Source organism: Vicia villosa, linkage group LG4 (assembly GCF_029867415.1).
Source record: "Vicia villosa cultivar HV-30 ecotype Madison, WI linkage group LG4, Vvil1.0, whole genome shotgun sequence".
Classification (NCBI taxonomy): domain Eukaryota; kingdom Viridiplantae; phylum Streptophyta; class Magnoliopsida; order Fabales; family Fabaceae; genus Vicia; species Vicia villosa.
The window spans coordinates 113,941,202-114,013,290 of NC_081183.1; the positions used below are offsets into that span (position 1 = coordinate 113,941,202).

General features: G+C 34.6%; 5 protein-coding genes across 10 annotated transcripts; 2 read left to right on the plus strand and 3 right to left on the minus strand.

The window, feature by feature from the left end:
- Window positions 1-4,329: 4,329 nt before the first annotated feature.
- Window positions 4,330-9,057, minus strand: LOC131599498 (putative disease resistance protein At3g14460). Its single transcript, XM_058871828.1, has 5 exons — window positions 8,929-9,057; window positions 8,676-8,756; window positions 4,837-8,495; window positions 4,603-4,677; window positions 4,330-4,466 (listed from the first exon to the last, which is right to left on the minus strand). The coding sequence occupies exon 3, from the start codon at window positions 8,493-8,495 to the stop codon at window positions 4,842-4,844; it is 3,654 nt and encodes a 1,217-aa protein (XP_058727811.1). The 5' UTR covers window positions 8,676-8,756; window positions 8,929-9,057; the 3' UTR covers window positions 4,330-4,466; window positions 4,603-4,677; window positions 4,837-4,841.
- A 9,568-nt stretch (window positions 9,058-18,625) lies between these two features.
- LOC131599499 (WAT1-related protein At1g68170-like) lies at window positions 18,626-19,683 on the minus strand. The gene is made up of 3 exons (XM_058871829.1): window positions 19,523-19,683; window positions 19,074-19,225; window positions 18,626-18,997 (listed from the first exon to the last, which is right to left on the minus strand). Exons 1-3 carry the CDS (start codon window positions 19,679-19,681, stop codon window positions 18,802-18,804), a joined length of 507 nt encoding a protein of 168 aa, XP_058727812.1. The 5' UTR covers window positions 19,682-19,683; the 3' UTR covers window positions 18,626-18,801.
- Window positions 19,684-42,644: 22,961 nt separating this feature from the next.
- Window positions 42,645-44,249, plus strand: LOC131599500 (GATA transcription factor 21-like). The gene is made up of 3 exons (XM_058871830.1): window positions 42,645-42,912; window positions 43,095-43,412; window positions 43,658-44,249. Exons 1-3 carry the CDS (start codon window positions 42,700-42,702, stop codon window positions 43,997-43,999), a joined length of 873 nt encoding a protein of 290 aa, XP_058727813.1. The 5' UTR covers window positions 42,645-42,699; the 3' UTR covers window positions 44,000-44,249.
- Window positions 44,250-58,932: 14,683 nt separating this feature from the next.
- Window positions 58,933-62,953, plus strand: LOC131595067 (uncharacterized). 5 transcript variants are annotated; one of them, XM_058867307.1, is made up of 11 exons: window positions 58,933-59,158; window positions 59,259-59,306; window positions 59,397-59,448; window positions 59,643-59,716; window positions 59,823-59,950; window positions 60,040-60,124; window positions 60,207-60,418; window positions 60,780-61,094; window positions 61,340-61,765; window positions 61,962-62,029; window positions 62,509-62,953. In XM_058867307.1, exons 1-11 carry the CDS (start codon window positions 59,134-59,136, stop codon window positions 62,525-62,527), a joined length of 1,452 nt encoding a protein of 483 aa, XP_058723290.1. In that variant the 5' UTR covers window positions 58,933-59,133; the 3' UTR covers window positions 62,528-62,953. The 5 variants fall into 5 exon arrangements, with proteins under 5 accessions (XP_058723290.1, XP_058723291.1, XP_058723289.1 ...); XM_058867308.1 differs by having other exon boundaries at window positions 60,040-60,117; window positions 60,239-60,418; window positions 62,506-62,953; XM_058867306.1 differs by having other exon boundaries at window positions 58,934-59,158; window positions 62,506-62,953.
- Window positions 62,954-63,486: 533 nt separating this feature from the next.
- LOC131595070 (probable xyloglucan endotransglucosylase/hydrolase protein 23) lies at window positions 63,487-65,469 on the minus strand. Of its 2 annotated transcripts, XM_058867313.1 has the most exons (4): window positions 65,376-65,469; window positions 65,061-65,272; window positions 64,559-64,752; window positions 63,487-64,479 (listed from the first exon to the last, which is right to left on the minus strand). In XM_058867313.1, exons 1-4 carry the CDS (start codon window positions 65,452-65,454, stop codon window positions 64,080-64,082), a joined length of 885 nt encoding a protein of 294 aa, XP_058723296.1. In that variant the 5' UTR covers window positions 65,455-65,469; the 3' UTR covers window positions 63,487-64,079. The 2 variants fall into 2 exon arrangements, with proteins under 2 accessions (XP_058723296.1, XP_058723295.1); XM_058867312.1 differs by having other exon boundaries at window positions 65,061-65,444.
- Between the last annotated feature and the right edge of the window lie 6,620 nt (window positions 65,470-72,089).

Here is a 72,089-nt window from a genome sequence, read left to right on the forward strand (position 1 = left end):
CCCCATAAAATGGGGGAACTCAAAAATTGTATTGAATGAGGGTTTTGGAGGGTTTTGGAGGGCTTACATAAATTTTGCAAATATCGTTTAGGTTGTTATACTATTTTGAAAATTAAAAATTTTGTAATGATAATGAGTCTTTTATCATTCTAAACAAAATCATTTTTTCAAAAAATGTCAAATATTTTTCTATATTATTTTCAAAATTCGATTTCGGAAGCCTTCCCCTCCCCTCCCCTCCAAACTCCCAAACATAGCCTAAGAGTTTCCAAAAGAACAAAGTCTACCAAGATGTTGCTGCTCCAGATCAGAATCAAGTCTACATCAGATGCAAGTTGTCACTTCAAGTTTAGATGTCAAAGATATGCTCGTCAGAAGAGCTGTTGCTCATTACTCTGAAGACGTAGTCAAAGATCAGCTGAAAAAGGATCATATTAGAAATATAGTTTAGTTGATGACTCTTATTCAGATATCTAGACGTGTTCCTCAGATATGTTGTTGCATTATTATCTGAAGACATTGTTCTATTTTGAAAGGACCCAAACACTATAGCTTGTATTGCTCGTATTGTCCCACTATCAAATCTGTTATCTCTTCAGATACAGATTTTATCTAGGAGGATTTGCGTCGTACTTCAGAAAGGTTGCTGTCATTATTTCCGAAAGACAAATTTATGCTCCTATTGGGTTCTTATGTTCTTATGCTGTCCCAACAAAGTAGTTTCTGAACTACTCATCCGATACATCATCAGAAGAACAAAGAAAAGAAAATAATCTCTTCTAAGCCTCTACTTTAGAATCAAAAGTACATCAAATGAAGATAAAATCAAGAAACTTTCTCATGAAGATTCAGTACAACGGTCTGCTCAACAAATCACAAATATCAAGACGTTCATACTATTCAAAAGTTGTCTTCCACGCCATCACATCAAAAGCTGCAAGCTACAAGGCTAAGGAAGTAACGTGTTCCTACATCTGACATCTACACGTATATCCGTTGGAAAGTAACTGTTGGATTAGAAGAAACAACTCTTCTATCCTCTCAATGTCTCTTTCCCTGAAGAGTATAAATGAAGATCAAGACTTCAGGAGATATACTATTGGTTGCCACTGCAAAAGCCGAACTGCAAACTGCAAGTGAAAGAGCCAAGCCAAAGCCCAAATATTCAATGCAAACGAATGCTAATACAAGAAGCTGAAGCTAAACTAAAAGAGGAAAAAGAATGAAGAAAAAGAAGAGAAAAAGATTGCTACAACACACGAATATTTATCATAAACATATTTGTAGAATCTTGTAAAAAGCAAGGAGTTGTTGCTCTTATCTCTCTCAACACTTTTTGTGTTGTTTGTACTTAAACATTTATGTAATATGCTTTTTAGAAGCATCCTTATAAACACAAAATGTTAGTCAATTTCTATTGATTGTTCCTTGAGTGACTAGACTTAGTCTGTATACTCAAGAAGACGGTGACTAGTTGTCATCGTGGGAAATCTTCTTTAAGGGACCATTTGGGTCAAAATTCTTAAAGGAGTCATTGATCATTGTATCTCTTAAGGGACCAGTTGGTTCAGTATTCTTAAGGGATCACTAATAGGCTGATCAACGTGCTTTAGGAAAATCTTCTTTAGGGGGACAGTTGGGTCAGAATTCTTAAAGAAGTTATTGATCATTATATCTCTTAAGAGACCAGTTGAGTCAGAATTCTTAAGAGATCACTAACAGGGTTGATTAATATTTTGTTGTTAGTCACTGGCAGTTGGCCCGTGCAATTGTAATCATTTCTATTATTAGTGGATTAAGTCATTTTCTAAGTCAAAATCACATTGGCGGGTGAACAGGACTAACCTTTTCTAAGGGGAACCTAGATAATTGAATGTGTCATCTTTCTATTTCTTGCATGCGTTAATGTTTATCTAAACAAATATTTTTCTAAGAAGGGTAAAGTTTTGAAAACCCAAATCACCCCCCATTTCTTGTGTTTTTCTCTACCTTCGGGTAATTATGCATTTCTTAGAGTCAGTCCCAATCATACTTGGATACTATATTCAGGTGCCTCTGATCATATGACAAGTGAATCTACTCTGTTCTCTTCATATAGTCCATGTGCAGTTAATAAAAAAATGAAAGATGCAGATGGCTCTTTTTCAACCATTGCAAGTAAAGGGTTAGTTGTGTTGTCTCTAGTGTAACTCTTAAAAATGTTCTTCATGTTCCAAACTTATCGTGTAATTCAATGTTTGTCAGTAAATTAGCCCAAGATATGAATTATCTAACTAATTTATTTCGATCTCATTGTGTCTTTCAGGATTTGAACTCGGGGGAGATGATTGGCGGTGCTAAGTGAAGGTGTGAAAAACACTAGAATGGGGGGGGGGGGTGTTTGAATAGGGTATTTAGAATACAAAACTTTTCTAAAGGCTAAATCCCCTTTAAACTTTACTATTGATGATAAGAATAGAAATGCAAGAAGGAAAGAACAAGGTATGTTTATACTAGTTCACTTGAAAAATATCAAGCTAAACTAGTCCACCCGCCAAGTATAGTGGAAGAAGGGCCAGCCTACAATGTTAACATTCAAACGCCTAAGTTAGTAAGAGAATGAAATGTGATGTGAGAGTGAGAATGAATTTGAATACTTGAGAGTGACACACTTTCTTTCTTATATAGTGGCAGCGGTTTAAATAGAAAAGTAGGGAGTGCACCGTGGACCTTGGTTGGTTGTATGATTGATTTGGACGATTGAGAGTGCTTTAGAGACGGAATCGTCAGCTCTAGGCGAGGAATGAGGAACATCTGTTCCATAAAATAAAAATTCATAAACAACATATGAAAAAATCAAATCATAATTTCCTCAATCCATGAATTTTTCATTACTTTGCCACTGTATTCTTTTTCTTAAAAAGTTTGGAGCTTTCCACTTCATAATTGTTTCAAATCTTGGCCATTGCGCAACGTGACATTGCGATTTTGAACGTAGGCGGTGGAGAATCTTGACCTTTACCAACAAATATGTTTGCAAGAAATTAACCAAAATTATTGAATCTGATTATTACAATTTTAAGCTCTTGGAAATCAAATTGAAGAAGATATTAGATTTTGTAGATTTTTGTTAGAAGAAGTAGAATAATCAAAATTGAGAGTCTTTTAGGGTGTGTTTGGTTCAAACGAGGGGGATGGGAGGGGAGGGATTTTAATGGAGGGGAGAGAAGGGGAGGGGAGGTGAGGGGATTTTTTTAATCAGATGGGTGTTTGGTTCAAACGAGGGGAGGGGAAGGGAGGAATTTTAATTAAAAATATGTTTGGTTCAGGAGGGGAGGGGGGGGGGGGGATTTTACTAATAATTTACATTTTTATCCTTATTATCTTATATAAGTGATACAATACGATATTCAAATGTGAAAAATTTATACATATTTTTTTGTTAGTAAAATTTCTAATATTGAGTGACTAAAAAGTTATAATTTACTACATAACGTTAGAAAATTGAGTTCACTTAATTCGAATAAAATATTTAAAAACAAATTAAACTATATGTTGATAACAACTTTGAAATTGTAATGAATTATTTAACACATAAAATACATAAAATAATTTATTATTAAATATAAATGGTTTAAATCTTTTAATAAAATAAATTAATTAATTAAAATGAAAATTTTAAACTTTAATATAAAAGAAAATACGATAGGATAAAAAAAAACATAAATAAACATAAAAGAGTTATAAAAAAAATCAAAAAAGTGAAATGATTATGAATTATATTAAGGACAAAAAATTCAAAATAATTTGAGGATGGAGAATAATTATAATAAGTTGATAGAAACAATCGAGAAAAATCACACATAAGAGAGCAATAATACAAAAGAAAATGAATAATTTTAAAATATTAAAATAAAACTGAGGATATTATAGTAATTATAATAATTTTTAAAATATTAAAATTGAGATTCTCTCCCCTCCCCTCCGAATCCCTCCGATTTGGAGGAATGCAAAAAGTGTGTTTTGGAGGGGTTTTGCTCCCCTCCCCTTCCCTCCCCTCATAAAATTTGAACCAAACACATCTAATTAAAAATATTCCCTCCCCTCCCCTCCCCTCCCCTCCCCTCCATCTACCCCGAACCAAACACACCCTTAGGAGGATTCCGAGAATAATAATGGCTAGCTAACCATCAATACCATTATGGTGTTACATTATACTTATCAACATATCATCATCTTATAGTAATTGCTAGCTTGAAGCTTGCTAACATTGGCCAATCAAAGCTTGAGAAAGCCAACAAGCATCAGAGAAAGCTATTATTAATGGCAATATTAAGTTATAGTGTAATGAAGATTGAAATTCATGAAAGATATCACATAGTATTTTTATCATTACAAATTGTTCCTGTAGAAATCAACTCTCAAAATTGTTCTTCAAACAAGATTCCAAAGGCACAATCAACTCCTTGTAAAGGATTACAATTAATCTGTAAAATGTTTAATAATGCTTAGAACCACAAAACAATTGTTTATTTAGAAAAGAATTGATGTCTTGTGTAGTTAAATAGTACTATTGAGAAGTTTCATGCAAATTTGAATTAGAACTGCAATGAACTTATGTACCTTTGTCTTCTCTATGTCCTGAACTTTAGCACTTCACCATATTTTTGGTTTCACATTCATCACCAAACATGAACACTAAATATTATGCAACACATCTGATTAGAATTCAATTTCAAAAAAAGTGGATCCAGTTCAAGTAAATACTATTCTAATATAAACTTTCAACACTTCATATGAGATATACCAAAAGAAAACATGTAAATAACCCTATTATATATGTGCCAGAGTAGGTACCTGAGTTAATTATCAATGATTACACATTCAATGTGTGAGATCTTCTGCCAATCTTCGCCATTTGGTTTCTTACATCGCTGTTTGAGCAATGGACAATTTCCCCGAATTTGTAGAGTTGTAATGGATTTAGGCAGACCCTCCTCTGGCAAGCATTGGATGTTGGGACAGTTATTAAGAATCAATGTTGTAAGAGAGGGGAGGTGGTCGATACCCTTGTAGTCAAGTTGTTTGAGATTTGGACAATACGTGATAGTTATACGAGTAAGAGAGAGGGGAAGTAACCCTTCACTGGGAAAGGACTCCATATCCACTTCTTGAATATACATGTCACACATAGATGTGTTGGTTGGGAATGCCAGTTTCAGTGAGTCGATGAGAAGTTTGGAGCATTTCATGAGAAAGAGGCTTCTTAGGCTTGATGGAAAACCACCATTGGAGAAAGAATTCAGTTGTGGACAATCCTCTATAGACAGCTTATAAAGAGATGGAAGCAGGATATGCATGCCTTCAGGCAATGATTTTAAATTCTCCAATTTGGAAATTAGCAAATACTGTAGCTTAGGTGCAGCCAATCCTCCTTTGGGAAATGATGCGAATTTCGGACACTCTTCAATTGATAAAGATGTAAGTAGAAGATGTTCATGCTCCTGTGAAATCATTTCAAAGTTATAGCACTTATAAATGTCAAGAGAATCAAGTTTTGGAAATAGATCCAATGGGAAGGTCTTTAGAGATTCACAACTACTTGTGATGTCAAGTTTTACAAGGAAATTGTAGCAGCTGCCTAGGGGAATATTCATAGTTGGGCAATCTTCAATTTTCAACGTTCTAATAGAGGTAGAACAATGAGACAAGATATTTCCGGTCCATTCCACGGAGGATTCATCTGTGCAACATCGACTAATCACAAGAAACTTCATAGTAGATGAATGATATTCAAATTGCAACTTTCTGCAATAAGTGAGACATAATTCACGAATGACCGGAGAGAACGGAGCAGAAGCCAAGAGGTGTTTGCAATCAAGAATTTCTAAATTTACTAAACAAGGAAGTTTTTCAGGCAATTTGTCTTTTAGATTGGGACATTGCACTATAGAAAGTTTTTGTAGACGCGGAAAAGCATCCCTTCCGACTTCATATTCCCATTTTTCCCATCCACTCATATCTTTAAAAGTTAAGGTTTCCAATGATGGAAATGGAATAGTCCCATTTCCATAAAATTCCCTACCAATCACCACTATGGCAGATAACCCTTTAATCCGGAGGTGTTTGAGTGATGACATAGCTCCAAGTGATGGAATCAAAATACAGTTTCTACAATTACTCAACTTTAAGGATACAACATATGACAATGAATTGTCTCCAAACCAATATGGAAAGAGTGTACCGCCATAGTTCTTGATTAACAACTTCTTCAAGCGTTTAGAAGGTTGTAGCTTCTCGAGCACTTCCCTTTCTTTCTGCGAATTATCACTATTTTCATTCCATGTTAACTCTAGTTTCACAAGGTATACTTTATTTTTCAAATTTGCCAAAAATGCATACCGGGGATTCACAATGTTTTGAATCTCTAAAATAGATAGTTCTCCGTGCAGATTGAATTCTCCTAACTGTTGGATATTGGACTCGCTATCCTTGTCCACATAAAAAGAACTCAATTCTTCGAGATTCTTCAACTTTTCCATTTCTTTTGGCATTTTTCTAACTTTCGTTCCACTAAAATCCAAATAGCACAAGTTCACGAGCTTATATAAATTCACGGGTAACTCTTCAAAATATTCACAGTCCCTCAATTTCAATAGTTGAAGATTATAGAGAGAACATAAAGAATCGGGAAGGTTTCTGATTCTAGTCCGAGAAAGATCGAGGTATTGTAGATGTTTAAGATCGCCTATTGTATCCGGCAACTCAGTCATATCCCAATAAGCACATAAAGACAAGACACGTAATAACTTGAGCTTGGAAAACAACTCAGGCAACATCACAGTGTCATACTTCAAGCGCAACCACCATCGATGTTGATAAGAATCCATAGATAATGGTAGAAATGTGTGTAATCTATTAGCATGGTGTAAGATCTCGAATCCATCAAAAGATTCAAGTTCATCACATAAAAATGAAAAATGGCGAGTCAATTTTGGTATACTTTGGGCATCTTTAACTTTCAACGTGAAGCAAAATTTTCCATATACATATTTTGCTAAATCATGGAGAATGTTGTGCATTACAAAAACATTTTTGTACTTTTTTGACGGTTTAAAAAATGATCTTAGTAGTAGATCGTTGAAATACCTTTCACCAACTTCTCTCCGACTCTCAACCTTTTGTTCAGGGTATTGTAGAAAATTTTGAGCCATCCATAATAAACTTAAATCACCCTTTTCAAACAAATAACCTTTTGGGAATAAGGCACAGTAGGCAAAACATCTCTTGAGATGATAAGGAAGGTTTTGATAGCTCAATATCAAAGTAGGGATGATTTTAGTCTCTATATTTAAGTCCCATATCTCGCTTGACAATATCTTCTTCCATTCCAATAAGGATGACTTTGTATTCAAGAGACCTCCAATTGCTTCCAAAGCTAGAGGCAATCCTTGACATTTGTTCGTTACCTTCTTACCAATCTTCTCAAACTTAGGATTTATCTGAGAATCATTTTTATCTTGGAATGCATGTTTAGAAAACAATTTCCAGCTATGTTCTTCTTCTAATTGCTCAAGCTGGTGCAATTTATTTGAATTCATGACTAAAGCGACTTTCTTACTACGTGTAGTGACAAGAATTTTGCTTCCCCGAGCCCAAAAACCAAAAGGAGCCTGCAAAGCTTCCCACAACATATAGTTCTCATTCCAATTGTCATCTAAAACAAGAAGAAATCTCTTCCCGATTAGTTTTTCCACCAAATTTTCTTGAAGTATGTTCAATTGTAAACTATCATCATAAGTTGAATTAGTGACTTCTTTGAGGATTTCTCTTGTTATTCTACAAATGTCAAATTTTTCTGAGACATATACCCAAGCTGAAAGATCAAAAATTCCCTTCGTCTTCGGGTCATTGTATAAATGTTGGGCAATGGTGGTTTTACCCATCCCTCCCATACCAACAAGTGAAATTATTGAAAGCATCTCAGTGTCGGATACGAGCCAATCAAATATAATATCTTTGTCACCATCTCTACCATATATAAACGATTCAAGAGGCAAACATGTCGAAGGCAGCTTTTGTGATGCAGCACCAAAACCAATAGTATGCTCTTTCAAAAGAAGTAAATCCTTTTTGTTTACAAGGCATTCTAGGTTATCAACAATTTCTTGCATTCTAGATTCAATTTTCTTGTCAATTGAACTAGAAGAAGCACTGAAGAGAGTCCACAACTTACTAGGTCTAGTAACACGGATTTGGGATTCAGCTTCAAACTTGCACTGCAAAACATGAATGTTGATTTCATCCAAGAGATCCTCGGCGTCAAGCATAACATCTTTGACATCATCAAGGCATGCTTCTGCATGAGGGTTTCTGATCTGTCTCTCTTCGGCATCGTCAACAAAGGCAACCATGTAACTCACTGATTTGATAAACTTGCTCACGAGCTCTCTATTGAGTTTTCCTCCACATAAGTAGTGCAAGATTTTCGCGGAACACAGCAAGCCAAATGCCATCTGAATGAAAGATGAAACAAGAGCACTTAAGAAATTCAGCAGCCGTGGCACAAACGGTAGTTGACGTCACGTTTGATGGGAGGCTTACAAAATATATAATTCTAGATTTTTATTTGAAAATGTGTTTAGCAATCTATAAGACTGTCAATATATAGTGTCTAACTAGTATAGTAAAAATACCTTAAGACTTTGGAAATGTCTGAGATACTCTATCTCTCACTTTCTATGAGAACCAATCTTCTGCTTTGAAAAAAATGATCTCTGAAGAGAATAACAAAATCCAAAAGGAAACATAAAGAAACACTGAAATCTATTTTTTTTTCCCTAACCCTAATCTCTAATACCAGTACATAATACCATGTTAAGAAGATTAATATATAAACTTATTACAAAATTGCATAAGAAATTAAAAATTGAAAGACCACAATCTAACCTTTATCAATAAGAGAAATCACCACCACCAGCATCATGCGAAGAAGAGGACATGGTGTTATTTCATCCCATCAATCCAAGACACGAAAATACGAGAGGATTTGATTCTGTGACGAATTAAAAACGAAAGTTATGAATTAAAATAGTAAAACAATATAATAAATTGAAGGCTAGACGAATGGAAAGTTTTGCAAGTGTCACCTTTTGAGGCATTGAAGTATTATTATGCAATGTACACGGTTTCAAGTTTCAACATCCTTCTTTTAGATTTTCATTGTATAAAAGTATAACACACGTCAATGTCAATTTATATCAGTTACTTTGACCCTAAAATATGAAACCAAATACTTTTTATGTAAGCAAGATATATTAATAACGGAGAACTAAGGGTTCTCCAACCTGTTTACACAGAGTACGGTATAAACCGTCAAAAAGTGAAGATTACACACCAATTACAACTACGACAAAAAGAGCAAAGGATCCTTGCTAAACTCGTAGAAAGAATAATTGGGATGTGTAATTTTCCCACAAAAAGACCACCTCCACACCACGTGTTTGATGTTCCAAACGGTGTTATTTACATTCCAAGCTTCCTTCCGAAAACAACCACCATTCCTAACCAACCAAATAATCCAAGTGGTCGCTAACCAAACCACTCCCAACTTCCTAACTTTCACCTTTTTACTTACAAAAAAATTGTGCCAATCAAAAAAACTCGAAAGCATTCTTCAACAACCGTGTCCCCTTTACCAACCAACCTAGCTATCTCATTCCAAATAATTTTCACCACCAAGCAACTAAAAAATAAATGATTACTATTTTCCAAACTATTATCACAAAACAAGCACTTTAATTCATCCAAAGGAAAATGAATACCTCGAATCTCCAATAAGTCTTTCACCGGTAGCCTATTGAGAAATAATCTCCATCCGAACGCTTTGATTTTGAACGGAACATCTAATTTCCATAACAACTCATAAACACAGTCATGCCTATTTGAAGGGCCAAAAGGAATACGGAGATTATTATAAAAATTGTAACAAGAGGCTACCGTAAATTCCGCTTCCTCGGGTGCACTCCACTCCACGGAGTCCTTGCCATCCATCCAACCTCTATACTCCTCCATCCTCCCTTTGAAAACCGCAAACTCCTCCTACACACCCATGTCAACCACGTCGCCTTCGGACACCCCGAAATTTTCCCATTTCCACCCTCCATCCGACCAACCACCCATAGCCGCCACCGAAACAAACTTTAACCGCGAGATGTCATATATGTCCGGAAACATATTTTTCAAAGAACGATCATATAACCATCTTGCCTCCCAAAAAGGGGTGGAGAAACCATTATGAACCGAAAACCTACAAAAAGTGACAATGGGATCAAGAGGAAAAGAAGAAATAATGTTAACAATATCCTTCCACCAAATCGAACTATTAGGAGAAACTCTATTTACTCCACCGTCCTCAAACATTTTTGAAGTAACATCTCCATAGTGAGCATTCAACACTTTAATCCACAACGATTCTTGCCTTTGAATTATCCGCCATCTCCATTTGTTAAGAAGGGCCACATTAAACTTAACAATATCCTTTACATCTAACCCCCCCTTATACAAAGGTAAAGTGACATCCTCCCACTTAACCCAATGAATTTTCCTTTTTTCCTCTACTCCTCCCCAAAGGAATTTGCTTTGAACACTAGTAATTTTCTTGGCCACCTTTTTCGGAATTTTATAAAAAGATAAGGTAAAAATGGCTAAAGAACTAAGAACGGATTTTAGAAGAGTTATCCTACCTCCCAAATTAAGGTACCGGTTAGTCCACCCTTCCAAGCGATTATTTATCTTTGACAAAAGAGGAATCCAAGTGGCTTCTTTCCTCGGATTGAAACCAATAGGAATTCCGAGAAAGTAAAAATTGCTATCTTCCAACTTGCAAGAAAAGAAATGAGAAACCGCTTCCAAAAAATGAAAATTAGAATTAATACCAATCAACTTACTTTTATGGTAATTAATCCCAAGACCCGACACCAACTCGAAAGCCCGGAGAACCACTCTCAAAGCCCAAACATGTTTCCAATTACTATCTCCAACAATTAAAGTATCGTCCGCAAATTGGAGAATGTCCACCGGACAAGAGCCATTTACATTGAATTGTTGAAAATCTCTCATCTCAATAGATTTTTTGACAAGCCCCGTTAAACCCTCCGTCACTAGAACAAAAAGAAAGGGAGAGAGAGGATCGCCTTGTCTTAGACCTCTCGTCACCTCTAATTCCTTTGTAGGACAACCATTAACTAACACGGACATGTTACTATTAAAAACTAGTAATTCCATCCATCTCATCCATTTGCTACCGAACCCCATCTTTTTAAACATAAATCTCAAAAAATTCCAACTAACCTTGTCGTAAGCTTTTTAAAAATCTGCTTTAAACAAAATGCACCCTTTTCCTTCCTTCCTCGCATAATCCACCACCTCATTAGCCACCATAACTCCATCTAATAAATGCCTACCGGGAACGAAAGCGCTTTGACACGGAGAAACTATAGAATGAAGCACCCCCTTTAATCTCCCCGCCAAAAGTTTCGCCACCACTTTGTACAAACAACCCACTAGACAAATGGGCCTATAATCATCTAAACCAATGGGATTATTCGCCTTCGGGATAAGAGCTAAAAAAGAAGAAGTGATCGCCTTGGAAATGAGTCTATCTTGGAAAAAGTAGCGAAAGAAATTAATAAAGTCTTCTTTAATAAAACTCCAACACTTTTTAATGAAAAGGAAGGAATACCCGTCCGGACCCGGGCTCTTCGCATCACCACACTCCCAAACCGCCTCCTTAATCTCACTTTCAAGAAACGGTCTCTCAATATCCAAAGCCTCCTCCCTACTAATAGAATTAAATAAAACACCCTCTAGCACCGGTCTAATCTCCTCCGTTTCGATGAACTTGTTCTCAAAATGCTTGAAAACCTCCTCCCTAACGTCCTCCACCGACTCCACTAAACCTCCCGAAGAAAGAATAGGACCAATATGATTATGTCTTCTTCTAGATTTCATCACGTTATGGAAAAAACCGCTATTAGAATCTCCCTCTTGAAGCCACTTCAAACTAGACTTTTGAAGGAGCATATTTTCTTTAATTCTCAAATTCCTCCAAAAAGTGCTAGTCGCCACTTTTCTAATCTCCACATTCTCCTCTAAGGAATTTAAAGACAAAGAGTTAGACAAGGACACTAACCTCTCATCGGCAAGATTAATCCCTTTCACTCCTTCCTCTATATCCAAGTCGATCTTGCCAAAAACCTCCTTATTCCACTTTTTGAGTTTATCTTTTAGAAGTCTTAGTTTTTCTTTCAACACAAAGTCTCCTCTTCCTTCCACCTTCAAAGACTTCCACTCCTTCTCAACAAAAGACATGAAAGAATCGAAAGAAAACCATTCGTTGTTGAATTTGAATGGTTTAGGCCCCCAATTATAATTTTCCGTCTTCACCTAAATAGGACAATGGTCCGAAATATCCCTATCTCCGACCATTTGACCGATAACATCCCAACGATTCACAACAACATTAGATAGTAAGAAACGGTCGATCCTACTCATCGCCTTTCCATCTCCACCAAACCACGTATACTTCTTCCCTTTGCATGGAATGTCAACCAAATCTCTCTTAAGAATAACATCCGCAAAACAATCCGCCTCCTTCTTACTCACCCCCCCACTCTCCCTCTTCTTTCCCTACCAATCTTGACCGCATTGAAATCTCCACCAATGATCCATTCCCCGTCATTATAAACCTTCTTCAAATCTAATAATTTGTCCCAAAGAACCTTCTTCTTTTTAAAGTCATAAGAAGAATAAACGTTCACAATATTATAGAAGTCTTCTTTCCAACTCACTTTAATCCCCAAATACCCTTCCCCTTTAAAGCTAAGAATGACCTCCATCATACTCTTCTTCCACATTGTGATCAAACCGCCCGATCTTCCCACCGCATTGGAAAAAGAGAAACCGATCTCCGGATTTCTCCAAAAGCTATAAGCATACTCCTCATTCATGTTGGTGATCTTTGTTTCTTGCATAAAAAAGATGTCCGCATTACCTTTATTAATTAAAGTGCTAATCCTCCTTCTTTTGAGCGCATTTGCTCCCCCTCTAATATTCAAGGAACCGATAATCATGGTTCCACATTGTTATTCTCCTTCCTTCCTTCCTTTGACACCTCCTTACTCTTCTCCAACTTTTCGATTCTATTCACTAAATTACTCCGGCCTTTCTCATCAACAACCCCCAACGCTACAATAGCCTCCCATAACTTTTCCTCAACGTCCTTTTTAAGGAATTCCCATTGTCTTCCATTATTCCTACAAATATATCTTATACACAGTTCACTTGAATCCTATTTATATGTTCACCGGTAAACAGTGTTTTTCATTAAAATAATGTTATTTTTATTTTTTTCAATAATTTTTTTAAAATTTATTTCATAACCCACATCTAAGGATGAGTTATTAATCAATTTTACAATTATATTAACTAACGTTATTAACCACTTATTTTTCTCATAATACATTAATCACTTTCACTATTTCATTAACCAAAAAAATACATACTATTAACCATGTCCAAACACTAAATCATAACTCATAACTGTATTAATAAACTTTATTTTATTATTTAATATTTTTTTATGTTTAAGAACTCATTAACCAAGTTATGAATTGTATTATCCAACTTTATATATAATATTAACTTAAGTTAGTTTACTATGTAAGATTTAATATTTGATTTCAAAACACGATAACCGAATTCCAAATGTATTAACCAAATTTTGATGTTTCATTAACCAAAGTAATTTAAAAAAAATAGATAAAAAAGTAAAAATAATATATAAATAAACAATGTTCACGTATTTGTGAACTGTGTATTTGGTGTATGTGTATGAATTTAGTGTCATGATATCATTTTTTAATATATATTCGGGTTAAATAAGTCTAGAATTGCCATATATATATATATATATATATATATATATATATATATATATATATATATATATATGTGTGTATATATATATATATATATATATATATATACACACACATATATATATATATATATATATATATATATATAAATATAAATAAGTGAAGCGTATCCGATGAGAGTTGATATATATTGTGAGAAACGAGAACTATCCATATCAAACGTCAGATTTAATTAACGTTCAAGATTTAAAAATTCCATATAGTGATTACCCTATTGAATTATTTACTACTATGTTTATTATTTAAAAACTCCATAAAAATAATATTCTTATCCAAAATACTTTTATTTTATAATCAAACTGTTATAAAGATATTATTTTTTTTAAGCAAAGATTTCATTGATAAAAGAGAACCCAAATTCTCTGTAACACTCCATATCTACCCGGTAATTATAATAAAAATCAGAGTATAAATTCCAAATAAGTTCATTTGAGGTATTACATATTCGTCATTTCAAAAACATTTACGGCTTACTTGCCTTCATATAGATACATAGCACAGAAATTTAAAACGATAATCAAATCATTACTAAAAATCACTTTGTTCAAATTCAATAATTAACTCGTAGTGGAATCATTAAAATTCATAAATATTCAAATCAAGTCGTAGCATCTTTGCACGACAACTTTAAGTTACAATTTAAACTCAAACAATATAAAATTCAGCAAAAGAAATAACAATTAAAACAATCATTTTATCCCCCGAGTGCTACGTATCAGAGCAAGACACCAAGTCGAATAACAGCAACTAAAGACTTCGTAAAATCACTTCAAACTTCCACCTCTATTTTGAGTACCTGTCTATTTCCCATGATAGGGAAACATCATTTATAAGGGGTGAGATATCGAAAAATATAAACAACAGTATGGTAATTAATATATTAGATCAGATCATACAATTATCACAACTTCCAAATAACATTTATAATAACAATTAGCAACAACAGTTATAACAACAACTTTAGCAACAATTTGTAATAACAATAATAACAACCATCGGCAACAACAATTATCACAATAGTTACAATAACTATTTTACAACTCAAACCAACACAACTTATATCAACAGCAACTCATAACAACATTAACATCACAACGACTCAAAATGCGACACAACTATGCACATGTATGTGGTACCCAGGGCTTCAGCCCCCGTCGCCAATTGCCAGTTAAACTGAGGCATCAAGGCATAGGCCTTCGTCACTAATTTGCCAATTCAGGTCATCGCCAAAAATGCATATGTATATGAATGCAACAACCACATACAACAACAACATCATCGTCACAAAGGCATAAGCCTATATCGTCGACATACCAATAAATAGAGGTATACATCTTCACTGAAACATCCTGCAACTTCGCATAAAACAATAGAAAATAGAAACAAAATAATCACAACTTCACAAATACTTCGCAATAACATAATTATTATTACAAAACAAATCAATCAAAAATATATACCAATATACACGACCGACTCCGACAATTTTCAACTAAATCCGGACAACTAAGTTTACCACTTAAATTACTATTTTGACTTATTCGGCTTTATTTTTATCCACTATTTTCACTGCCAATTATCACCTAATTTCTACAGATTTTATTATATTATTCAATTAATTTTTCTGCATTCCACAATCTTACTGTTATTAAAATATCAACCCTGCTATCAAAACCTGCTAAAATATTCTCTACTACCTGCTGTCAATTTTTCCGCTAGTTAAATACATTATGTATGCATATACTACTTTATTGAAATAACTATAATTAAATGAATCATATAGCCTAGCCAAACAGAAACAGACACATCACGCAACATGACAACAAAACAACACAACATGCTGCACATGGGGTGACGATCGTCACACTGCCCCTATAACCAAGATGCTGATCGGCACCCTGTCCTCCTCCCTCTCTGCCGATCGTTATAGGCTACCTTCCGGTCGTCACAGCCTTCCTTCTCGTTCGTGCTTCTGCGATTTCTTTTCTGGTTTCCAATTCCTTTTCCAGTTCTCATTCTCAAATCCAACTGTCACCCACATAATTACAGCAATATAAAATTATACCAATCAACGTATATTAATATTCCACAACCAATTTAATTAATCATTATCCGCATCAAAGATAACAACACAGCAACAACAAAATTCATAAAACAGTCAATTCTTCATAAATTCAAACAATACAGTAACAACACACAATTCATGGTATTAACTTATACAATCCCAATCCTACATACTAATCATCATATTCCTGGTTATATAATTCAAACCCCACTCTTACCTTGTATATGAAGATTGCCTCTAATATCCGATCGAATGTAAGCCTTTTCCAAACGATCAACGATCAATTCCTCCTTTTTTGCCAAAACATCGTTCCTCTTTGTCGGCAACTTCGTTTCACGATCTATTCTCCCAAAAGAGAAAGGCTTATTTTCCACATAAACCTAATATTGGAGTATAGTTTAGATATGGGCTTCTGAAATGTATGCTGATAGTAGTTAGGCCCATTAGTCTCCTGTGCTAGCCCATGCCTTAAGCCTAGTTATATATTATTATTGTTACATTGTGTATTAGAGATATAATAAACTCTGCAATTGTATTCATATATTCATCATCTTCTTCCATTGGATAAAAGATTCAAAAGATGAGTCACAATATTCATCTCGAATATGGTATCAGAGCCTATTCACCAGACCATGGGCCGCCCACCGTTAATATCCACGCACCAAGTCCAAAAAAAAAGTGTTGGGCATGAGGGGGTGTATTAGGAAGATCCTAAAGTCCCACATTGGTTGGAGATATAGAGGGACACTCCTCATCTTACCAACCAGTTTTGTAAAGATGAGCTAGGTCAAACTAACTGTGCATCAAACTTAAAGTGGCTCATGTTGATCACCACCTTTCAGTTTGAGGGGGGTATTGGAGTATAGTTTAGATATGGGCTTCTGAAATGTATGCTGATAGTAGTTAAGCCCATTAGTCTCTTGTGCTAGCCCATGCCTTAAGCCTAGTTATATATTGTTATTGTTACATTGTGTATCAGAGATATAACAAGCTCTGCAATCGTATCCATATATTCATCATCTTCTTCCATTGAATAAAAGATTCAAAAGATGATTCGCAATATTCATTTCTATCACCTAATTCCATATATTCTCCTTTTTAATCCAATAAATCAAATAATAATAATATAATTACTATTATTTGTTAATGGGCCTACTAATCGTACACCTCCACATTGCTATACACATCACACCACAACTAATCCAAATTAAATAATATTATTACTAATATTATTTTCTTCAACCAAAAATCCAACTTTAATAATTCTTTGATTAACCGACTAAATAATCAAATTCCTCGTCTTATAACATCACTAATAAATCTAACTTCGATCGAATTTCCATATTAAATCCTTGAATAATTTATTCAAATAATTAAATAAATTTTCGGGTGTTACATTCTCAAGCGGGAAAACAAAACACCCCGAAGAAAAATATCCACCAATTGACACTTACGATAAAAATAGCATAGGGTCTTTGCTAAAATTATAAAATTACAATTGGTTTGACTAATTTAGTTAAAAATATTGTTAAAATATTGTTTACATACATACTTAAAATTTAGTTAGAATATGATTATAAATATATTTAAATGTATTAAATATATTTATTTAAAATCAAAATTATCTAAACTATAAAAAATTTCATGACTAAAATAAAAATTCCAAAATAAAAATAGAAAAATAATACTAATTTTAAAATAATAAAAAGCTTAACTTATTTACTCTTCTTCCTAGTATTAAAATTATTTTAAAATAAAATTATGTTATTTAAATTTCTTTTAAAAAATTAACTATTATAACGTTGTATTTCACATTTTATAAAATAATACTTACTTACAATTTATTTTATTAAATAAATTGTTCTAGAATTACTTTTAAAAGCAAGTAAAACTTTTAATATTTTAATAGTAATTTAATCATCACAATAAAGAATAAAGACACTATAGAAAAAAAGGTCTCCGGCCACGCCCAGAAAACCGAGGCTATATGCAAAATAACCGTGGCGTAACGCTGAGGTCACGGTTTGGCCACGGAAATTCAACTGTGGAGTATGCGGCCGTGGCCTAAAGTAAAGTCCATGGTTTTTTCGGTATAGACCACGCCTTTTTTACAACCGTGGCTTTTTTAGGTCACGGTTTAGGTAGCTTGATTAAGGTCGCGGTTTGTATTTGCCATGACTGCAAAACTGTGGCTATATGGTAAAGCCACGGTTTCATTTTAACATTTACGACATAGTATTAGTTCAAGATATAGCCACGGTTTAGTTATGACCACCTATTTAAAACCGTTGTTATATGTTATGCTTTCTAAACCATTTATCTTGCCACGGTTTATTTCTATATCATTACATAAATATGTCATTTTATATATATATATATATATATATATATATATATATATATATATATATATATATATATATATATATATATATATATATATATATATATATATATATATATATATATATATATATAATTAACAATAAATTATAGGTGTGACCTAAGAAAATCAATGAACCATTAAGTATAACAATTTTAAAAGAACATTACTCATTAAAGTATAACACGAGGTGTGCTAATTTTTTTTCTTCACCGTTTATTTCATGGTATGACTCAATCTCATTTTTGCTTTAATGATGTTCTTTGATTCCTCCTCCATCAACATTTTATGGATTCAAACTTTCGTGTTCAATCCTTTGGTAACTTATTCCCAAATTTTAATTCATGAAACAAAAATTTAAATTAATCCTAAATCTATGTAATAATAGAATTGCTCCTACTGTTTGGTGCGGCTATTGTTGCTTCAGTGACCAAGTCATGATCTAATGTCTTGGACATAACAACAACCTCAGTTGACCTTTCAAATTCTTGAGCAATGAAGTTAGTTTCTTTGCTCTTAGCCCATAACACCATGTACAAGGCACCCACAATTAGCACACCTCCAATTACACTAACATGTTTCACAAAACCAAGAGTTAGTACAAATCATAATCATAGAGAGTTTCACAGTATTTTTATATGCATACCTTCCAACATAGAGAGTCTCATCTAACAACAAGGAAGCAGCAATAGCCATAATCAAAAGGTTAACAGGGTTGAATGCAGATGCATACACAGGACCTTTCTTCCTTACACACCATGCTGTCACAATAAACACTAATCCAGATGTCAAAACTCCCTGCAGTTAATAACATTCTCGTGAATGTGTGCATGAGTGCGTGTTTCTAGTAAGAAATCTGAGTTCGTAAACTGCGGTTAGAAGTCTGAAACTCCAACCCAATTTCCATTGACTCAAATCTTTCTCAACACAAAGGGCAAAGAAAATCAATGAACCAATAAGTATAACAATTTTAAAATATTACTCATTAAAGTATAAGTGCTGCCCTAAGTGAGCCTAACTGCACTGGAAGAAAGGAATCATTTTGATAAAAAAGAAAGTAAGACACAAGAAAGAAGAAAGGAATTATTTTTATACCTTCCACTTCATTGTTGGAGCCCAGCCAAGTTTCTCTTTGATAAGTGTATTGTCTGAGTTACGACCACGAACGCCCTCTGGGCCAGGAATGTGATGTATAGGAGTTTTCTTATCGTCAAAACCAAGAACGATCTCAGCCATCTCATTCATGCTGACCATCATTCACTTACTTAATATCAGCCCTGTAGCTTTGACACAAGGAAGAAAATACAAGTCAGCAGCAAGAATTTTCAACCCTGGGCAAGCCAATTCATGACTCAAGTTGTACTATCGTGTCAACTTGCCTTTTCTGCTTTGCAAAGAGTAGCACACTGAGCCTCTGCTAGAGCTTATAAACAAAAAACTACAAACTGGTACCTATTTAATTTGCATGTTTTATACTTAAGAACAAGATCATGAGGAGATGAGATATTCAAATGCCAAAATTGTCTGGACAAATAAAATAATAACAATGAGATGTAAAAATGAGACTGCTAGAGCTTAAGATGGTTCATTAAAACCAGTCATGTGAGGAAGATAATTGTTTGAAACAATTTTGGCAGTCTCATCAATTAAATAGGAAGCATCTTGATAATGAACAAGTACTTATTCAAACCATTATCATCCTTTTACCAATTAGCAAATTAGCTTGCAAACTGATGGGAATCTGAGAGGAAGATGTAAAAAAATGAAACATCTATCCAAATTCCATTTCATAATTCAGTGTCCACAAAAGAGGTCTAAACAAGCTTTGAATAAGTACCTGCAAGAGAAAGCTTTAACCCCGTCTCTATGTCTGAGATACTTGGAACCATAAGCCCTGTGGAACCAATGGACTCAGCAACCTGTATATTCCAATACCAACAAAGAGAAGTAGTAGTTCTCTCTTGAGCTAAAATTAGATACAATGAGTATGAGTCAGCTGCACCTGTTCTGTTTGTTGAGAATTGTTGTTGTCGATGAGCTCACTAACATCGTAATCACCATAGTTTCTGACGTTCATTCTCCATATTAAATCATAAGTTCTTGATACAAATTCCCCATTTAATTCCCTATCCTTCAACGCTCCAGCACCGGCCCAGCAAATGTGTAGCCTAAAGCAAATGTTAAGAGAAATTATCAATTGTGAAAAAGCACAAGAAACCAAACAAGTTTATACCATATAAAGCATATGAATCAGTTATATATACTAATTACCCTGTCAGCAAACAGTGCTAGCTGAAATTCTTCCTGAAAGTAAAAATGCACCAGAAGTCATTATTAAGCAGCTTAATTAATTAAGGATATTTAATCTTAAACTAAAACACTAAACTCACCTTGTGAATAAGACCATCTTGAATAATTGAGTTGCTTAACTTCAAATAGAGTTCATACAATGCATCTACTTCACTCACAGTAACTACAGAACAAAACTTGATTCAATCAGCATATTATAGTGATTAATTCAATTAATTAATCGACTAATATATCATTTGAAACAGAATTACTACCGGTTAATGATGATGGATACTCACAAGGTGTCTCGAAAGCAAGATTCACACTCAAATTTGATGTTAAATGGTGCATTCTTTAGGGCATCAGGAGCAGGTTCATCATCAAGCTATGCAAGAGCATCAAGTTTAGCAGCAAAACCATCATCTGTAGTTGCTTCCATCACTGCAGCAGCTGGAACATTAAACTGCAAAAAGGGTTCACGTTGCTGAATTTAAAAAGCCTATTACTTTAGAAATAAAGGCAAGAAATGATCATGAATATGATTATGAATATGCCAATTTGTTGTAAATTGAAGTTTATAGACATTTTGCTTTGTAACTACAACCTTAGCTTGTGTCTGAAACAATCCACTTAGGTTGATAGACACATGTGATAGAGTTGATATAATTATATGTTTAATGAAAAAACCAGAAATGTTGATTTTTCTGTTGCTAATGTCTCTTTTCATGATTCTTTCTTTATGAATGAAAAGTGTTTGATTTGATCATGTGGAGCATAGATACACATCACATGAAGTGGAAGTGAGATTCAATTATCTTCATTGGTAACAGTAACCATGAAGATCATAGATATATGACATTTAAATTTAACTTGTCAAGAAAAATACATTAAGTGAAAATGAGAAGTGTAGATTGGCAACCAAAAATAATAGATTAAATTTGTCACCCTACCATATGCAAATTTATCCCAAAGAAATTGAACAAGTAATATTAGTTATCTTTGATGGTAAAGAAATTGAACAAGTAATATTAGTTATCTTTAGGAATTCCAGTTTCTGCAGCCTTCTTGGGACGACCCTTGAATCTTCTTCCCAGGTTGATCACTCCTTTGGGCTTCTTGGTCTTTTTCTCCTTCTTAGTCAGAAGGGTTTTCAGCTCGTCTTGCCCCTTGGATAAGTTCAGGATCAGATCTTGAAACTGGGCATTCTGAGCTTGAAGGTCTTTGACTGATTGCTCGAGATTCATGATGTTGAAATAAACAGCGAGGAGGTGAGAAACCTGTGGTGGAAACCTGTGATGCAATGTTATGAATGCAGATGCAATATTTTCAAGGATCTCTAGAAATTTAGTTAGCAAAGTCAAAAACGATTTGGTCGCTTCTTCGTTTTAAGAACTCTGATTTATGGATGTTCTTCTATGGGAATCAAGCTCACCATATCCAGTGGGTCATAGCCTCTGATTCGGGAACTTCTGAATTTGAAGGTACATGGCTAGAGGAAAATAAATCCTCTTGCCCCTTGATTAGGAATTCGGTCCTTGATAAGAGTACCTGAAATTGTGCGCCCTAAATCCCTAAGATCCTTGAAAGGGTTAGTTAAATCATGTTATGCTTATGATGTCATGATGTTATGCGAATGCAATGCATCAGGCAAAGCTTGAGATAGTAAGGACTAGTGAGTCCCACAAGAAAAACCTGCAAGAAAACCAAAGGGTTAGTAGCAAGCACAGACAAGTCACACAAGTGTCCTTAGGTTTAAAGGCTCGCATGAAGTTTGTAGGTAAGTACCCTCCCCACTGAAGTTAAGTTGGTTCAACCTGTCCTATGTAAAGATCGGGTTCTAGGGAGCTCATATCATTGGCCTTTCTCGAAGGCGCTTATCTCAGTTCGGCAATCGAATCACCAACCGAGAAGGTCCTGAAAGTCCAGTCCATATGAGTGTAGCTTCGAGTATCAACCAACTTCAGTCGGAACCAAAGCCAGCCATCTCGCTACTTTCTAATAGGCCAAAGTCAAGTTCAACTAGGGTTCTAGGGGCAAATTAGTGCTTATGACACCACGCAGCAGCCAAGTGTTTCCTCGAGTCGGATCCCAAGGAACACTAGGACAAACAAATGTGTCACACTAACGATGGCCACCAGATCAACCACATCAGTATACGCTGTGCAGTCTCCTTGGTCTCATGCCATTTACCTAAGGTTCTCAGATCCGGGTTAGGATCTTTCACACAAGTAAATACCCAAAACAGCCTTTGAAATATAAAGCAGACAAATCAAACAATTAAAGTGAATCCTAAACTCTAAGGTAACCCCTGTTTTAATCGAAAGTGTCCCCAGCAGAGTCGCCAGTTCTGTAATACGGTGAACTGACTTTTTATCGAAATGTTGCGGATAGCAAGAGTCGCCACCGACTTTTATTTTATCCAATTTGGAAAGGCTAAAAGAACAGGAAAGACCTTTTGAAAAGATTTTGAGTTCGGGGGGTATGTTATACAAAGGGAAGGTGTAAGGCACCCTTTGTATCCATGGTTGTCCATGGGCTCTTAATTGCTTCGCTCACTTTGTTTGAAATGTTTGAAAAATAGGGTGTAAATAGAAATAAGAACTTTAGCTTGTAAATAAGCGTAGTCTTTTTGATTTTGAAAAGAGTGGGAAAAAGATTTGGAGTTTAGAGCAAGCAATTAGTAGCAACTACCCAAAGTTTGAAAATTCGTTCTTTTAGCTTTTCAGGCGAAAGGATCTATCCATGCCATAAGAGGGCAGGAAGTCTTTCAATTGGATGTTTAAGGGTCATCGAGAGTATCGTTCGCCATAATACTGTCCCATGCCATAAAGAGGGCAGGTAGTCTAAGGGAAGGATATAATAGTCATTTAAGGCATCATGCGAGGATACCTTAGCAATGGGGACAAATCATCATTTACCGAGGCAATCATCGAGGGACAAAATTTATGATGAATGAACTAAGGGCAACATTTGCTTTAGGTATCCTCGGAATCGAGGGACTTGACTATTTTAAGGCATAATTCATAAGGCAACGGGCAACAAAGGCAACAATAAGGCAATAAGAGGGATTACCCTAAAGGTGTGTGGGTGCAACAATCACGTGGTTCAGTTCGAATATTTAATCTTGTATTTAGTTATCTACTTCTGTTAAAGGCTTGCACTCCCTAAGATTACTAACCACGCAGTTTAAAATGAGCAGAAAATTAAAGGCGGAAAGATAAATGTCCTACGCTATTACAATAAACACCTGCGGAGATGGGGGAAATTAAAAGACAGAAAGAATAAGGAATAAGAGGGATGAATAATTATGTTGAGCCTTGATCTTCCTCGGACCCTTGATCAACTCTACAAATTAAGCGAAAAATAAATAAGGGTGAGTGTATTGACTATTCGAGGCGAACCCTATTAAAAGGCAAAATAAAATAAAATAAAAATAAAATGATATTTAAACAAGAGAAATTAGAAAACTTAGTTTTTTTTTTTTTGATCTGGAGGCGCGTAGTCGGAAGATTTCTGATTAACCCTAAAAAGAATTGATATGAAGAAGAGAAGCGTTAGTGCATTTAAGATTCGCTAGTTATGGGTATAAACCCTAATAGAATAAATAAATGGGATTGAACAAACCCTAAGAGGTTAATGAAATCGAAAGTTTGATCAAATATAACAAATAATTAAAATAAACATAAGATTAATCCTAATTATCAAATAATTAAAAGTGTATTTGAATTTTAATAATATATATAGAAAAAATAATTATTCGTGAAGAATCAGGTTTTCGATAATAAACAATTATAAAAAATTTTATAAAAAAAACTAATTTACCAAAAACATATATAAAGTACAAAAATAAATTATAATAGAAAAAGGAAAAGAAAAAGAAATAAAGAATAGAATTTATGTAATTAAAATAAAAATTAAAAATACTTAGCTGGGATCTTGTGTGGTTGTCTCTTGAGGATGCACCATGGACGCTGCTATCGGACCCTTAGATCTGGAACCCTTGATGATCAATGGCGCATGCACATGGGCGCACCGTGGACATCACTGGAGAATCTGCACCGGATCAATAGCAATAAATTCTGGAAAAAACTTGTATAGGATAGGGCTCGAACCCGCGTAATGGACCTCGTTCAATGGCCAACCGAGCTGCGCTGCAAAGCTGATTATGAACCACTACCAAAATATTTATATTAGTATATTCTTCAATACGAAATTCAAAGAACAAAGTCAAACCGGGCCCAGTAGTAAAGACGTGGCCAATCAAAATCAGAGAGAGAACCAAGAAATTTGACCAGCCAATGGAGTCTCGTGATTCTGCCACGCCTGCAAGTCATAGGGTCAAAACAGATTACACTCACCGGAACAGTACTTCTGGTGATCTTCTCCGATTGCCCCAAATTTCAAACCTGCATGAATCGATCAGGAAGCAAAGAAAAACGACCCAGATAACCTATATTGGGCCTTGCGAATCTGATGACATGATTATTTCCTTCTCATACGGCCTGCAACTAGGGTTTCGAATCTTTTAAAGCTTTGAGACCTAACAATGGCATAACCCTATACGTTCGTGAAACCTTGAAACCAATGGCTCTAAACGACCTTAAACGTTACCATGAGTATGAATATATGCCTAAAAGTCATTTAAATGGCATGAATTAAGAATTTGAAGTTTCAAAAAATAAAACAAACCGGTGATGGTGAATGAAGGAATTGGAGTAGGCGGGAGGCTTCAAGAACGATATGAATGGATTCCTGGAGCCTCCAGGATGAAGATGGGACGACTGAAAGGGATCGAAACTTGATGCCCAGTATCTTTGTACGTGCCCTAGCTTTGAAGGAAGTTTCTTTGTTGCAAACCCTTATTTCTCTCCTATTTTCTTTCGTTGCTTTGCCCTGAATCAGTTCCTCTATATATAAGGATTGTATTAGGTTAATAATTTAGCAAAGAAATCATGATTGGAGAGAGGTGGAGATTTGATTCAAAAATTGAACAAAATGTTTCTATTTTTACATTCAATCTTTCTAAATCAAGGGCAAACGAATTCCATGGATTTATTTATGAATATATACTGAAGATTGGTTGAAAAAATAAAACCATGCATATCTATTATATTTCCTATTATTTATTTAACTAAATCTTGAATTTAATTGAATAAATTTCAAAATAAAATAAATAAAAATAATGGAATCTAAAAGAAAGGCTTTATGGGTCTTGGGCAAGCTTGTGATTATATTTAGAAACTAAAACTTAGACCCATTAGTCAAAATAAGCAATTTTGTTCAAGTTGACTTTTGTGCATTTCTCCAAAATTGTCCAACTTCGTCAATGCATAACTCTCTCAATTTTGATCGTGTAAGGGTGTTCTATGATTTTTTGGAAAGCTCAAGATGTCCTCTAAAACCTCCTTTTGGTTTCATCTCAATTGAGTTTACCATGTCCAAGTTATGAGCTTTGAGAAAAAGTGGCTTTTTCGCGATCCTTTAGAGGGACCTGTAATGTATTGGCTTATATCTTCCAAATGAAGAAATTTTGGACCTGGCATGTGAGATACAAAGTTGTAGAGAACTCAATTTCCTTCAAAATGAGCTTTGGATGGGCAATTTTTGATCTTCCATGTGAAAGTTATGGCTGGTCAAAGTTTAGTTGACTTTTAGTTAGAAAACCCTAATTTAGAAACTTTGAGTTTTGTTGATTTCTGAACTTTCCTTGATGAATCATGATCAAACTTTGATCAAATGAGGGATGATACTTCATAATGAGGATGTTGACCAAAAATCAGAAGTTTTGACTGTGGTTTGACCATAGTTTGACTTTTAGGTCAACTATTCGATTATTGATCGTTTGGGCCATTGAGTGAGCAATTTTAAGAATCAGAGTTTGACACTTGAGGTAAGGATCCTTTGAGGCATATGAGAGACCACAGAGTCCACTTGAGGTATCAGAAGTTGATTTTATTTTGAGAAATACAAAACCCTAGTTTGAAGGTTGTTGTTTTAGGAGAGTGCATAGTCAGTCAAGTCTTGAGCTTCTAACATTCGCATGAGCTTGAGTATAAAAATATGGTGGGCAAATTTTGGGGTATGACACACACAAAAAGAAAAGAAACTTCATCTTCAAACTCACAAATCTTGTAATATATTAGTGAGTGTTAGAAATTAATCTTGAGAGAAAAATCACTTGGTGATTATAGCTTATTTAGAAGCACATTAAACTCTTGTAATATTCTTTACTATTTTTTTTAAAAGGGAATTCCTAGAGTGATCAAGTTGTGATATGATAACACGAAAACGTATCGTATATTTATCTTAATTTACATGTATTATTGTTTTATTTTATTTTGATTTTATTACTCTATTTCGTATTATGCCGGTATTTTGTATATGTTTCAGGTATTTATTAAATCAGGGCACGCAAAGGAAATAATCAAATAAAGGAGCCAAAATGAAGAGAAAAATGCTAAAAGGACGCTTGAATTGATGGGGGTGCAAATAAGAAGAAAGAGACCCACCATCCATGCTGCAAAGCCAAAAGCCCAAGACAAAAAGAGAGCACATGACGAGTGGCGCAAGGAAGGCCATGCCGTCCGTCACGCCCCCTCCTTGCCGGTCGGCACCCCCCTATTTATTTAGTGTGTGACGTGAGTCACACACTCACGCCCAGAAGAGAAGTTCGTCAAGCCCAGTTTTCTCTCAGCCAATTTCTCCTCCGTAAAGCTTGCTACTGAGACGAAACAAATTCAAATCCAAGAATCTGAAGCAACACTCTAAATACCTAGCCAACCAATTGAAAGGGTAACGAAATTTTAACCTAGTGCCATCATTTTATTTTTTGCAACTTCAATTTCTATTTCAGTCTACTTCTTCCAAAGCACTTTCTGCAATAGATTTCCACACCGGAAATACTATTGCAATTCAGTTTCTTTTTAAGCTTCAGACTTAGTTTTCAATTTTAAGATTAGATTTAATTTCAGCATTTATTTCAAGTCCCGTATTCAAGAATTGGTGCTACAAGATTACAATTTCAATTCTGCAAATTTAATTCAGGTTTATTTATTAGCATTAATTATTGATTACTGTTTATGTTAATTTATCAATTTATGTCTGGAATGATTTATATCTATTATATCTGTTCTGATCCGTCAATTAAAAGAATGTCCAGCTAAATATATATTATCGGTATGTAAAGTCATATAACTGAGGGAATCTAGTGACGCTATCGATGTAATTTATTAACGAAAACTTATTTATCTGGCTATAACTTCTAAATGCTTACTTAAACCGTTTTGTAACGAGAGTTAAAAATGATAGAAGTTAGGATCAATAAAAATGAGAGTTTGAGGTTTTAACTGGACCGTAGGAATTAAGCATTAACCTTAAAAACAACGAGAGTGCTTTAAGGTTAATTAGATCTCATTTGTTTTCAAAAATCATTTTAAACTTGAATTGATACAGCGAGAGCGCTCACTTAGGTTTAATAGTGAAATCATAATCAATAAACAAGAGAGTGTGAGAGGATGGTTTTTAAACTAATGATTGCTACAAAAAAGTAATTCTGAATTACGATCCACATCGATTGTTACTAGATCCCCGACGTCCGACTATTACATACCGATATAATTATCCTTTGATTTAATTTAATTCTATTCTTTTATTTTCCCCTGTCTGATCTTAATCTATCAAACGATAGCCTTAGATTTTTCGTACTAACGATTAACTACATTAAGGTCGATTCTTAGTCCTTTGGGTTCGATATCTTTTAAAACTACGCGATAGACTGTGCACTTGCAGTCATAATCACAAACATACCCACTTTGTCGCGATCATGATCTGTGTACTCTAGAAGACTTAGAAGTTGTCTAAGTGGAATACCATTGTAATCAAGGTTGATTAGTGGATTAAATCCTCATTTAAGGTAAATCACTCTGTAAGGGGTGGACTGGAGGTAGTCTGATTAACAACGAACTAGGATAAAAATAACTGTGTGATTATTTTTTATCTGCCCTTTTTTTAGAAACAACCCTTATTCAATCCCCCCTTTCTAAGTGTTTTTCACTCCTTCTCTGTTTTTTGGATGATGTAACTAATGAGTAGTTCAGAAACTTCTTTGTTATGATCGCATGAGAACATCAAAACCAATAGGAACAGAACTTTGTCTTTCAGAAATAATAGCAACAACCTTTCTGAAGTGCGACGGAGGTCTTCCTATATAAAATCTATATCTGAAAAACATAACTGATTTGAGAGTGAGAAAGAAATCACTAACGATAGTGTTATAGTCTTTCATAATAGAACATTGTCTTCAGATAATAGTGCAACATCATATCTAAGTAACAAGTCTTAATATCGGAACAGAGAGTCATAACAACTAATCTGTATTTCTGATCTTTGATCTTTATCAGCTGATCTTGATTATGTCATTAAAGTGACGAGCAACTACTCTTCTGAATGAACATATCTTGACATCTAATATTTAAAGAAACAACTTGTATCTGATGTGGACTTTGTTTTCTGATCTTGAGATACTTGAGACTTCTGAAGCAGGAACTCATAGAGAAGAACATAAGAGATCCATCCCTTTTCTGATTAACATTCAGCACTCCATAGAACTACTGATGTTTCTTCAGAAGTGAAGTAGAGTAGACTTTCGGACGACAACATATCTGATGATTCTTTAGACAACAGTCCTAAATCATCAGAGCTTCTAGTATGCACACTCGAGAAAACACTAGAAATAAAATTGTTAACATATAAAATATATGTGTTGTTATCATAAAAAATTAGAGATAAAGTGAAGAAGCAAATCTTGTGCTAACATAAGTGTGAGTGAAAATGAAATACCTAAGAAATAATGTGTCTTTCCTCCTATATAGGATAAACGGTTAACAACACAAAGCATGGAGTAGGGTGTGAATCTTAGTCAGTCGTCGCGGTTATTTGGATAATCAGTAAAGCTCCAATGGACGGAATTATCCGCTTATAGGGAAGAAAATGTTTACATGTTTTGCGTGCCCTAATGTCTCCGCTACATCTTTAAGCCTTTCGTCTTGGGTCTTGTGGACAATCCAGAATAGTTGCCACCTAAGCCTTTGTCTCTGTTTTGTGGGACAAGGGTTTGTCATACGTGCTTCAACCCGTCCCTGGATTTGGGAAAGTGAGAGTCTTTGATGGGACGTCACCATCATCGGGAACATACACATTTAACACCCTTCTCATAATAGATAACACTTCACTAGAAACAAATAACGTGTGTCCCAACGCTAGGTGATAATGATGATGAAGATGATGTTTCTTCTTCATTAGAGTGCTTGAGTACTTTGAAAAGTTTTTGATTAATTCCCAATATTTGGTGGTTTGTAGTGGATCATATGATTTTTAATGGATGAGGGGCATAAAATACGGTCATCGAGTGTTATTTTTCAATTTTCTTCCATTTATAATTTGTAAAAGAATTCCTTTATGACTTTTCTTTTCATTCTTCCCCACGAGCTTTTCTATTTTAGCTTTTGGTGAAGTTTATACGAGACCTTCAATTACAGGTAAGTGGCATGCATGAGTAATTGATTCATTTTCTTTAAGATGGAACCAACAATTTTTTCTTCTTGCTTTCGCTTATTTCTTAAGGTTTTATGGGTATTGAGCTCTTAAAATTTATGCTTCCCTTTCAAGTGATCTTCTTTGTTGTAAATACACTTTAATAGGAGTGTTCGTGCTTTGAACTTATTAGTTTACCTCTCATTGTTTGTACTAGCCTTAGCTACGGATGGCAGACAGACCCTAACCCGCGGGGTCCACCCGAACCCGAGTCAAAGGTTGAAAATCCGAGTTGACTGGGTTCGGGTGCCACCCGATATTTTGGGTGTGCGTTTGGGAAGTTTGAAACCCGCGTCTGAAACCCGAAACCACACCCACTTATATATCGCAGAAAGTTGTAGGAAAAATATATTTTATATGTTTTGTTGTAGGTTCGGGTTTGGATGAAAAACCCCAAACCCAACGGGTGTGGGCGTGAGTGTAATTTTTTTCACCCAAATAGCCTTTGGGTTCGAGTTCGGGTTCGGGTGGTGATTCGGGTGCAGGTTTGGGCAGTGTCAAACTCGCACTCGACCCTACCCATTGTCATCCCTAGCCTCAGCTTTGCAAAAAGACTTACTATGAATATTACCCCACCTAGGCTCCGAAGGGAAAAAATAGATATCTCACCCGACTGGTTTGACTGTGAAATATAGGACACTACCTTCGTTTTCGCTTCTGTAGGCGGTTTAGACCATGCTTGGACAGAGGCAGGGCACTCACCTGATTGGGGGGTGTTTCCATCAAATGGAGACAAGAGGATATGTAGTGAATATGACAGGTGCATTATTCCCTTCCACGAGTTCTTATTTTATCTCTTAGGATTCTGATTTCCATTAAACGACTTTGAGATCAATGTCATGAATCATTTAATGATCACCCCATCGTTATTGCATTAGGTGAGTTAGGTGTCTGGTAAATATTTTCAACATTAGTGTGAATATAAAGGGCGTAAGTTGATGGTGATGCTACATGTAACACCCTATATTTTCTAATTTTGATTTAATCAGAAATTAAATTAATATTTAGAATTATTTGGTATTTTGTTGAATTATTGGAGAATTATGGATTAAGGGCCATTGGGCAGGATGGTGAGATAAGTAGTATGGGGAGGCTAAGTGAGTAAGCCCATTACTAATTATTTTATGGTTTCATAAAATAAAGGAAATAAGGAAAAAGAGTCAGAACGTGAAAAATGAGAAGTGGAAGAGAAGAGCTGAGGAACATGAAAGAGGAACAAAGAGGAAGAGACCAAAGATCAAGAATTTGGCTAAGGTAAGGGGGAACTCTTCCAATTATCATCTCTTATTGTGATTATAGATGAATAGTGTATGAATAGCTGTATTGTTGAGTCAATTCGATTTGTATGTCAGAGTTAGGTTTTGGGTTCTAAGAATTGATTTAGATTTTGTGATTTTGATGTGTGAATTGATATAGGATGATAGATTAATCTGTATGAATGAATCCTATGAATGAAAACGTGAAAATGGACTATTTTAGACTCAAAATCGTAGACTGGTATGAGTAGAAACGAGTGAGAATTGGACTGTTACGAAACCTGCTGAATTCTGGGCATTTTCTGGGTTTTCGCGTATGGAACATTGCCATACGCGTATGGGATGAGGTCATACGCGTATGAAGGACATTCCCCAAGGGCTATACGCGTATGATACGCTGCTGCCCTGTCCCAAAACACACTGTACTGGTTGGTTGCGTATGAGGAGCGTATGAGGATGCTCATACGCGTATGGAAATTTTTAAAGAGGAAATTGAATCTGGTGATACGCGTATGGCAAGGCTGATACGCGTATGAGGTTGCTTCCAAGCAAAATCTGGTTATGGTGATACGCGTATGGACGCGTATGGGCTATGGGTGATACACGTATGGGATTGGTTATACGCGTATGGCTTCTGTGTGTAAAAATTTTGTTTTGTGATTTTCTTCGAAAGTTCAATGATGCGTAACCTTTGATCCGTAACTCCGTTTTTAGTGTCGTTTAGAGTATGATGTATTGTACACATATACATGCTATGTTTTAAACATGATTCGTATGATGATCTTGTTTGATTGTGTAATGGAACTCATGAGATATTCCATGCGATGATATTAGTATGATTTGAATACTTTGTTCGTTTGATGGATGATATATTGTTGACATATGTGATGAGATGTGACAATATAAGACGTGTTTGAAAACATGATTATGTGATGATTGTTGAGAATTGTATAATGATGATTGAATTGTTTTGGAAGATGTGAATACGTGTATATTCTTACTTTTGATGATGATGATTAGTGTAATACATGTATGTTCTATAATGATGGTGATGATGATTGATTTGTGATGAATGATGTTAATGTATATATGAACATGCTTAAATAATGATGATGATGATGATGAAATGAGTATAGATGATGCTACTCATAGAATGGAGATGATGAAAGTATGTTATATATATGTTTGCATGCATTCATAAGCATTGATGAGTGCTGAATCCTAGATGATGAGAGGATTCAGTGAATGGCAGAATTCCCATTGTGTGGAATTTGTGCTGGCAGGGCCGTATCTGGATGATGATAGATCGGTCGGTGGGTGATTCCCATTGATGATGATGGTATCACATGCATAGAGTCAGTTGCATTCATTTGCATGGATTTGATAAAAGACCATATGTATACTCTTGTATTGTTTGATGGTATGTGTGTTTATGTTGATGGATGATCTGAATATAGATGATTTGGGTGAATGATATAACCGTTGATGTACTGTTATTTATAATGCAATAATATTTGTTAATTGCGAATGAGACTCACCCTTACACTATATTTTTCAGATTGAGGATAGCTGCTTCGACTCGGTGGGGATTAGCTCATGAGTCAATGTGTCGGTTAGCGTCGGGTCATGCTCTGATAGGTGTAACACTGGGGGAACGTTGTCGAGTCATGCTCTGATAGGTGTAACACTGGGGGAACGTTGTTTTTAATTTATGACATTAACTCTATTTTGTTTAATTTATTTTGAAGATTGAAGCATTAATGATGTAATGCTAGTTTGATGACTTATTCCGCTGTGTAAACATGAGATAGTTTATTTATGGGTTATGTTAAGATGTTTCTTCAGTGAATGCATGGCGTACGACTGATGATTTTTATTTTATTATGAATTGTGACGCCCTTGTGCCTGTTACTCTGATTTTAATTGTTTAATTGCCACGGGGTTTAGAAGGGTGTTACAATAGTGGTATCAGAGCAGGTCGGTCTGTTCGACCAATTGTTGAGTCAGTTGAGTTGCACAACAGTTGAATACTGTCGGCATATTATCCCTTGGTACGCGACATGTGAGTGAATCACTGTCGGTACTTGGTTGTTTGTTGCGGAAGTTGGTTTGAAACAAGTGGGGGAGAAGTTTTGCTTCTCGGTTATGTTTCAGTTGTTAGATGATTGATTCAGTAGGCTGTTGTTGGCAACAGTGCAAGCGTTGTTGGAGTTTGATGTTTCCGGAATTGAAGGTGACTTGGAATTAGGACTTGGCTGGTAATTAAGTTTGAGCATCTTGAGGGAGGATGATTATGTGCAATTGATGATTATTTTTAGGAGAGGAAAATTAGAAAGTTGCAATGTATCAGCTCTGCTGGTGGACTCTGAAGTTGTCAGTTGAGTAACCTTGCGTCTCGGAAGAGGTGCAGTTGCAAGTCTGCAAAGAGGATTGCTGTCATGATGTTTCAGAAATCGAACTTCGGCGATGGGATGTGTTTCTCAAGTTATAAGAATGTTGGAAGCGAAGAGATATGATAAAGGGCTGTATAGAATGTGATTGATCTGAAGAGGATGAGTTTCGGAGTGGAATTTCCGCAAGCAAAACGCAGGAAAGTTGTTGAATCGTTATGAAACTTCGGAAATTCATAACTAGCGTTCTGGACATCCGATTGGAGTTATGTTTGAAGCGTAGGAAAGCTAACGAGATGAAATTTGTTATTAAAATGGTTGCAGCAGATGTAACATATTTAATTGTGACAGGATGATGTTGGAAAGACGTGAAGTTGCGGTTACACTTGCTCTTAGAACTATACTTATTGGTTAGTACTGAATGAGATGTCAGTATCAGAGTTGAACAGATTGAAGGAATATTTAAAGGGTTTGTTGAGGAGCAATTTTATATATTACGAGTACCATTGAGTAGTTTTGGAAATATCGTTTAGAGTGTCGCTGCATGGCGTCGGTGTTGCATTTTCAGATAACAATTGGAAAATTCATATCTTGAGCTCCGAGTGTCGAATTAATGTGCCGTTTGAACCTAAGAAGAGGAGAGATTATGTTCTACCTTATAGGATAGTTATAAATACAGTAGAGTGATTTTATGAAGAGATATTTTGAAGCCGGCTTAGGAAGCGTGAAACTGGTTGAATAGGAATGCCTACTACTGCGATTGTTCGAAACTCAGTTGAGTAGAACATGTTATTGATGAATAGATTGATGAGACGTTCGCTAATAAATATGATTTGAGTAACGATGGATTTTATTGAGAATTGAATTAGTAGAAAAGGTGGAATAAACTTTAGAACGGTTGAAGTCATATTTGTGATGCTAAAGCAACGACATGTATAAAAGAAGAATTGTAGAGGATTTCTGACAGCTATCGATGAGAGGAAGACCTTGTTGAAAAGTCCGAGTAGAATGATATTTGGACGTGAAATATGTCATGGGATTTAGAGTAAAACCACGAGTTATGAATGTTGTCGCAGTCTTTTGCTAAGATGAGGATTTTGATTTGGAACAAGATGAATAGTAATGTACGAGTGTATTAGTGATTATGAAGTTTGGAAGTACTTAACAAGTGTGTGATACTAAGTGACTATGAAGCGTATTGTGTAAAATGCTTGGACGTTGGTGTCTCACCGACAAGATTCAATGAGAGGGAAGTGTGCGAGTTGTAAAGACTCAAAGTGAATTATCGGGCTATGACGATGTTAATGAGTTTGACTGCAAACTCGGAAAGGACACTATTATATAGTAACGACGGTTTATGCTTAAATATGGTTGTCGACTATCTATTGACAAATTTAGGACTTGATCACCCTAAATCTCTTGTTGGTAGTAGATGGAATCATATGAATGGGATGAACTTGTTTTGTTACCTTAATAGTATAAGTTGTGATGGATATTAAACCGTGAGAATAATCACTCACCATGTTGTGTGAACTTACGAAGAAGTGAATATGAAAGAGTGCAACATATTGGACAATGACTTAAGACGGGTAATCAGAGTCGCGCAGCGAAAGTATGATGTGGAGTAGTGTATTGAGTACTTCTCGTGGGCAGTGAGGAATTAATATGTCGTAAGCCTACGTAGAGAGTATGTATTGATCTATATGTTGGATTTATAATCTAGTGGATGTAAGGATGTCGTGCTGGAGGATTGGAACTCTTTTGAATAATTGCCAAGATGATGAGCATGTTAGTGTGGTTGACGAGTATGCATTCGGTGAAGTTAAGACGATGAGTTGATACTATATGATACTATAATAATTTTGTGCTGTTGTAAGATGTTATTGTAGATTCCAAATATAATAAGGAATTATACTCTATCAAGGACGAAGTTGATTTAATTCTTAGAGAAGAGCAGGACTCAGTTTGAGCTATTTTGTAAGAAATGGTATATCGAGGCTGACGAGTGTGATTATAATTACTTGTGTGTACTTGTTCTGATGATTAGAATGTTTAAATAGAGGAAGTAAATCAGGACTTTGTTTTTGAGTGTGGCCTTGCGGGTAAGTATTGCTAGGCGGTAGATTGGTACCATGTATGATAAAGAAGGATTCTTGAACGAATGAGTAAAGAGAGTCAGAATTGGGTAAAACTGAGAAATCTAATTGGTAATGATGCTTATAATGAGTAATCAAAATAGTGCAGCAAAAGCGGAATGTAACGTGTTGGATAATTACTGTTATGACTTGAGAGGAGTCAGATAGTTGATATTCAATGGTATATGAATGTTATTATCGAGTTTCTTGAAGGAAGCAGTTGGTGAAAAGTGTAAGTATTATTTCATTGCTCAGATGGAAAAATGTGTCTAAGGTTGGTACGTTCGGTAGATGGAATGCTTTACTACAGTGTTGATCAGGTGTAGTCATATCATGGTTGTGTAATTATATTACTCAGTTAGTGGGCTTATTGTATGGGTTGTACCTCAGTGTTCCATTGTTGTCAATCTTTTGGAGATATAACGAGTGGTACACCTTTGGATAGTCAAATGTGACGTAAGAGTTGAGACTTGAATGTATGAAACATGTTTTCTGTTGGTAACATCAGATGGATTTTAATGACCGACTGATGGGAATGTTACTTAGGAGCTAGAGAGATAGACGAAGGACTCATATCTGGAACTTTTCACTGGAAGTATGTTTTCGAGGACGAAAACTCTTTTAGTGGGGGAAAGTTGTAACACCCTATATTTTCTAATTTTGATTTAATCAGAAATTAAATTACTATTTAGAATTATTTGGTATTTTGTTGAATTATTGGAGAATTATGGATTAAGGGCCATTGGGCCGGATGGTGAGATTAGTAGTATGGGGGTGCTAAGTGAGTAAGCCCATTACTAATTATTTTATGGTTTCATAAAATAAAGGAAATAAGGAAAAAGAGTCAGAACGTGAAAAATGAGAAGTGGAAGAGAAGAGCTGAGGAACGTGAAAGAGGAACAAAGAGGAAGAGACCAAAGATCAAGAATTTGGCTAAGGTAAGGAGGAACTCTTCCAATTATCATCTCTTATTGTGATTATAGATGAATAGTGTATGAATAGCTGTATTGTTGAGTCAATTCGATTTGTATGTCAGAGTTAGGTTTTGGGTTCTAAGAATTGATTTAGATTTTGTGATTTTGATGTGTGAATTGATATAGGATGATAGATTAATCTGTATGAATGAATCCTATGAATGAAAACGTGAAAATGGACTGTTTTAGACTCAAAATCGTAGACTGGTATGAGTAGAAACGAGTGAGAATTGGACTGTTACGAAAACTGCTGAATTCTGGGCATTTTCTGGGTTTTCGCGTATGGAACAGTGTCATACGCATATGGGATGAGGTCATACGCGTATGAGGGACATTCCCCAAGGGCTATACGCGTATGATACGCTGCTGCCCTGTCCCAAAACACACTGTACTGGCTGGTTGCGTATGAGGAGCGTATGAGGATGCTCATACGCGTATGGAAATTTTTAAAGAGGAAATTGAATCTGGTGATACGCGTATGGCAAGGCTGATACGCGTTTGAGGTTGCTTCCAGGAAAAATCTGGTTCTGGAGATACGCGTATGGACGCGTATGGGCTATGGGTGATACGTGTATGGGATTGGTGATACGCGTATGGCTTCTGTGTGTAAAAATTCTGTTTTGTAATTTTCTTCAAAAGTTCAATGATGCGTAACTTATGATCCGTAACTCCGTTTTTAGTGCCGTTTCGAGTATGATGTATTGTACATATATATATATATATATGATGAGATATGACAATACATGCTATGTTTTAAACATGATTCGTATGATGATCTTGTTTGATTGTGTAATGGAACTCATGAGATATTCCATGTGATGATATTAGTATGATTTGAATACTTTGTTCGTTTGATGGATGATATATTGTTGACATATGTGATGAGATGTGACAATATAAGACGTGTTTGAAAACATGATTATGTGATGATTGTTGAGAATTGTATAATGATGATTGAATTGTTTTGGAAGATGTGAATACGTGTATATTCTTACTTTTGATGATGATGATTAGTGTAATACATGTATGTTCTGTAATGATGGTGATGATGATTGATTTGTGATGAATGATGTTAATGTATATATGAACATGCTTAAATAATGATGATGATGATGATGAAATGAGTATAGATGATGCTACTCATAGAATGGAGATGATGAAAGTATGTTATATATATGTTTGCATGCATTCATAAGCATTGATGAGGGCTGAATCCTAGATGATGAGAGGATTCAGTGAATGGCAGAATTCCCATTGTGTGGAATTTGTGCTGGCAGGGCCATATCTGGATGATGATAGATCGGTCGGTGGGTGATTCCCATTGATGATGATGGTACCACATGCATAGAGTCAGTTGCATTCATTTGCATGGATTTGATAAACGACTATATGTATACTCTTGTATTGTTTGATGGTATGTGTGTTTATGTTGATGGATGATCTGAATATAGATGAGTTAGGTGAATGATATAACCGTTGATGTACTGTTATTTATAATGCAATAATATTTGTTAATTGCGAATGAGACTCACCCTTACACTATATTTTTCAGATTGAGGATAGCTGCTTCGACTCGGTGAGGATTAGCTCATGAGTCAATGTGTCGGTTAGCGTCGGGTCATGCTCTGATAGGTGTAACACTGGGGGAACGCTTTTTTTAATTTATGACATTAACTCTATTTTGTTTAATTTATTTTGAATATTGAAGCATTAATGATGTAATGCTAGTTTGATGACTTATTCCGCTGTGTAAACATGAGATAGTTTATTTATGGGTTATGTTAAGATGTTTCTTCAGTGAATGCATGGCGTACGACTGATGATTTTTATTTTATTATGAATTGTGACGCCCTTGTGCCTGTTACTCTGATTTTAATTGTTTAATTGTCGCGGGGTTTAGAAGGATGTTACACTACACTTCCATCACTTCAAGACTAAAAAAAACACGGCTAATCATGCACATAATTTAGGTATGATTTCTTTAAGGAAAGATTCCAAATTCTTTGATACCTATTTTGATTGTGTGAAGCATTTCAAGGTTCAGTTCATTTTGGTTACTCCCTTTAACGAATAAGCCAATACAAAGATATGTAAAATAGAACCTGGGCATCAATATGTGTGTACGGGTTTATTTAGCAAGTTTTGGAGTCACAGTGATTTCTTTACTGTGATTATATCTTATGTTTACACGGAGAAGGATATGTCACAAGAAATTGTATACTTGAAGAGACAATTGGTGGCCTTCTACAAGGAGCTTGGTTATGTCGGCGGTATCGCTCCACCCGACACATCATCAAGGAAATGGTTGAAAATGTTCATCTAGGTCCATCGGCTGGTGGATGCTATAACCGAAGGTGAGAAGAAGGCTATCTTTGGTAAGTGGCCCATAAATATTACTTCCCTTAACTATTTCTTGAATAATTCATTTAATATTCCCTTATTGGTTATGCAGATGTGATGAAACGGGAGGAAGCAATGCGCTAGATGAAAAAGGATCTTCAAGCTACTTCTTTTCTAGAGGGTATTCCGAATACCCCGTCTACTTGGGGATCTTTTACTTTAGGCATATTGATTGGGCTGACTGTTCGGATTACTCCTCCTTTAGTACAAGTGAAAGTCTAGGTTTTGCATGACTGGCCTATGATAAATGATGGTCTACACCTGTTGTAGTCGGAGGGCGATGGAAGTCCGGCTTCCAGCCCCGAAGTTCAAGAACTTTGGTTTGAGAGGCCGATTAACAAGCGTCCTCTGATGAGGTTTGCTAAGGAGCATGTTTTGGTTCCAATAGGGTTGCCTCATATGTTGCTAGCTCTTCCTGGCCCAAGAATGGGTAGATAGTTTCGTCTTCCCTCTCTAACCAAGATTAGTCTTACTTCTTCAATCATTCTGAAGAAGTTTTCCAAGGGAGTTGGCATAGTTGGAAAACCATATAAGTATGGTGTCTGTCGTCTTGGACTTTGGAGCTATTAGAAGAGGGGATGCCTTCCTACCTGATCGTCTTAAAAGGAAGAAAGAGGCGCTTGATGAGCAGGTGAATTCCCTTACCTTTGCATGAAATTGGTGTCTAAAAGAGATTTAGGAAGCTTCATTTTAATTTCTAGGTATAGAATTTATTGTGCAACCTTTTGGGTATCCTGACACTTTATGGAGAAGGTGAAGTTGCTTGCTCAGGAGGTAACTAAGAAGAATGAGGTTTATTCTTAAGTACATGCTTTATTATCGAGGGTAAAGGCCACACTTGATGAATAAAATCGACCATTGGACCCTTTCCTTGGTAGAATTTTCCTGTATGGTTACGAAATCAACGACTGCATTTTTCCTTGGAAATATAAACAAACTCGAGTAAAATATAAACAGCGTCATGCCCTAACTAGCCACCTTAAGTCACGCATCAGGAAAAAACTAGTGAAAAGTTTCAATGTTGGGAAGACATTTAATGCGCTTCTTTCGCACTATTTTTTTTAACTAACTCCAAGTGATTCCACTCTTGTTCGAAGCGATCAACATCCTTAGAGGCCGTGCACAATTGATAAAGGCTTCCCGGCTCAATAACATCCGACAAGTCTTGAGGCAACTATTTTAGGTCGGCCAAATGCCCAAGGAGCTAAAACTCAAATTAGTGTCAATCAAGATATAAAAAGTCATATCATGCGATATTCATGGTATACTTTCTGATCTCCACTTTTCATTATCCTTATCTTGAATTTTGAATGGACTTGAACGTTGGAGTGCTAACCTTGCAATTCCACCTCTGCACTATCTTATTGGAGATCAACATCATCGGTTTAGAACTCTTCACCATCAACATACTCCTAATTTTGGTTTATATATATATATATATATATATATATATATATATATATATATATATATATATATATATATATATATATATATATATATATATATATATATATATATATATATATATATATATATATATATATTAGTGTTAATTATGCATCGAGGAAATGAAAAAGAACCCACATGCATGACAAGACTATTCTAGTGACCAAGTTATTAGTTTGAGATGTGAGTACATTATCTTTGTCATATGTGGCTACAATCAAATTCTATCTCTTCTACCGTTTTTTAACTTCAATTAGCTACTATTAGAATTTTATTTTTTATAAAACTACTACACAAAATGTAGTACGATGCTGTCAGTGTGTGGTTAAAATATCTATCTACAAATAGTGTTTTGTTCATACGTATGGGACCTGAGTAGTATCATTCCACACTCTCCTGAATCATTTTGTCCTGTTAATTTGTCTTCTTTAGATGTCTCGAAAGAAATCACGTGAATCAGTGAATGTCTTATATGTCTGTTATTAGCCTGTAATCTCTCTTTTTACCTGACTTTTTTGTTGTTGTAAGTTTTAAGGAGGACCACTTTAATAATGCAGGTTCAAGTTGATAATGCAGGTTCAAGTTGATGAGTATTTAAAAGTTATGATGTTTTTCAGTTGTAAAATTTAACCGTTATCTTTAGGATTAGTAACTTGGTTGGAGTCAATTCAACAAAAGATAGGACAAATGAGCTATTTGTGGCTTAAACTTAATATACATACTTTTATTTTCTCGTGTTTTAGTCAAACAAATAATTATCAACTTAATCCCGATAAATCAATTCAATTGATAGTTATACAGAGACACAGAGACATCAGATATAAGATCGTGAGTTTGAACTCACGACATCTCATTTGCTCACTTTTAAAGTGTAAACATCAGTCCCTAGCTACATGACCAAAATAATAATTATCAACTCATTCATAAAAAATGAGTGGTAAATTTCTAATCTAGTGAAAGTAGTTAGATATGGTTTGACAATGTATTTATAAGTGGAAAGACATCTAGGAAGTAAATTATAGATGAGTTAAGCTCAACCTAAACTTATTGTTACAAAAATGAAATTGTGATAGGAGAGTTATCCCACTTATAAAAATATTGTTAGATCATCTCCATGGTTTTAAAAAGAGGTTGTGGTTGTAATTGCGGGTGTTGCGACTTCAAGTTGATCGTGCATTGATTTCATTGCAGCTAGCCTGAATTTTAATTGAGAAATGTTTGAAACATAATTTTAAATTGCAGATGTTGTTGTGGATGTTGCGATTGCATTCATTATAGTTGATCTGATGTGTATTGTGGCCGAACACATGATATTAAGTCACACATGTGTATTTGATGAAAATACTTGAAAAGAATAGGGGTGAAATTGTTTTGTTGTGGTTTATAATAGAGTGAGTCGCATGATTTTAAATCGCACCACAATTGCAGTTTAATGCGATTATGGAGACTATTACATCCCAATATTGCGGTTGTAGTTGTGGTTGCGGATTTAAAACCAGGATCATAACATCTAATCTAATGTTAAATCTCACATACAATCACTGGTTTGAGAATTCAAACCTTGGTAATGGTGTCAAATCTAGTAATATTAGCTAAAGAAAATTGATTTGTGATTTAATATACGGATCTTTGATATTCTATAGTAATCCTTCTTTTCAACCATAATTTATTTACTAAACAAAAGGTATAGACAACTGCAGCAGCTATATACTGATCCATCGCAGAGTCTACAGTCACACATTTGTCTCTCTTTTCTCTCTCTTGGTTTGTGTGCTGTTTTATGTGTACATGACACCAACTTATCGTTATTCACTACCTTCTCCTCCCATGCCTTTTGATCTTAGTAACAATGAAGATCACAACCACCATCTCTTCAATCCAAACATTCATCAACCCTCTTCTTCATCTTCTTCCCTATCATATTCCACACTTTTTAACCAAAACCAAGTTCAAGGACGATCTTATTCTTCTGAACCGAATCACATACAAAGTGATCTACAGGTAGTTACACACTTATACATACATAATATAGTACAAAATTGAGTATATTTTTACTGGAGTTCATCGTTAAAGATGAACAATGAGATGTTACAAATTTGAACTCACGATTCTGCACCTGATCTCTCTGCACTTGTGTATATTTTTATTATGTAGAAATTTATCTTTTTGTTCTGATCTTATAGGTTGTGAAGTTTGTTCCTTCTAGTGGATCATGTGATCATCAAGAACTAAAGAAAGAAAATAGAAATGAAGCGTTTGAACCCGAGGATAATAGTTCAATGAAGTGGATGCCATCAAAGAAGAGAATAATTAAGAGAATGATGGAAGATCAAAGGGTTTCTGATGAGAAATTTGAAAAAGATAAACTATTATTACATGTAGAAACCGATAATAGTAGCAACAACAATGGCTCAAACAACACTAATATGATTGTTAGGGTTTGTAGTGATTGCCACACAACTAAGACCCCTCTCTGGAGAAGTGGACCAGCAGGTCCTAAGGTACATGCTCACGGATTCATTCTCTGATAAATAATGTAATTGTTACATGGTGCATTAGTATATTCAGTCGTAACGTCGGATACTAGAATTTAAAAAAAACATGAATTTCTTACCGCGTATGAACTCATCATGAATACAATTTGTTATTATCAATGCAAGTAGAATTAGTTTGAAATTTTCAATTCTGTGATTAGGGCTTAAAACTAACCATTGAAAAAAATCCAAACATATTTTTGGTGCAACAGTCTCTCTGCAATGCCTGCGGGATTCGACAAAGGAAAGCGCGGCGCGCCCTCGCAGCAGCTGCATCTGCAAATGTTGAGAATCATGTGGCTGCTGAGAAGCCCTATGTGAAAGGAAAGAAGTTGCAAATCAAAAGGAAAAGATCCAAAACTGATGAATGTGCACCACCACAGATGAAAAGGAAGGGTAAAATTGGAAAAGGTTCAACTAGTTTTGAAGATTTGATAACAAGTTTGAGTAACAACTTTGCTTCTCATCAAGTTTTCCCTCAAGATGAGAAAGAGGCTGCTATTCTACTCATGGCTTTGTCTTATGGATTACTTCATGAGTTTGATTCATTGTAATGGTTACTTAGATTTATGAGATATTAGTTATATTATAATAATTTGTATGAGATTAGTGTTTGGGAAAGAGGGTGTTGGAAATAAAGATTGTTGGGGAAATTTATAATAGGGACAATAAAGGATTTGGAAGGGTACATGTGAGGTTTTATTAATTATGTTGGAATTGAGCTTGTAGACAAAACACAAAACGTGTGTCTCTTGTCTTGTATGATCGTACAATTCTCTAATAGCCATTCAATAAAATTATTACAAGGGAGTAGTTTATGCTTACTTTTCAATATTACATTTTTATGTTAATTTCCCTTTTTATAGTAAAAATATTATTATTACATACATGTGAATCTGCATTGCATATTTTTGGATTGGTGTAAGGTACGGACAAAAATATCAAAGGTATCGGTAATATATGTAATTGGTCATAATTTGTTGTTTTTCGATTTTGAAAAATTGTCGGAAGAAATTACTGAGTCGACATTACTACGGAAAACACATATAATAATGGTTGTATGTTTGTTGTTAGGTAATATATGATTGTATGTATGTCGGTTTCTACAACAAGCATGTGACCATTGTTATAAGTTAAGTTGTACGCTACGTATATCTGCGGTTGAATTTTGTAAACGTTGTGAAATAATTCTTAGAAACGCCATTATTTGTTTTATTATTCTATTTATAACGAGGATAAATAATACAATCGGTGTGATATTATTTATTTATTTTTAACCTGAATAACCTTAGAAATAATACTATCTTGATCTCTTGTCTCTTGGTGTCTTGACTTTAAACACCTATAACTCCAAATAAAAATAGTTGTGGGTGAATAACCTTAAAAATTATAACTTATAGTAAATTATGAATAAAGAAAATAAAATACTTGTTATTTTTTCCATATACCTTGAGGTTCTTCATGTTCTTCATATGAAGTAGGCACAAGAATCTACACATAAAAGATAAAAAAAGAAGAAGAGATAAGTGAGAATTTGAGTAAAAACATAATTAGACTTTTGCAGAAACAGAAACAGAGAGAACCTAAGCAATTATTCACAATATCCCAGATAGTCAAAGTCAGATTCTTGATTCATAATCTTCAAGGAAGTTTGTACGTTTATCCAATAATTTTTTATTATAAAAATATATGTTTGTATAAATAACAATCTCAATCACATTACAGCTAAAATGGATAAATGTAATCAAAGCAGTATAAGGCTAAAAAAAGAGATTTTAAGGAGATTACCAAGCTAATGAAGAAACAAGCAAAAAAAGAGAAGTAAAAGTCAGAGGAAGCTTCAAAGATTTAGAAGTCTGAAGGAGTAGTAACATCTGTTGGGGCCTCCAAAGTGGAAGAAGATAGGGATGAAGAATAAAATTATCTAATGTAGGCACATCTGCTGAGGATCCATAATGTAATGACTTCTTAATAAATAAAAGAATTTCCTCTTCTTAGTGTCAGTTGCCATTTACTTCCTTTAACAACCCCTAAAACAACCCAATAATGAGTATATAACTACAAAAAGTTATTGTCACAAAATCTGAATAAAACATAAATAATACACATCACAATGTCATTATGTTAAAAATGAAACACTAGAGAAGAACATAAACTTTCAGAAAGCAGTATCATTAACACAGAGAGAGAGAGAGAGAGAGAGAGAGAGAGAGAGAGAGAGAAATGAATAACAAACACCGAATGATAATGTACCGTAAGTCGAAGATGGATAAAGATATTCGTTTCCAGAAATGAATGAAGATAATGAAGATTTCTGTATCAATGTCGTCTTGTTCGCTCGGACATTCTTGTGTGTTATGAAAGAAATAAATTGGATGTTATGTTCTTATTAAGTGAAGAGAATTTCACAACAGTTGTAAGAAACAATAGTAGTGTTGAAATATGAAACACATAACCACGGTTGAATGAAACAATCGTATTTGTTATGATTTCAATTTTTAAATAATAAAAAAATGTTAAGGGTCACACACTTATTTTAATTGAAAAAATAGAAAAATGTTGATGTTGTGATTCGAAACTTGTCACCCAATTTCTATGACCATGGTTGGATTTAAGAACTGTGATGAAATGTATCTTAACAAAATAAAATAAAATAATGCGTGTAAAAAATAAGATATTACTACAGTAAATAAATGGATGTGGTAATATATCTTCACTATGGTTATGTATTTTAGTAGTGCGAGTCGCATATTAGGTCGCTCTCTTAAAGATGTTTAACGACATTTTCCAAAATTTTACAACGCAGTTATTCAACCACGGCACCTCTACCATAAAATAATCCAATTCTATAGTATTTGATTACTACTTGCACAATAGATAATCAGTTTAGAATTACATCTTTTTATCGCATTATGACCAATCGAATATGATATAAACACCACTCTTAGTATCTGGTTTTTATATCATTCATAGATGGCGTGAAGAATCCACTCAAAAATAAAAAACAAAAAAATTATAAATGAATCAGATGCGAAAGAGAAGAAAGATTTTGGAATGCAGAAATAGAGAGTGAAAAGAATGAGATGGGAATGCTTATATTTATAGGAGAAAAACAGACACGACTGAGAGAAAACACAGGGAGAATGGAGTGGATTTAACGCAAAATTAACCGTTATACAACTTGGACAACAACGAAACGTGTAAGGCAAGGAAAAATTGATCAACAATTAGGGTTAACGTGGAAGATATGACAAACAGGGTCCATTAATTACAAGTCACCAATTAAATAATTAATATTAATTAATATACAACATTCAAATTAATTAACAATAAATATTTCTTACCATTTCAAATACCAAAAAATAATGGATCACCCAATCCGAACTTTGGTCAGAATCGAACCGAGCCAGTCAGTTGGATAGACGCCATCGACAGTGGGATCGCTCATGTTATGGTTCATAGTTGTGTGTCCTCACCCTTGCATAAAATTGTGTACCCCTTGGGACACACCGCCAAATATCAACCTTCCATATATAAGCACTAATAAAGTATGGATCCCTCCAATGTTGGACTTTTTCAAATTAACCTCTACACATACTAGCTCTTACTTCTACTTATTTATTGTCACCTTAAAACAAACAATCATTTCCAATTCTCCACTAATCCTTTGATTTCCAACAATTCTCGCCTTGAATTTAAAAAACTGATTTTTGAAGTAACGTTAAATGTTCTAAGAATATGCATAAATAGAGGTGTCTATATCTTGAACTTTTACATAGCAAGTAGGATTCCAATTCAACAAAACTGACACAATTGTTTTGAAATCTATCTTAGAAGTCAAACTCACACAAAACCTTTTCTTAAGGAATATTCTAAAATCTCGTGTTTTGATGGCCTTGCACATCTATCCCGGATTAACGAAGGCTCTAGAAATTTTGCCTCGAAATTTCATAGGAACTTATCTCAGTTCCAAAATCACATAGGTGAGTCTTCTAAGAATACTCATGTAGCTACGTACTCCATCATATAAAGTATATATCTCATTAAGAGTTTCTATTATCTCATCCTCTTATCTCTTTAGGATTTATGCTTCTTTTATTTGTAATAGTATTATCACCTCATATTATTTGCAACTTTTTATTATCCATTGAACCTATTTCTTGGAATCTCCAGTGTATTAGGTCGGGTTACCATTATGATCATTATTCCTATCTTCTTGGATGAACTACGGACTTTCTCTATAACTAATCCTTTGAGCAAAGGATATGCTAAATTTTCATCAGTGCGTACATGATCCATTCTTACAGCTCCTTTAGAGATACAATCTCTAACATTGTTGTGCTTCCTTCTTTTTTGATGCCAATCTTACAGCTCCTTTGGGAATACCAAATAAATTCCTTGTTCGGATCTATTGATCTTGATACCAATAATCATACTAGCTTCTTTGAGATATTTAATGTGAAAGTTGTTGTACAACAATGATTTCACATCATTAACTTCATGAAGGTTTGATCCAAATATGAGTAAGTCGTCTACACAGAGACATAGACATATGATAGTACAAATTCCATTTTTAAATTAGTAATAAACACATTACTCACTTTCATTCACTTTGTACCCATTCGATATCATTAAGTTATCAAACATTTCATGTCATTACTTTGGAGAATGTATTAGACCATACAGAGACTTATCTAACTTACAGATCTTGTTTTCTTTTCCAATACTCACAAACCCTTCTAGTTGGTCCATATAGATTTCTTCTTTTAGGTCATCGTTTAAAAAAGTGGTTTTAACATCCATTTTGTGTACTATACAGTTATAAATAGCAACATTTTAAATCACTACCCTAGTGGATGTAATTTTAGTGATTGAAGAAATAGTATAAAAGAAATCTATATTTTCTGTTTGCCTAAAACTTTGGATACAAGGAAAGTTTTGTACTTATCAATTATTCCATGAGGTTTTAGTCTCTTTTTCAAAACCCATTCACAATCAATTGGTTTTCAAATATGTGGAAAGTCTACTAAAGGCTAGGTCATGTTTGATTCTTAAGAATCTATGTCATTGTTAATAGCTTCTTGCTATAAATCTGCATCCAAATATGCCAAGGCTTCTTAAACTATGTTCTTTTAGAAGAATATGCCCACGAATCGGGGTTTTGAACAGGCTTACCACGAACTGATGTGAGATTTTATATTGGAAAATATCAATCTGACTAAGTGCCATACCTCAAATTTTGACCCTAATACCCCGCTTCATTTGCGTTGAATTCAAAAGAGTGAGATCAACGTAATTTTATTCATCAAGAAATCCTCATGCATCATTCTATATCACTAACCTCAAAATACAAAAAGATATGTGTTGCTTGTTTGCTTCTTTCAAAAGGTAGGTGTGTTGGATTAAGGAGCTCAAGTAATTATGTGGTGCCCCTCAAGATGATTCAAAATTCCAAATATGATCAAGTTGAAAATTCTAGTAACACACGCTCGATGTCAAACTGGATGTTACGACATCCACAATTATGCAACACAAATAGTAATAACAGAACAACATAAAAACAATAAAGAACACACAGAATTGTTTACCCAGTTCGGTTCAAACAACCTACTCTGGGGGCTACCAAGCCAGGGATGAAGTCCACTATTAGTAGTATCAATTCAAAGCTAAACTCTCCCGTTTACAACTTCTCACTTAATCACTACCCAATGACCCTTCTACCTAGGTTCTCCCTAGATGTGAAATATCTCCATTCCACTTCCCCTCAATCACAGCAGTGATTACACATAAACAAATAACAATTACAGAGAGAAGACACTCTTCAAAAACACACCTTGATCTGCTTAAAAGCTTCAATCAAGAGACACACACTCGTGCTTAAAAGCTTAGAGTGACATTAAACAAACACAACTTATTCCAACGCAATCATTGCTTGGATCACACGTAACAGCTACAGAACAACAGTTCTTCACAATACACAGAAAAAGAGAAACTACTCCAAAGCAATCATCAATATGATAATTGTTTGGATCACAAGAAACACACACGGTGGAAATACAGAGAGTTTAATAATCTTTCATGATTAAAACTCTACCTCTGAAAGTAGGATTTGCAGTCGTTATATAGTCAGCAGGCAGAAGGACTTGGGCCATGGGCCTTCCATACATAAATTAGGGTTAACCATGTTAACCTAATTTCCACATCATCGGGATGATCACATACGTTGTAATTCGGGATATTTTAGCACAAATCAAACAGCGCACAATATATAGTTTCCTAAATAGAGACCTGAGATAAATAAGGAAACCTCACAACTAAAAGGTGACAACTACTTCTGTCAGATACAGATGTCATGACACCGAGCATGACATCCATTGAAAAGTTGTACTAGCTCAAACATACAATCCTGCATAATTCCACACACATACACCAGGAATGTTTTACCACAAAATACAACCAATTTAAAACATCTTCACAAGTGATTTCCCTTCAGTAATGTTCAAGTTCAAGTGTGCATCAACTCAAGATCATCAAATTGCAATTCATCTGGTTCACCAAAATTAGGGTTTTGACCAAGATCACTGGATTGTTGACTTTTGGACCAAGTAATGATCTAATGGTTTTAAACATGATTCAAAGTCTCAAATACTTCCACATAATCCCCTCATGTATCTCAATTGGCTAAGGGAGCTTAATCCATTGATATTGGAAAGATTGGAATTTTTCTGGTGAAAAGTCAACTACTCAAGGTCAAGGTTTGACTTTTGGGATTTTTGGTCAAATATGGACTTCTCAAGTTGAGAATCATAAAAATATAGTGGATGGTTGAGTTTGATCAAGAGAAATCACACAATTGAAGATAACTTGTCAAAAGGGAAAAACTGAAGAAGTTGAAAAAATTTCTAAGTTATGAAATCTCATGTTCAAGTAGCCCACTTTGCAAGCTTGCAACTTCTTACTCAAGTCATAATTTTTCATGCCCAAAGGATCTACTTAAATAAGACACTTCATACTTCAATATTATAGAAGGAATTGATAAAAAATCTCTTAAGGATTTGAAGTTATGGATTGATCAAGTTGGTGTTTCAAAGTTGCAAAAATGTTCAAACACTTAAAAGTTTTTCTAAAGTATCAAATAATCATTTTTTTTCTAATTTTTTTGCCAATTTCGGTATGATTCAATTTGATTCAAGTCAAGTGCTCAACATGAAAGTTGTAGAGGGTGATCTCACCTTTCCGAAGAGTCCAAGAGCATGAATTTCTTTTACTTGAGCTAGAAGTTTCTGTTAGACGATAGGGATGGTCTAGAGGGGGTGAATAGACCACCTTTTTCCGACTTAAGAAAATTTTAGCTTTTGAAACGTGACTTCCCTGAATCACTTAATCGTCTCCGAACGATCGAGTTATCGGGGACCGGATATGTGCACTAAACCGAACGGATGAAAACGATCAAGTTATCGGGGACCGGATACGTCTTAAAGAATTTATCAATTAAGTCAAATACACACTTAATAGAGTATTACTCACAATGAACGTTTATACCAAAATTTGACCAAAAATTGAATGAGTAATTTTATCGAACACTTGGTGATCAATATTCACCAAACCTCAATTTTTGCTCAACAATGGATATTTAAAAAAACGAATATTAAAAGATAAAAGTAAGAACGATAAAGAACACAAGATTTGTTAAGGCAGTTCCTCTATCGTCCTCGCAGGAGTACGTCTGCCCCTAATTTCAAATGAAATTAGGAAAGTTTTATTTGATTGCAAAATGTTTAACAAGGATAGAATTTACCAATCACCAACTACACACATGCAGTAAAATTGAATACAATTCTTTCCTCCCCTTGATTCAAGTTGAATCAAGTCAATGTCAATGATCTTCACCGATCAAGACCCTGATCCTTCCTTTTCAATCCTCCGGTTGTAGAAAATTTGATGAGTGGACCTTCAAACCCTCAATTCCTTATGCTCGGCTGAATTGTTTACCAAAGCGAAGTGATCGTCAAAAACCTTCGAATCAAACCTTTGATGTAGAAGGAAAAACCCTAAGGTTTTATACAAGAAACACCCTCAACAATCTTCTCTCAAACAAGACCAATGTCTACCGTCGAACCTTATCAACGCACGTTCCTTACTTCGATAAAAAAAGATTATTATGTGTGATTTTCGATCAATAAGCAAAAGGTTGAAGATGAGAAGAAGCTTGAGTATATCTTTCATGTTTCTTGTTAATTTGCTTGAGAATGATCAATTTGATATATATACCACACCCCTTGCATTAGCCAATTAAACACAGCAAAAAACCAGTAAAAGTAGCGATAGGTCGACCTGCTCCACTGCATAGGTCGACCTGTTGAAGTTCTGCACATGTTTTTGAGCCAAGCATGACACTTGCGTCGACATGAAGGTTCGGCGTGCGCATACCCGAGGTTTCCTCAAAATGCCATGCGTCGACCTGAGCCATCAATGTGTCGACGCATTCTGTTCGTACACTAAATCCTTAAGTCACCAGATAGGATGCGTCGACCTGAAGGGTCGGCGTGCTCATACCCGAGGTTCCCTCAAAATGCCATGCGTCGACCTGAGGAGGCAATGCGTCGACGCATTCTGCCTTGACATGAATTCTTTCACAAGTGATAGCAGTAGGTCGACCTATTGTGCTGGTGAGTCGACCTATTGAGATCTTATAGCCAAAAATGCTTTTCTTTGTTGCATCCACTTGATTTCTTTGTTTTCACTTCAATTGTGTCAAGTTCACAATGTTTTGACATCATGAAAACACACATTTGCCCTCACAGTTTCGAAGAGATGAGGTTGGTATATTGATGATGTTTGAAGGTCCAAGTTCATGTCAAAATTCATGTCCAAACCTTAACCATGCCTTGATATCTTTTCTTTGCAGGCCATCTTTCTTCCAAATCTCAGCATAAAATATTGAGCTTTTATGTAAAGACTTGATGCATTACACAAGGGGTTTGATTATTGTCCAAAGATTCATACCATTTTTGAACTAAAGGGCACACTTTCATTTTGATAAACATTACTTTAATCACAATTCCAATACCTTGAGCCTTGTAAAAGGATTTCTGAATACCCTTCAAAGACCTGCAGCCACTCTAGAAAGCTTGGAGCAATGGCCATAGAAGCATGGTGCATCATGTACCTTCGCTTGCAATCCAACCAAACCATGAACTTCAAATATCATTTCCGATCAACCTCTTGCCCTCAAGTTTCTCTTATACGTAGAGGACTCATAACACTTCAAACCACACCTTGAATGCCTCTGAAAACCTCACAAACTCATAAGCATTTTGAAAACTCCATTGAAGCACCAAAATTCCATTTCTTCGAAATTTCCAATCCTTGCAAGTTTTTTATAAACTAACCATTCCAACACCATCCACATACCACATAGAGGCTACTGTATGCATTAGTTTGCACCGGTAACCTCTAAATTACTCCACCCAAATCACCATTTTTATTATGTTCTATACAAATAACACAATTAACACAATTAATACGTCCATGTCAGTGATTTTAGAGAGAGAGAAAAAACATGCATATGTGTGATGAGTTGTTCTTTGGTGTGACGTGGAGTCATAGATATATTTAAGCGACGGTTAGAAGAACCTCCAATGGACGCGATGCTCGGTTTTAAGGACCCTATAATGTATTCCAACAGTTGAAATTGTCAATAATTCTTGGCTTGATGCCTTTCTCATTGATATTTCTTGTATATATAGATGTTACAGGGCTATTTAGGTAATTACGCTAAATAATTACATTTAATGAGAACAAATCAATTTCGGCTTTGTTTCCCTTATTCTTGGAACAAACCATTATTCTAGAAATAAACTAATTCTAATTCACTTCCCCTCTCAAATTGATGTTGCTGGTCAATGAGCATCAATTTGCTAACAAGAAATTGATGACGTGGACGTGGAAAAGCCTTAGTAAGAATGTCTGCAACCTGCAAATGAGTACTGACATGAGGAAGTGATATTAGTCGGTCATCATACGCGTCACGAATTGAGTGACAATCAACTTCGATATGTTTGGTGCGTTCATGAAAAACAGGATTCGCGACAATTTGGATGGCACTTGTATTGTCAGCATAAAGTGAAGTTGGCTCTATTTGAGGAAATCCAAGTTTAGCCAACAGACCACGATGCCAAATTATTTCAGAATAAGCAGTAGACATGGCACGATACTCAGATTCAGTAGAAAATTTAGAGACTCTCACTTGTTTCTTACTTTTCCATGAGATCAATGAAGAAACAAGAAACATGCACCAACCAGTGACAGATCGTGGAGTATTAGGACACCCTGCCCAATCGGCATCGCTATAAGCACTCAATTTAGGAGCAACTCCAGTAGGAAAGAATAAACCACTATGAGAGATTCCCTTCAAGTAACGAATTATGTGACGAACTGCTGCCAAATGAAGGTGGCGAGGAGAGTGCATGAATTGATTTACTTGTTAAACAACAAAAGATATGTCAGGACGAGTAATAATCAAGTAATTAAGGCTACCCACGAGTTGACGATACAATAGGGGATCAGGCAAGAGATCACCATAATCACGATGATATTTAACATTAATCTCAAGAGGAGTATTAACTGGATTAGCCGATTGGAGACCAGCCATAGAAATTAAATCCGTGGCATACTTATGTTGATGGAGGAATATGCCCTTGGATGTAGAGTGAACCTCAAGACCAAGAAAATAATGAAAATTACCAAGATCTTTCATATGAAATGATGCTTGTAACTGCTGTTTAAGGCTTTGAATCGAAGCATTATCAGAACCAATAATAATCATATCATCAACATAAAGAAGAAGTAGGACAATTCCAATAGACGTTCTATGAATAAATAGAGAAGAATCATACTGACTCTGAGTAAAGGAGAACCCAAGTAAAGTGGAGCGGAATTTTTCATACCATGCTCTAGGCGCTTGTTTCAAACCGTATAAGGATCGTTTGAACTTGCACACCCCCTTGGATGACGAGAATAAACCTTGAGGGGGAGTCATATAAATATCTTCCGTTAGGTCACCATGAAGAAAGGCATTTTTCACATCCATTTGATGAAGAGACCACCCATTAGAAGCGGGTATAGAGAGCACCGTACGAACATATGTCATTTTGGAAACCGGTGAAACGGTCTCATCATAATCAATTCAATATTCCTGCTTATTTCTTAAGGCAACCAAGCTAGCCTTGAAACGGTTGAGAGTCCCATCAGAATTCAGTTTCACAGAATACACCCATTTGCAGCCTATGGGTTTGATATCAGGGGGACAAGAGACAATATCCCATGTAAAATTCTCTTGAAGAGCCTGAAGTTCCTCATTCATTGCTTTTATCCAGCGCACGTCTTTAATAGCCTGTGCATAACAAGTATGAATATATATGCTAGACAGTGAGGTAGTCAGAGAAGTATGTGAGGAATCATACCTATCTGGTGAATATCTATCTGGTGCTTTAGATATTCGACCAAAACGTCGTGCTTCGATCGATCAAGGATCAGATGGCGAATATGTGTCGGGAGGGGCGGTGGGAACCTGCTTTCTGCGTTGTCTGACATATGTGATTCCTAGTTTGTAACATTTTATAGATTGAGGCATAACTGAAAAATTAGGAAGAATAGCAATATCATTTGTGATAGGAGAAAGAGAATGAAACACATATTGATTATCAAAAAATGTAACATTCCGAGAAACTCGAAAACGGTGATTAGAAACATCATAACACACAAAACCCTTACGAGAGTTGTTATACCCCATAAATGCACATTGAATAGACTGTGTGCCAAGCTTATTTCTTTCAAACGGAGGTAAGTGAATAAAACACACAACTCCAAAAGTATGTAAATCAATATAATTAGGCTGAATTTTAAAAAGGCAAAAGAAAGGAGAATCAAAATCAATAAACATAGAAGGAAGACGATTGATCAAGAATACGGCTGTGAAAAGAGCCTCTACCCAAAATCGAGATGGCACAGAAGCTTGAAGAAGTAAGGTGTGTGTTACATCAAACAAATGACGATTCTTTTGCTCCGCCATCCCGTTTTGTTGAGGGGTATTGGGACAAGACCGTTGAGATAAGATCCCTTTTTGTTGGAGGTATTACTGAAATTCATGAGACATATACTCACTTCCTGAGTCAGATCGAAAAATTTTAACACTTGCTTGAAATTAATTTTCAACATATGCCAAAAATTTCTAAAACATAGAAAACACTTCAGACTTAGATCTAAGAAAATATATCCAAGTAAAACGACTGTAATCATCAATAAATGTAACAAAATATTTATAGTGAGCATGAGATGCTACAGGAGACATTCCCACACATCATTATGAATCATCTCAAAACAAGTAGAAGCACGATGAGCACCTGACAGAAAAGGAAGTGTTTTACTTTTAGCCAATTTGCAAACAGAACATGAAATAGAAGCAGGACAAGCATGTTTATTTCCTAAAAACCAGTTTTAAATAAATGAGACAAAACAACAGAATTTGGATGGCCCAATTTTCTATGCCAATCCTCATATGAGTTCAAAACAGTATTACACGCAAAAGACAAATGACTAGGATTAAATTGGAGCGGAAACAGTCTTCCCACTTTAGGCCCCTTCACGATCACCTTCCCCGACGCCTGCTCCTGCACAAGACAACCAACATGAGAAAAATTAACATTACAATTGTTATCCACCAATTGACCAACCGACAATAAGTTGGAAGCAAGTTCGGGTGATACAAGCACGTCACGAAAATTAGAGTTTATGTCACCAACATCAGTGATAACGAGTTTATTACCATCAGTAATTTGAATTTGCTGATTACCATTATAGGAATGTTAATTTTTCAAGTATTCAGAGCAACCCGTCATGTGATTAGATGCACCAGAATCAAGAAACCACGGTTGAGAAACATTAGAAGGCTTACCCTAAATTCCCAAGGATGAAAGAACAGAAAGTACCATTTGTTGAATCATTTGAGGTTATAAAACTCCACCATTGGATGCATCAGTACTGAGAGGACCAACCGTAGAGTTGGTAGTGGCATGAAATGCCTAGGCTGGACGTTGTGCTGGTCGGGGAGGACGCGTGGGACAGTCAGAGATGATATGACCATGTTGTTTGCAATAGTTGCAAAACCTCTAACTGCAATTGCGAGCAATATGTCCGAATTGTTTGCAAGAAAAACATTGGACTTGTTGCATATCACGACCCTTTCATCTACTCTAACCAGCATATGCAATTGCAACAGGTTCAGAACTGACATCATCAGGAGACATAGTTCCTTAAGTAAGCAGACGTTGTTCTTCCCTGAGAAGTTCACCAACACAAGTATCCAAAGAAGGAACATGATTCCTATTCAGCAAAGCACCTCTGACAACCTCAAATTCTGGACGAAGTTTCATGAGAAATTGATCCCGCCCACTAGTGTTGTAAACTTCTTGAACAGCCGCTAGGGATGTCTTGGGAACCTTAGCATGTATAATAGCAGAGTGTTCTGTCCAGAGATTTAGAAAACCAAAATAGTATTCTTGAATAGACAAATCACCTTGTTTGTAGTTGGCTATGTCTAACTCCAACTGAAACCCTTTTGCCGAATTGTCCTGGTTGTAAATGCGCTTCAAATAATTTCACATTTCTTGAGCAGTTGAAAAAGAGCGCAAATTATTGATCATTTGAGGATCAATACTGTTGAGAATCCAAGTGATGATTTGAGCATCTTTAGTTTCCCACGCATCTAAATCAGTTTTCTCCGTCGGTGCCTTAGAAACATCATCGAGATGACTCCATAATCCCTTTCCTTTAACATACATCTTGAATTGAAATTCCCATGCAGAGTAATTTTTGCCGGTAAAACGGACACAAAAATTCTTTTCATTTTCCATTACCATGATACAATAGCTCCTACTCTAAAGACAACTCTTCTCCTATGAAGAATAGAACAAAACTCACTGGGGCAGCAAATACCTTGTGATACCACCGTACAGTACAGTAACACGTTGCAAATTTTTTTTATAGCAGCAATTAAATAAGAGTTAAAGCAGTAACTAAATATTCCAAAGAAAATTGCCGACGAAACACGGAAGAAAATTACCGACACAACACGGAAGAAAATTGCCGACACCGAATCAACCCACGGAAGAAACTACTTGCAGACACCGAATCAACCCACTAAGTCAGAACACTTGCCGATGAAAACACGACCAAATCGAACACATTTTGTGAACTAGTAGAAACAATGAAACTGCTTGTGAGCACCAAGAACGGATCCGAGAAACGATTGTAGGCACCAAAGATCACAATCGCAAGCCTATAAGAGATCATAGAGAACCGAGATCTGCCGAGATTATTTCAAGAGCGACCCAATGGGGGTGCTGCTGAATAACCCAGATTAACCTAAAACTCATAGGTTTGATCGAAAACACTCTGATACCATGTCAATAACTCTTGGCTTGATGCCTTTCTCATTGATATTTCTTGTATATATAGATGTTACAGGACTATACAGATTATCACGCTAAATAATTACATTTTATGAGAACAAATTAATTTCGACTTTGTTTCCCTTATTCTAGGAACAAACCCTTATTTTAAAAACAAACTAATTCTTATTCACAGAAATGAGCAGTTAGGCTTCAGTGCAGAGCATCTAGCAGAGTGTATAGCATGCCTACACCAATTCGTCGGTCTGAGTCATCAGAGCTCTAGACTAAATGTGAGAATTAGGAATGTTAAGCATGTCATAAATGACATAACATAGCCATATATTTTTCCAAAATAAACATTTAAGCCATTACCAATTGTCCACAAGCTACAATCATAAGGAAAATTCTTAGGTGGACACATACCTAAAAAATTGTTTTACACACAACCAATCACAGAATTTTAATTAATTAAAAAAATAAATACTGATTTTTCTCTCTCCTTCATAATCTCAACCACCCCATGAATCTAATTAAAAACAAAATTATAATTAAAATAAATTTAAAAAAGACTCTTTCTTATTGGTTGTGCCTAAGAATGTGGATTTAGGGTCGTATCCATGCAAGAATTGCTCCAATCATAAAGCATTTTTTCAAATCTGGTTAAATAGAGGAACTAATATAACCTTTCCTTTAAAAAGTATTATATATATATCTATATTGAAAATAACTAGTCAAAATAAAAACCATCATGATATTTGACTAAAAAAAATATTCTTTTAAAGCATTTTTACCTCCTTTAATTCATGTTATATAGATCAGTATATAATCTCTCCTAATATGAATAAACCCCATATTTATTTAGTATCAATATATTTAACGGTTTCAGCAATAATTGTATTGTACGATCTACAATTTACCACCACCAATGACATACTCACATCTAGTTACATGCACACTATATGACAAGTCACTACAATTGACAAATGAGACAAATGTGAAATTTCCTATCAAGCTTTTATGGCCAATAAATGAAAGGACCACACAAGAGCAGGTTTCATCCAAAATCAAACCATATCCATTCTTCCCACCATCCCATCCAAAATTTCCACCACTTAACCAAAAAAGTGAAAATTTTCTATATACAGGGTTAAGTATATACATATATAGTTACTGTTTAGTTCCACGGTTCCACCATCTCTTGTTTGGCCAATCTTTATTGAATTCTGCACCCTGCAATGCCAGGAACAATCCTTGTTTCAGGTACTAAATTCTCTGTAGTATGTAAAATTTATGTATGATAGCATCCATGGTGATTTTTATTTTGTTTTGTTTTTACTTCTCTTTATTCATTTTTTTACAGTACTTGAATTCATGGATCTTCCATTTTCTTCATCAACACCCATAAGAGGTATGCAATTGTTCTTACTTTTTTATATTTGTCCTTACTCTCCTTTCATTCAATTTAAGTGCCAATTGTAACAGTGTTTGATAAATGCAGCTTGCATGGGGAAAATTGAGTACCAAATCAGTGACAAAGGAAACTTTTCCTTGTAAGATTAATTCAAAAACTCTATATTTATTTTTATATTGAAGTCCTAACCTAAGTTAGTGATGTGCTAGTTGAGTTAAATAGTTGTAAAACGTTCGGCTAGAGTTCAATTTTTGGCAGCAACATTTATTTATATTGATGTATTAATCTAAATAAGTTGTTGATAAATGTAATTTGTTTGTTATCGTGTTTCAGTCCCATAGCTAGTCTCCGTGATGATTTGATTTTCAAAATTCATGATACCGAAGGGAATGAAATATCGCGTGCAGGTTATCTTTGATTCATAACAATGCAATTGATGAAATTGTTTAATCATTTTTTCAAATTTGATCAAAGATTGAATGTTTCTAACATGATGCAGTAAATAACTGGCAGGAGTACATATCAGAATGATATTAGAGAAAGGTGTTTGGGAAGACACGTTTCCCCTCGGGGAAGGATACATGCATTTGAAACTAGAAGTTGTACTAAGCAATGAAGAGCGCGACAAAATTCGTATGATGGTACTCATTTCTCAAGCTTCTTAAACATTGCTAATTAAAGGTCTTGGTAACTTTGTGTTCAAACTAACTCTTCTTATATGATTTATTAGAGACAAACTGCATTAAAGAAAAAACAGGATGTGCTGCTTAATAGCAATGCGGCTTTACCTTTCCGCACGAGTGATGAGGTCTCAGGTTTGATCTTACTTATCTGATTATAGAAAAAATCGACATTTAAAACAGAAATGAAATGATAAAATAAAATAATCTTTGATAGTTATGAACTTGGTCCTACATACATTCCCTCAGAGGCTTTTTCCTGATGTTTTAAGTGCTCCATCTTCTCAAGAATCATCACCAAATCAATACCTTCAACTTGAAAAAGTTTCTCAATTGCAAAGTCCCGTTGATTTCTCCAATGACAAAGAAAGTTCCACCACAAATGTTGCTGAGGCTGAGGTTGAGCTTGATCAGAAACAGCTAAACTCAGTTAAGGATTAATCAATTTTCCGCAATCTCTTTCTATGTAGCACTGACACTTTGGATTAAAGGAGTGTTACTGTCCGGTATCAGACACATAACAGTGTCAGGACAAAATATCAAGATTAATCATTTTGTCATTTTCTTAAATTACTACTGGTGTTTACGTGTTATTGTCATGTCTTGGAACCTGGATTTCCTGCAGTCAAGGGATCAGTGACCGACTGATCTATCAGTGACTGCGGGGAATTCGAGTTCTATACAATGTGTCCCTTTCTGCGTCAATGATTAATATGTTTCTTTTCTTCCCAACAAGAAGACATTGGAAAATGTACTATTGTTTGTTTAATGGTCATTTTACATGTTTTAGAACATTGCAGATCAATATAAGAAGGCCTCATCGATAAAACCCGTGTCACAAGAAATTAATCTCATTCCTTTAGAGCATGGAGGTAACAAGCCTGCCAATCAGCCACCATCTGAGAATCATCCTCAGAGAGCTACTAGTTCACAAGAAATGGTGATTTTTTTAAGCTCTGAAAAAGTTAGTTCTTCAACAAATAATCCAATACAAGATAATCTAGAGGATGCGGTTCTTCCAAACTCGGAGAAGAAGGCTCGCCTAGGAAGAACTCCTAGCAATGTTAAGAAAATGATAAGTGCTTTTGAAAGTGGTCTGCCTAAGGTACATTTAGGCCTGTATAGATTCGTTTATTTGACTTTATCTGCTGGCATAAGCATGTGTACGTATGATTGTTCGAAAAAACTTTTAGAAACTACTTGAGACATTTTTAACTGCTCTTAGGATTGCTAGCTTATATCGATATAGTTTATACATAAGCACATGATATGCGCTTATGCTATAAGCATCGGACTAAAATGTTTATCCAAACACGGCATAAGTTTTTCAACAAGTGTATTTTGACACAGGATATGAGGCCTCATATTAAACCACCTCCAACAAAATTTCAAGTGATGAGTCCAATGGAAAAGAAAGATCCTTCTGAGACTCGGCACTTCGAGCAAGATAAGTCATTGAACATAGATCCAATAGGCTTCTTACAAGAAAAGTCGAAAAGTGCTTCTTTGGTAAGAGACTTGCAAGAGGTTCCAGAACATATTGAAGAAAGTAGAGAGCAAATTCATATACCAAACAGACAAATAGATTCAAATGCAAGAAATGAAGATCAAGAGGAAGAGCAAATTCATATACTAAACAGACAAATAGATTCAAATTCATATATTAAAACTGAAATTGATGGAAGCAAGTATGAAAAGATACAGGACATTAAAGAATCAAAAATCAATACTTTTGATGATAATGAAGATGAAAATTCTGGAGGACCATTTAATCAGGTAACTATAAACTTCTAATTTAGAATTTTTTTTCTTATTTATTTTTAAAATGTAAGAATAAATCTTGATAAATGGTACTTTTGGAAAAAGAATCACTGGTTTCATATTTGCTACAGTGGTCAAAATTTGATCAATGATTTTGTTTGAAGTTAACCCATGTTGCATTTGAGTAACATTTCACACTTTCATCTCTCAGGTAATAAAAGTTGCAATCATTATGGGCTTTGGATTACTTGTTCTCCTTACCAGACAAAGAAATAAGAGGTACTAAAATTGTACTATATTACTTTTCTTTCATTTTAAGTTAACTGTTGTGGTTGCATAAAGACTTTTGCAGTTTCGGTCGGTATATCTGTTGCGATACTGATGGATGTCGTTGCAGTGTAAATTAACCACAATTTCTTTTTTATCACAAAACAGTGAATAACGGTATATCCGAATTCGCACTTTCTAGAGTAATTTGAATACATAAATTATTATTGAATAAATTTTTTTATTTATATAATTATAATACCAATTTCATATTTAATTTTACATTAGTTTCATTAGTTTCACAGTAGATACGAAAAAATTCAGTCGTAAAAAATCTTAAAACTTCTTCTAAAAATTAAATATTTAATTAAAGTGGATGAAAAAAAATCACATTTGTATAGTCGCGTTAGACCTCACATTAGGTTGGGCCGGCTCCGATTTTTGTACTAATGACTAATAACATGTTTTGAACTTTTTGAATGTACAAGAAGGAAGGATAAGAGTGCCTGAGAATCTGTTCAACAAACCTCAAATTCTTCATCTTTTGAAGCACATAAATCTGCAGATGTTGCTATAACAACTTTCAAGTATTCAGCTATGTTGAAGGGATTTTGGGACTTGGGATGCTTGACAACAGTTAGTTGATGTCCATGGTTGAAGTTTGTAACACTGTTCTTTATTGCTTCAAGAATATCATTAGGCCCTTATTTCATCATAGATTTTGAGTTTCAACTGCAATAATAATTTCATTTTATTGTTTGGTTTGTTACTTTGAAATTTTGAAGACACAATTGTGAAAACAATGTAATATTTTTGTATGTCAATTCTTTCAATCAAGGTTACTGAATCAGGACTCCAGTTTGTGACTTGGAAGATTAACTCTTTTAGTAGCAAATTGAATTTAATTATGAATTTTACTTAGATTTTGATTGTCAATTCTTCCATTCATTTTTTTTAACATTAAACAATTTAGATATAAAAAAATCACATGTGGAGATGTCTAATGAATATATTTGAATATTGGAGTGTTTACATATAACAATTATAACTAGGCAAATGGGCATCCATGCAAAAGCAAAAAAAAAAAAAAGTTGTACGGAGTGGATAGTTGAGGGTGTAGATCGAATTTTTTGTCTTATTCTAAAAAAAAATTGAAGCGGGAGTGAGGGGAGATGCGTGTCTTGCACCACTAAAAATTAAAAGTTCAAAAAATCGTATAAATGTATGTGTTTACAAAAGTCTAAAAAAAACATGGATGGACACACATATTAGAAGGCAAGGCTAAAATTTTGATCTGCTCTGCATAAATATACAGACAAAACAGATATGTACGACGGGTGAAACTTACTTTGCTACCTTATATAAGACTTCTTTTAAATATGTATAATTATTATCTTCTGACAATTTGAAGGCAAGAAAAAAATTTTGAGTTACGTATTTCAACAATAGAAAAAAAAATCTAACTGAAAAAAAAAAAAAAAACTTAAACTCATACTGTTAAATATTTGAACAAAATAATATACAATTTGACCACTTATTGCTTATCATTTACATCATCAATGCCTTTATAATTTACATGAATGCCTTTTTTCACATACAAACATTACAATAATAATGCAAAATACATATACAAGTATGCATCAATCAACAATATAGTTTTAATTGTAAATTTACACAATAAAAAGAAAGAAAAATTTACGAATATGTCACACTTAAAATATGTACGAACTTTAACGTGTAGAGATCCTGTAAAACTTCTTCAGGGTGCAAAGACTTCTGGATTTAACCATTCTAGAGAACAATGCACTGTGTGGTGATCATAGAGGATCTAAATATGAACTTTTATAAAAGAAAACACATAATGTTTTTTAAGCGATGCATTCGGAAGGGGGTCCTTGTGGAAATCGTCTAGTATCGGTGCAATAGTTATAAACCATATAATTCTTTTGTGCCCATTGAACTTTGGCTAAAATCAATAGTTAATCATTCTAGAGATCAATGCATGGTACAACAATCATAGAGGATATAAATCCGAGGCTTTTATAAAATCACATAATAATGTTTAAGGAAGACATTCGGAAGGGGGTCCTTGTGGAAAACGCTTAGCATCAGTGCAATAATTATATATCATATAATTCTTTTGTGCCCATTGAACTTTAGCTAATCCATTTGAGTCCAATGATTCTCTTAACCATGATTGAGATAACGAAGATGATGGAGATTTGTTGGAAGAACAAGAAGAGCCAGAAGAAGTCCAAACACAAACTTGAGCATTGAAGTTTCTATATGTGGCTGTGAATGGGGCTTGGGACCAATCTGTTTTGACAAGCCCACCTCTTGTGGCCCAATTCTCAGCATCCCATAGACTAGCATATATCCTCATAGGTTGGTTCTTTGGAAAATCAATCCCTTTGGATTCTAAATTCTTGAATTCCCTTATTGGTGCTCCATCCACAGAGAATCTATATGAATTCAAAAAGTATAATTAACATGGAAAATAATATAAAAAAAAAAGAAGTAAATAAAGAATATGTAATATACATGATGCTCTGAGGATTCCAAAGAATAGAATAAGTGTGGAAGTCCTTGGTGGGGTCAAACCACAAATGGAATTGTTGTTCTCTATTCCCTTTTCCTTGTGTGAATACGTTTGTATGAAGAGTATAAGGATCACCACTTAAGTTACCAAGAAATTCAAAGTCTATTTCATCATGAGTAGACCCTAGAGAAGATAGCTGCAACAATCACAAGTTTTGTACATGTTATTATGCTATAAAATATGGACATCGGAAACACAACATTGACACGTCGACATCGATAATAATTTAGAAAAAAAATTAAACGTAATCACAATTGTCGATGTTAGACTCTGAGACTGAGACTGACACACTTTTTTCAGAATTGTATGAGCCAGTGCTACAAAGTTATTATATAATAAAATTAGTTTGCAGCCTTATTATATGGTGAAACTATTAACTATAAAAATACACATGCATGGCCATTTTCAATTAATATGACTTGCCAACGAAAAATAGATGCTTACATAATAGGTAGTGACTGTGCCAGCAGAGTTACCAGACACAAGTTTGAGTTGCATATCAATTTTTGCAAACAAGTATTCATTTTTGGATCGAAATCCAGAGCCAGAGGCTTTGTCTAAAGAGAGGCTAAGACTCTGTCCATTTTCAAGGATTTTTGCACGACCATCACCCCATGTTATTTCAAAGTCTTGATTAAAGTTACCAGCGGATGCAGCTACAAAAAGAGTGGCCACAAAGAGGAGAAGAAATCCAATAAGACCTTTAGTTCTCATTTTGAAGCAATATGTTTTATTGGTTTATTAGAATACTATTCCAACCAAATGCTATAGAAAAAAAAGAAAGAGAAAGAGAGAGATATATGCCAAATGCCCAAATGATGTATTTGATTGAATGCATGCAAAGTTTTGGAGGTATATATAGAGTGTAGATTGATAATTATCACGTAAATAAATAATTATTATGGAATGGTATAAAATGATTGGATTTGAATGTGGTAAGAAGAGGGATCATATTGATTGACTAAGCAAGTTGAATGTGGGGACCATGACAGCTAGCAAGTTGAGGGATAATATCAAAATTTTGTCGAATCATTTGAGTTCTAAATTTTTAATAAATGGTTTGGCTTTATGTGTGTGCTTTCTATTTTCTAACATCAAATCGAATTGGCTAATGTCTAAATCATTTGGTTATAAAAGTATTCTAAGTGAATTGCTTCATGAATCAACACATTATTAGTTCTTATTCTAGATAAACATCACTTATTTGGTTATAATGTGTGGCTCACAATTTAATATATCATATTAACAACAATACTAGCCCATATTTATAGAAACTCCGACACAATAACTTTTACTAGGCCGTGTTCTCTGAAGGTTTGCATAGACATTGCATGCATGCATGCATATTATGTGCTTAATTTTTTTTAAGAACAAAATATTAAATTATAGAAGGAAAATATTATGTTTTGGGCACACCAACTCCATTAAAACTGGTTCAATTTATAGCTTCAATTTCGTAAGAGTGATTATTTCACAAACAACCTGGATTTTTACAGAGGCTTAACTCAATGTCTTAACAACCAGAGCTTTTACACAAGCTTAATTAAATAACCTTCACAATCAGAGTTTTGACACAAGTTTAGCTCAATAACCTTCACCCATACTTTTTATAGGTGTAGCTTACAACCTTCAAATCTATTACAAAATAATCACAAGAGAACTACGCTCTTGGATAAACAATAACAACACAACACCGCACTAGTACTACTCAACTCTCAAATAAAACTTTTCACTCTTTTAGCATTAAGGCAACTCTAGTGAAAATGGACATCGTAAAAGAATGAGAGTTAGAAAGATAGTAGAAAGTTTCTATTCATAAAACTAGTGTATTTCGAAATGAGGAGAAGTCTCTTTTATATAGGAAACAATATGGCTAAAAGAAGAAAGAAATGCATGGGTATTTTTAATATTTTAATCGATTAAAACATATACTAATCTATTAGTTCAAGTCAAAATAGAAAACTTTGATCAATTACCGACCACCTAAATCGATTAGGAGGCGTTACCCATTGATTTAATCAGTTAGAAGTGACTCCTAACCGATTTAATAGTGTATTTAGGTTTTCATATTAATCAAGCAATCTACCTAATCGTTTAAGAACTTATCCGAATTGGTTTTAAAATATTTTATCAACAAGATGATAGGTTGGAAATATTGTGTGTGTGTGTGTTTGCGCATTTTTCGTAATACCTCAAGAAATACTCTTATATCATTTATAATTAACAGATAAAATGCTAAGCGCAAGATTCAGGAGAGCTTTCACACTTTCGCATCTTCAAGATCACAACTTTAAGATCACCACTTTACACTTGAAGTTCTTTTGCTTGATTTGACGTAGTTTATCACCAATAACCATTGGAAAAGGTGTCATAATCTAAAACACTTGAGTCAATTACTTGCATAACACATAGAATCACAATCTTCAACCTTGCATCTATTTATGTTCTTATACAAAATAATAGCTATTGTTGACTAACTGACTCCAAATACAAGAGAAGTAAATTGTGATATTCAAAATTTGCGTTAATTTATAAAACATTTTTACTTTTTAAAATATTTATGTTAAAGAATAGGAATAAGATAGAGGAATAAAGGAGGTGAAGAGATAAACGCAATAAACATAAACTAATTAATATAAATTAAAGAGAGAAGAGTTTAGAGAAAGTGCATCATATGTTTATACACATTCGGTCTAACCATTTGGCATATTTGTTGAAGTGGTAAAGCGTCAAGTAGCAAAAGATTTGGAAGTATTTATCCGAGAATTTATCGTGCTCACAGAGATTAGTGCTATCGAACTGTTATTCAACAGTTTCCGCAATTATGAGTTTGGATTGAATTGTTTAAAACATATAAACGGAAAAATAATTATCAACACAAAAAGAATTCATTTTTCAGAAAGAATAGACTTATCACACATTGCACATAATCTAGTTTGTGATTATCGACCAGTTATACTCAACCTACAATACTCATCAATATCATCAAGCATCGCTCACACCCTAAGTCATTTCTAACCCAAAGTAGAGAGAACTACTATATCGTCTCGGCGACGATCTCTCAGCCAACCTCAATAACACAGCAGACAAACATATTGCTCGCGTCGACGATCTCTCAACCAAAACAAACAACACATAGGCATTAAGCTTCGATACCCACAGCGAATATTAGCTCCAAAAACTATCTCTTGAGTCTAAAACTAATATATATCCATTCCTAATCAAGATTTGTGAGGTATATGACTATGACAACCCAAATCCAAACATAAAGCAAAAAAGATTAAGGAAGACATCAATAATGATTTGTAAAGCAAACTTTATATAACACCATGATTAACAAATATACATGAGTTCAAAGTAAAATTATATACAAAACCCAACCAAAGAGAAATACACAAAGAAGAAGAGAAATGAACCGAAAATCTCCCGGTTTGTCAACTCCAATTGATGATCAATCCACCTCCGATCATCCAAATGCAAGCTCCATAGTTGTTTTCTAAGCTAATCTACCTAAAAAAATATTTGGTGATGGAGTGGGAGCAAAAAATACCCAAACCATAACCTAAAAAATGTGTTTTTGGCCTGTAAAATGTGTTTCTGTCAGGATCGTTTCGCCCGGCCACTAAACAGGGTTTCTAAGCTAATCAGGGTTCTGCCCAGCACATTGAGGCTCCATCCTCGACAACGGCTAGTCCTCCCGGGCACAACTAGTCAAGACCTAGTCAAAAGGGCCCTATATTCTGGGCCTAAAATCACGCCCAAGCCCAGAAGATAGGGGATCCAATCCACCCCATGAGAATACTTATAAATAGCCCTCTATCCATAGGTGGCAAGTAATCCATTTTTTCACCCAATATCTCATATTTTCTGTTGTTCCTTCACTTACTTTGACATCGGAGTTCCTTGCAGGTACAACCCCCTTTTTCTCTCAACCATCACCGAAGATCAAGCCTACCGTTGCTGGCCACCTGTTTAATCGGAGCGAACAATTAACATCATGCACCCTAAAATGAAGGCTAGTATATTCAAACCAATAACCAGTATGCCATATTTCTATACCCATCCAATAAATGAATTCATATAATTAATAAATGATTCATACAATAAATGCATATAATTCTCATGAGAGTTGAAGAGATGTTGCTCTATCATACCAATTAAATTGATCTCATTGGTATATTTAAAGCAACATGTTGTTAGAATAATAATGCAAGTGTAAGTAAGTGGAGAAATAGTCCCATATTGAATAGGAATGTGGTAACTTGAGAATATACAACTGGGAGAATCAACTCACCTATCACCTTAAGGTTTTAGATAGATAAGTGATGTGTCTCTTACAAAAGTACATAATCCTCAACTTTTTATCAATGCTCCTAGTAACTCCCCCTAACACATGTAACAAGTAGAAAACTAGTGTAATTGAATTGGGTGATACCCTTAACAATTTTATCTTAATAAATACCTTCAAACCCTTATATTTCTTAACCTTATGGTGCTCCAACAATATGACATTCCAAATGACCAATTTCCATGCTCCACCCCTTTCAAAAAGCTTGCATGCCATATCCATTAACCCACCCAAATAAAATACATATATCAAAGTGTGTTAAACAAATAACAACTAGAATTCATGTTGTATAATAGATTTAAGTAACACTAACCCATGCATAAAATCTCTTGCTCTGATAAATTCACTCAATACAATTGAAAAGCTAAAGGTATCAAGGAAATTATTTCGAATTGGAAGAATTACCTTGACCTTAGAATGACCATGTGCACCTTCGTTAGAATTCTCGAAGTAGCGCCGCCACAGTGTTGTACTTAAGATGGGTAATATTGTTCTCAATGGAAATTATAGAGCTCTAATTTGTTGGTTTGGGTAGGGTTGACTCGATCAATGGCAAAGTCACTCTTACAAACAGAAATTTCTCCCATCGTGATCCATAGTTGTAAAATGATTGTCGCGTCCTCTTAATTAAAGTAAGTGGCATAACAACTTTGTCAGGCGGTGTCGGATCTATAGGAATTTCATCACTACTGAAATAACATATGCTATTGGAAAAGATATTGTTGGAACAATCTGTTACACACCCCTATGAGTCGAGATTCATGAAAATCCTAGAAACAGTATCCTTCAATTGCTCTCTGGCATATGAGGATACATCGAAAATAACGTTAGCTTATAACTCTTCGAATTCAGATTTCACAATCTCAACGTTGTCGACAAGGAGCTCTGAATCAATGTTGGATGGGGTTAAGATCAAAATGAGGATTTGAGTTGCTATCGGAACTAAAATTAGTTGTTGCTTCAAATTTGGTAAAGGATTTTGAACACTTTCACTAACAATTTAGTAAAGGAATTGAATTCAGATATGGCTCCTCGTCTTCTTCTATCGGTAAAATTTCTCGCCATTCGGGTTTAAAATGCCAGAGAAACACAATGGTGAATGTGTCTTAAGTTGTAGGTGGTTGACATTGAGACCGCCATTTCCACCATTGAAGAGCACGACCTCAAAATAATGTAATAGCTTTTACCACTTTTAATGTTTTCCGGGTTCTTTGCTCTTTGAAACTTTTCTCAATCCAAATAATCCACCGGTAAGCATCTTCTTCTTCACCAAACGTAAAAATTATCATCTAATCTAATTTGGGGGAGAATGAGATTGAAAATGAAAGCACTAATTGTTAGAATGCTAAAATAAGAACCCTAACAGACTAATAAAAGTTATAAATTCGAAAGAGAAACTAAGAAAACAAAGACTTTTTCATTCGATTTTTCATACCCAAAAATATGTCAAAGACGCTACGTATATAATGCTCGTAATGAATAATAAATTAACAGTTCAAATATAAAAAGAGTTCAATAACAATGCTAATAATTAATAATATAAATTCTATTATTCCCCTGTAAGTTGACAAACTTATCCATACTCAATTGTCACGATAACATTAAGAATCCATCGTTAGATTATTTTTATGAGGATTTTAGACAAATTCAATTAATAAAAATTTTAAAACTTTTTTACAAATAATTGTATTAACTTTATGCAAAATAGTGAATGAAACGTTTAATATGAATTCAGTCAAATAGTAGTGGACTTTATTTTTAGTAACTTTTATAAAATTATTATATTTTTGTAATGGCAAATTATAATATATAGATTGAAAAAAGAAAGTGAAAAATTTAATGATTAATATGTATCATGGGTTCTCGCTGTTTATCACCTATACATTAAATAAAAAATCTATTGATTGCAAGGCATAGGGTAAGTTGTCCTGCATGTTGAAGTTTCAAATATGACGTTTGAGCATTGATCGCACATAATTCCAAATATTATAGAATGATGAGTGGATAGTTTTGTATTTATTTAGTTTTAAGAGGGTGTTGAGAGGTTGCTATATCAGGTCTACTTTCTGCCAAAAGTTAGTGTTAACATTGGTCTAATATTGCTTTCGAAATTTCAATCTAAATGGGATGCGACTTGTCACCAGATGTAATATATAAGATTGTTTCCTAATTTAATTAATACTTTCTGGTGTTGTAACGTAACCTTTGACCGGACATGTCTACTTTGTGTGTCGTATTTAATTTACATGCCCCAACTTTTTAAAGATTTAATTTAGTTAATACCTTCTGGTTGGTTTTATTGCAGGGAGGGTAATAGGACTTGGGTCCTCGTAAAAATATCCACAGTAAATAAAAGATAAAAATGGGTAGAATGTTTACAGGTATGGACATGAATGATTATCCACTAAATTAAACGGATATATCCGAGAATATGAGTATTTAAGTATTCACTCAGTCTTATATTCAGACAATATATATTATATATTTTTATTTTTATTATTATAGACACGTGTAATGTTTATAAATTTTATTAAATACATCATTGCCAAACTTGTATGCATTTGAATATAAATTTTTGTTAATTTTTAAACTCAACAATAACATTCTTAAAAAGCATTTTAAAATGTTGTTAAAAATTTAAAATGACAACCTAAATTATAATTGATCTAGTTTTTTTAGGAAATTTCTTTACCCACCTCCCTATTTTCTTGGTCACCTCGGGTGAAAAATCCAAAATATCTCTTATTTTAAAAATGCATTTTCGAAACGCATTTTTTTTTTCAAAATTTGTCTTATTTCGGAAATGCACTCCCGAAAACACGAAAAAAAAGGTGTTTTCGAAGATGCATTTCCGAAAACACCTTTTTTTTTTTTAGTTTTCGGAGATGCATTTCCGAAAATACTTTTTTTTTTTTGGAGAGGGGTGTCTTCGGAGATGCATATCCGAAATATTCCAAGACCAAATTGGTCTTGGAATGTTTCGAATATATACTTCCGAAAGAATTCAATAATTATTAAAAAATTAAAATCAAGGTGAATCAATACAATTAATAGGTATAAAATCAAGGTGAATTATTAAAATGAAGGTGAATCAATAAAATCAAGGTGAATCAAAATTTTCTAAA

Coding starts and splice junctions, on each gene's coding strand:
- LOC131595067 (XM_058867306.1), top strand. CDS start 59,134: ATGCCAGGAACAATCCTTGTTTCAG. Junction 60,419..60,779: donor ATCAGAAACAGCTAAACTCA/GTTAAGGATTAA, acceptor TACATGTTTTAG/AACATTGCAGATCAATATAA. Junction 61,095..61,339: donor TTGAAAGTGGTCTGCCTAAG/GTACATTTAGGC, acceptor ATTTTGACACAG/GATATGAGGCCTCATATTAA.
- LOC131599499 (XM_058871829.1), bottom strand. CDS start 19,681: ATGGTCAGCATGAATGAGATGGCTGAGATCGTTCTTGGTTTTGACGAT. Junction 19,226..19,522: donor CTCCAACAATGAAGTGGAAG/GTATAAAAATAA, acceptor TATTAACTGCAG/GGAGTTTTGACATCTGGATT. Junction 18,998..19,073: donor GAGACTCTCTATGTTGGAAG/GTATGCATATAA, acceptor GAAACATGTTAG/TGTAATTGGAGGTGTGCTAA.
- LOC131599500 (XM_058871830.1), top strand. CDS start 42,700: ATGACACCAACTTATCGTTATTCACTACCTTCTCCTCCCATGCCTTTT. Junction 42,913..43,094: donor ACATACAAAGTGATCTACAG/GTAGTTACACAC, acceptor CTGATCTTATAG/GTTGTGAAGTTTGTTCCTTC. Junction 43,413..43,657: donor GTGGACCAGCAGGTCCTAAG/GTACATGCTCAC, acceptor TTGGTGCAACAG/TCTCTCTGCAATGCCTGCGG.
- LOC131595070 (XM_058867313.1), bottom strand. CDS start 65,454: ATGCATTCAATCAAATACATCATTTGGGCATTTGGCATATATCTCTCT. Junction 64,753..65,060: donor GCACAGTCACTACCTATTAT/GTAAGCATCTAT, acceptor TGATTGTTGCAG/CTATCTTCTCTAGGGTCTAC. Junction 64,480..64,558: donor TGGAATCCTCAGAGCATCAT/GTATATTACATA, acceptor GAATTCATATAG/ATTCTCTGTGGATGGAGCAC.
- LOC131599498 (XM_058871828.1), bottom strand. CDS start 8,495: ATGGCATTTGGCTTGCTGTGTTCCGCGAAAATCTTGCACTACTTATGT.